The sequence below is a fragment of the Centroberyx affinis genome, unplaced genomic scaffold, assembly GCF_046629955.1.
Source record: "Centroberyx affinis isolate AG114_WGS23_722 - 3 ecotype Tasmania unplaced genomic scaffold, CSIRO-AGI_Caff_v1 ptg004653l_1, whole genome shotgun sequence".
Classification (NCBI taxonomy): Eukaryota; Metazoa; Chordata; class Actinopteri; order Beryciformes; family Berycidae; genus Centroberyx; species Centroberyx affinis.
Window position 1 is genome coordinate 10,001 of NW_027282250.1, and position 63,602 is coordinate 73,602.

The following is a 63,602-nucleotide window of genomic DNA, read 5'->3' on the forward strand; positions in this document are numbered from 1 at the left end:
TTTACAAAAGGGAAAGGACGACCACATCTTCACCGGTGCTCAGTCTGTAAAATGACTAACAAGGCAGATTTGGATGGGACAAAAGTGACAGAGCCCCTAACCCTAACACACATATATATATATTTATGTATATGTTATATTACCAGTCATTCTAAAGAGTTATTTCATCTATTTTACTTGGAGATTACTCAGTTATTTCGGGGTTACTGAGTTCTCTTATTGATTTTTTTGAAACAACACAACGAAATTACGATGGCACTCCCTGATAATAATAAATAAAAACAATATAATAAGAACAATATAAATAGGAGCAGATACTCAAGTGCAACCGGTGTGCAAATAAACAATAAACAATTAGCAGCATACAGTCTAGCCATTACATGGTAGAGAGTTCAGTCAGTGTGTGTGTGTGTGTGTGTGTGTGTGTGTGTGTGTGTGTGTGTGTGTGTCTGTTGTAGTGGGTGTGTGGGTGTGGGCTTTGGGGGAGAAGCTGTTTTTCAGTCTTGTGGTGCATGTTGTCCTGTATCGCCTGCCAGAGGGGAGCAGGGTGAAGAGGAGGAGAGCAGGGTGAAGAGGAGGAGGGCAGGGTGAAGAGGAGGAGGAGGGCAGGGTGAAGAGGAGGTGGGCAGGGTGAAGAGGAGGAGAGCAGGGTGAAGAAGAGGAGGAGGGCAGGGTGAAGAGGAGGAGGAGGGCAGGGTGAAGAGGAGGAGGAGGGCAGGGTGAAGAGGAGGTGGGCAGGGTGAAGAGGAGGAGGGCAGGGTGAAGAGGAGGAGGAGGGCAGGGTGAAGAGGAGGTGGGCAGGGTGAAGAAGAGGAGGGCAGGGTGAAGAAGAGGAGGAGGGCAGGGTGAAGAGGAGGAGGGCAGGGTGAAGAAGAGGAGGAGGGCAGGGTGAAGAGGAGGAGAGCAGGGTGAAGAGGAGGAGGGCAGGGTGAAGAGGAGGAGGGCAGGGTGAAGAGGAGGTGGGCAGGGTGAAGAGGAGGTGGGCAGGGTGAAGAGGAGGAGAGCAGGGTGAAGAGGAGGTGAGCAGGGTGAAGAGGAGGTGGGCAGGGTGAAGAGGAGGTGGGCAGGGTGAAGAGGAGGTGGGCAGGGTGAAGAGGAGGTGGGCAGGGTGAAGAGGAGGAGGGCAGGGTGAAGAGGAGGTGGGCAGGGTGAAGAGGAGGTGGGCAGGGTGAAGAGGAGGAGGGCAGGGTGAAGAGGAGGAGAGCAGGGTGAAGAGGAGGTGGGCAGGGTGAAGAGGAGGTGGGGAGCAGGGTGAAGAGGAGGTGAGCAGGGTGAAGAGGAGGAGGGCAGGGTGAAGAGGAGGTGGGCAGGGTGAAGAGGAGGTGGGCAGGGTGAAGAGGAGGAGAGCGGGGTGAAGAGGAGGTGGGCGGAGTGAAGAGGAGGTGGGCAGGGTGAAGAGGAGGTGGGCAGGGTGAGTTGGGTCACGGATGATGTCAGAGGTCCTGCCCCGACAGGCCTGGTGGATGGAGTCGTGTCCCGGTGATGTTTTGGGCGTCTTGATGAGCCTCTGCAGAGCTTTCTCCTTCCTCCAGGCTGTGGGACAGTCAGGATCCTCTCCACTGGTTCTCCTCAGCTTCCTCAGGAGGGAGGGGCGTCATGTACCTCCTCCTGATTGTTTTAATGATATGATCCTGGTATAATGGTATAATGATATAATGATATAATGATATAATGATATGATGATTCCTCAGATCCTGCAGCCAGCAGCAGAGTTGCGTTCACACCCAGACTTTTATTTATTTCCTTCCTGTAACATTTCTTAGATTCTTAATTGTTTCTATTTATTATTGACTAATATATTAATGACTATATTTGTTCTGCCTTTTTATGCATGTTGTCATTTTATACTCTGTAAAGTGCTTTGGAAACTTGGAAACTTTGTAAACTTTCAGAAAGCTGCTATCAAAATCTAGTTTATTGTTATCATCTTCATTATTTAAGTGTCTCCTCTCCTTCATGACTGAAGTGGATTTAACAGGTTAATCAATAACAGATCAGAGCTTCACCTGGATTCACCTCATCAGTCTGCAAGACACACACACACACACACACACACACACACACACACACACAGACTTAAGTGCTTGTGTGTTTATCAGTGTGTGTGTGTGCTGGTATCTTGCTTCCCAGTGCTGATCTCTGGGTGGCACTGATAGCAGCCGAGCTCAGTCTGTCAGATAGAGCAGGAAACACACACACACACACACACACACACACACACACACACACACACACACACACACACACACACTGTACCTTTCCTGCCTTTGGTCCTTACACTGAATGAAATCACGTCTTTATCTGCTGCTGGGAGACTTCAGCATCAGACTGATAAGACAGACAGACAGACAGACAGACAGAGAGACAGACAGACAGAGAGAGAGAGACAGAGAGACAGACAGACAGGCAGGCAGGCACACAGAGTGACAGACAGACAGGCAGAGAGACAGACAGACAGACAGAGAGACAGACAGACAGACAGAGAGACAGACAGACAGACAGACAGACAGAGAGACAGACAGACAGACAGACAGGCAGAGAGACAGACAGACAGGCAGGCAGGCAGACAGAAAATACGGAATTTAGAAAATATGAAGAACATCATTATCTGCTCAGGAGGAGTTCCTCTACCTCTATCTGCGTGTTCATTGGTTGGTTGCTGTGTGTCTCTTCTCCATGCTCAGTGTTCAGGTGAGTTACAGTCTGCGGTGTTCAGATCCTGCAGAAGAACAAGCTTCAACATCCACAGACAGCAGGGAGAAACAGTGAGCTGCAGGTGTAGAGTTAACAGGTGGAGGTTTACAGACAGCGCGGTCTCACTCAGCATTAGCTCACTTGTTCTGATCCCGAGCCATAATAATATCAGAAAGCAAAATATAATGGGACCTTTAGGCTATTTTCAGTTTATCTCGACTGAAGGGGAAGCAGGCAGGTGCAGAAATACACTCAGGCCTTAGGAGATTCCCCTCCATCCACGGTGAACTGAGCTGACCCTGCTGTCCCCCCTGCACACACACACACACACACACACACACACACACACACACACTCTCTCTCTCTCTTTCTTTCCCTCAGTCAGTGACACTTCATTAATCATGGATCTGCATCCCTCCATCAGAGCGGTGGAGCTGCAGCGGCTCTCTGCTGGACGTTGCATCAACGGTTTTGAAACTCCCGGGGGGAGCTGGAGGCGGCGAGCGAGGCGAGGCGAGGCGAGGCGAGCGCCAGGAACACACTTCAGTCCGTCCGCTGCGAGGGAGCGGAGAGACGAGACATGTGACGGGAATCAGCCTCAGCGCCGGGTGAGTGGAGGAGTGGAAGGAAGCCACGGCGTTAAGCAACAGCAGGGAGCAAACCGGGCGAACCGCCACCTTTAACCCAGTTGGTCTGCTCTCTGATTGGCAGAGGATCCAGGGGGGATGGGGGGGGGGGGGGGGGCGTGGGGGCGGACGGGGAGTCGACCCACTCTGACCCGCATTAACACTCACACTGCCGGGGTCGAGGGTTCAATTCCCTCCTGGGGGAGCAAGGCACTAACACTGTGCTGCCGGGACCACACATACTGAAAACACACACTTGCACATGAAATTCAGGCACTTTTCAGGGACTTTCAGTGTTTTTGAAAAGAAGTCATTGAAAGTCCTTGTGTAGCTCAGTAGGTAGAGCAAGGCACTGATACTACCAGGGTTGGGGGTTCAACTCCCACTGGGGCCACCCGCACTAAAAAAACAGTGTTCGCACGTTCATTTGAGAACTTTTCAATCACTTTAAAGGACAGGATTAGGGGTTCAGTTCTCTGTATCTCAATGTTCAATTCCCACTGGAACAACCCATACTAAAAACAGGTTCCACTCTCACCTGGACATGAAATTCAAGGGCTTTTCAATGACTGTTAATGTAAATTAAAAGTCCTCAAAATCCTTGAAGTCCTTGTGTATCTCTGTATATACTGTACTAATGCTAAATCTTAGTGCAATAGAGCAATGTGCAATAAATACACAAGCACTTTAGCACTTAGCACTTTTGCACTTTAATTCCTACAGTTTCTTTTTAAGCCGTCGTGTTGTCAATGTCAAATCTATAGTCAAATGTCTTTTTTACGTCTTTCAGATGTTTTTATGTGAAGCAGCTGTCGAGCATCGGGTCAAACTCTTCTCATGTTTTGTGATGTTTTTGTGAAGCAACGGATCGTAGCACTGTGCCCAAGACAAATTTCCCCTCGGGGACAATAAAGTTTACTCTACTCTACTCTACTCTACTAGAGCAGGGTTGGCGCTTCAATTCCCACTGAGGCCACCCTTAGTAAAAGTAGGGGTCCCAGGGCGTCCTGCTGGCTCAGTGGTCTAAGGTATGTACCATGTAAACGTGACGTTTTAGGTTTGAATCCAGGACCCCCCCCCCCCCCCCCCCCCCCCCCCCCCACAGTCTTTCCTGTTTCTTTCTACTTTGAACTGCCAAATAAAGTGAAAATGGCCTACTCTTTAAAAAAAAACAAAAGTTAAAAGTGGTTTAAATCGCTTTCAAGGTGTTGTTTGATAGAACTTCAAGGTCTCAAAGTTGGCACATTGCGGAGCAGGACATGATATTCAATCAAAATTCTATAAAAAAAATCAAGTACTTTCAAGGCCATTCCATTCATTTTCAAAACCTTCCAAGGCTTTGTTTTATTTTTCACATAAACACAAACCTTCAAGGATTTTCCAGGCCGATGGGAAGCCTGGAAAAATGAACGGAGCTCTGGAGAAAAGAGTCGACCAATCAGCAGGTCGTTGTGTTGCAGGTTGACTCTGAGCTGCCGCATCAGTCTGGATCAATACTATTGACGACTGTGGAATTTAACCGACAACCAGGATCAGCTGCATGTCAGACAGTCAAGACTGAGCACATGTGCCTGTGTGCACGTGTGTATGTGTGTGTGTGTGTGTGTGTGTGTGTGTGTGTGTGTGTCAGGGTGGAAAAGCCTCTGAATCAGCTTCCAGACCATCATGGGACACTAAAACCCAGACTGATGAAATTCTTTCAGGGTTAGCAGCTCTGTAAAGGACAGTTCCAGTGAGATTTTTTTTTTGTGTTTTCCATTCCTTTAATGTTAACGATTAAAGATATTTTTTAAATCAGTTTCTCCAAACCTCCAAACCATCACGGTGAATGAGAAGCAACAATCTGTATCAGAACGCTGAAATCAGACTGAAAACTTTTCATGTTAATATAGCTAACGTCCTCTGTGGTCCCGTTAGGCCCCGCCCCCTGTCAATCACAGCCGAGTCAAGACAACAGACAAACCAAAGCAAGACTCTTCCTCCAGCGACAGTCTGTAGCATGAAACGGAAATGAAAGAGATTTAACAGCTACGACTTTAAGTTGCTGCTCTCTTCTTTACTGGCAGGAACTCGAAATATTTAGACAGAGTTTGTTTCCCGAATTTACTTTAAAAAAAAAACAACTAGGAAGAAAATATCAAATATCTCCTAATGTGGTGAAAGCTGGAAAACCATCTATCTATCGTGATGGAAAACAGGAACAGAGCAGAAACTCCAATCCCCCTCCCCCCTATTCAATGGTAGGGGAAAATCTGGTGTGTGTGTGTGTGTGTGTGTGTGTGTGTGTGTGTGTGTGTGTGTGTGTGTGTGTGTGCGTGCGTGCATGTGTGTGTGCCAAAGGTGGGACAGCTGTTAAGCCCTGGTTAAAGTCTGATAGCAGTCTGTAATATTGACCTTGTCCACATTAACTGACTGACTGCTTTAACACCTGAAAGGCTGAAGGATGCTGAGTGGAGCTGCCGCGGTTACCGTATTACCACGGTAACGCAATCATGTCACACCCACCGAGTCAGGCTGATCACCTTCATTTTTTTTCGTTTATTTTAGGCCTATTGTTTGTTCCAACTTTTGCTTGTAAAAGTTATGTGATCTGAAATAAATGCAATACTATTTTTTTAAATAATAATAATAATTATTATAATTGTGTTGCCTATTTTCTTCATGCCATGTGTTCGAAGGTTTCCACACAGTTGCGCATTTAATGTTCCGATCGGAGAACGTGCCCCGTGCCCCCCCCCCCCCAGAACGTGCTTTGTAACTGTTGGCCACGGAAAGTTTTCACTTCAAATTAGGCTAAAAACGTGGATCTTGTAGCAAAACCCAACCTGACTCACCCAAACCTCTCCTGTTTGGGAACATTTTGGCTTTGATCCCGATGAAGAGGGAAAGCCAAAGAATTTGGATGAGGCAGTGTGCCGTATTTGCGTCTGTCTGTCTGTCTGTCTGTCTCTCTGCCTGTCTGTCTGTCTGTCTGTCTGTCTGTCTCTCTGCCTGTCTGTCTCTCTGCCTGTCTGTCTGTCTCTCTGTCTGTCTGTCTGTCTGTCTGCCTGCCTGTCTGTCTCTCTGCCTGTCTGTCTGTCTGTCTGTCTGTCTGTCTCTCTGCCTGTCTGTCTGCCTGTCTGTCTGCCTGTCTGACTGTGTGTTTGGAGAAAGTGAATACGTGATGCTCTCCCTCATTCAACAGTTGCTGTTGAACCAGCAACCTTTCAATTAACATGATGATGATAAAAAATCTCCTCGCACTCAGCTGCTGGATCTGTGCAGTGTGAACAGGATCAGGTTCCAGTCCAAATCAGAACTGGATCAAACAGCAATTGAGATTAGTGTGTCAGAGTGTTTAATTTAACCTGCTTGCAGTGACAGATGGGTGGAGTTTAGAGTTCATGTTCAGAGTGTCAGGTCAGTCTCAGAGAAGAAACGCTAAGTTGACTTTTTTTCAAAAACTTCCCTGTGATTATCTAAACTTTCTGGCATTCGCTGTATTCCGCCGTGATCCAAACCCCTCCCACCTGGTGCTTCCAGCATGTTAAAACAAACACACAGACTTGTTGCCAAGTACTGTACGGCCCCGGCCGGGGAATCGGGCCCGAGGTGTGAGAAGGTAAAAAAAAAAAAGGAAAATAAAAGCGTCAGAGAGAGAGAGAGGAGGCAAGCTGCTGCTCGTCATCAGGCATCTTCTCTTCTCATGATGTGACTGAACAGAAATAAATCAAAGTGAAGCGTTTGCAGTGCTGACACATCCTGCCTCTCTGACACTGTTCTTGTTACAGTGTGGAGCTGAACGTCTCCTCCAGGTAACTGGCTGAGCGCCGGCAACCAGCCAGCAACCAGCCGACAACCAGCCGACAACCAGCCGACCAACCCTAACCCTAACCCTAACCCTAACCAGCCGACCAACCAGACTACCAACCAGCCGACCAACCAGCCGACAACCAGCCGACCAACCAGCCGACAACCAGCCGACCAACCAGCCGACAACCAGCCGACCAACCAGCCGACCAACCAGCCGACAACCAGCCGACCAACCAGCCGACCAACCAGCCGACAACCAGCCGACCAACCAGCCGACCAACCAGCCGACAACCAGCCGACAACCAGCCGACCAACCAGCCGACCAACCAGCCGACCAACCAGCCGACAACCAGCCGACCAACCAGCCGACAACCAGCTGACCAACCAGCCGACCAGCCAGCAACCAGCCGACCAACCAGCCGACCAACCCTAACCCTAACCCTAACCCTAACCAGCCGACCAACCAGACTACCAACCAGCCGACCAACCAGCCGACAACCAGCCGACCAACCAGCCGACAACCAGCCGACCAACCAGCCGACAACCAGCCGACCAACCAGCCGACCAACCAGCCGACAACCAGCCGACAACCAGCCGACCAACCAGCCGACCAACCAGCCGACCAACCAGCCGACAACCAGCCGACCAACCAGCCGACCAACCAGTCAATATCCAGCCGACCAACCAGCCGACCAACCAGCCGACCAACCAGCCGACAACCAGCCGACCAACCAGCCGACCAACCAGCCGATAACCAGCCGACCAGCTGACCAACCAGCCGACCAACCAGCCGACCAACCAGCCGATAACCAGCCGACCAGCTGACCAACCAGCCGACCAACCAGCCGACCAGCCGACCAACCAGCCGACCAGCCGACCAACCAGCCGACCAGCCGACCAACCAGCCGATAACCAGCCGACCAACCAGCCGACCAGCCGACCAACCAGCCGACCAACCAGCCGACTAACCAGCCGACCAGCCGACCAACCAGCCGACCAACCAGCCGATAACCAGCCGACCAACCAGACCATGTCACTGTGATACAGAAAAGAAAAAGACAAGATTGTTTTACAGCACTGCATAGCACAAAGGAAAAAAATACAAAATTAGAAATGTAAACATAGGAAACAGCCTTAGGCAGAACTGTACATGCAGCACTGTATGGGGAATTACAGTGCAGTCTTTCTATACCTAACGGTCCTGTCTTGTAACACTGTGTTGTGCTCTGTCTATATATACTTGCCAACTGAAGGTTCATGAGATGCACCTCTGAGCTATTTTAGAGAACTGGTTGATCATTGGTCGATCTAACGCTTCACACGTTCCCCTTCATTAGTGAAAGTCAAGATTCACCTGAGAGCAATTCCTCAATTGAGGACACATTTACAAAAAAAGTCTAATAGAAATGTATAGAAAATATGCTTGACAGATTATGACAACTGGTTCAACCATTTTGCATGTAATGACTTATGCAATGAACTAATGCCTAGATGTTTTGGGGGGTAAGACTATTCAACAGAGAACCAGTATAATACATTTTGATCAACATGACAGAAGCAATTGATAATGTAGGAAACAGCAGATAATTGTACATAATCATTTGCATGAATGTGCCAAAGCATTTGCAATTTGTTCAAAAGAATGAGAAACTGCTTTTATGATGTGCACAAGTGACTAGATGATGTGGAGGTCGAACAAGTAGTTTTGCAAATTTCAATTCTGATCTGTGAAATGAACCAAAGCGACTGAGAAAAACTGTAATACTGAAACCTTGGTACATTGGTCACATTGGTCACATTCTCCACATTAAGACTACATTTCCCATAAGCCCTGTTGCTTCCAGGAGCAGAGCCGGGTCACAGCTGTGTGTCTTAATCAGCGCGCGACGTGAAGCACACAGTCCATCCGAAACTGTAAGGAAGCTTCTCTGTGTTCACTTTCATGAGAAGATCGTTCTCCACAAGACGACTTGGGAGGAACGACCTCCACGAGCACACGAGTATCCACTTGAAAGCTTTAGCTCCGTCTGCTCTGGAAGAACAGAACCTCTTCGTGTTTTGTGCCGTAAAGCGATCCAGCAGATTTCCCTCCAGATCCACCAGGTGGAGAAACAGAAACTATGGAGGATGCTGATAGAGTAGAGGCTGGTAGAGGCTGACAATTTTCACGGTGATCCTCTCGTTTGTGTGTGGTAATTATACTAATGTCTCAGAGTTAATGTGGTAATGATTTATCGTTAAAATGATACACGGAGCAGCTAAAAAAACACAACACGCCTTTACCCTGAGACAGAATCATGGCTGGGTGTTTGTCTGATGTCTGGATGTTTGTGTGAAACTTACAGGTGAGTTTTCTAGTCTGTACTGGTCTGTGTTTTATCAGCAGTCATCCTGTTGATTCAGAGAGATTTACAGCCAGGACTGTGCTGTAAAACCCTGCTGTCACTCACTGTTGTTTTAATACTCCAGCCGTGGCATTCTTGGCGATTAACCAACTTCAGTTTTATCTGCACTCATCGTGACAGTGCGCGGTTCTGGTTTCTGGTTACCTGTGTTTCCAGGTGTAACCTCGCCTCCGCCCCCCCCCTCCTCCTCCTCCTCCTCCTCCTCCTCCTGTCAGGTCAGGCAGGATTCGGTTACGGTCAGGGCGTCACAGTGGAAAATGGCCTTTCTGTGGTTCAGTGGCATCACGCACTCCCCATTCAACAGCAGCTGTCAATCAAAACGCCTGCACTGAGACACACTGGGAATTCCAAGAATGAGACACACACTCTCACACACACACACACACACACACACACTAACACATACAAACACAGTGAATCACGGTTTCCATCAGAGTCATCACACCTCTGGAGAACAGATGGACTCTCAAACAGCAAAGTAGATTATTGAATATTAAATGTTGAATCTATATATAATCAAATCTTTGTAATCTATGTATAGTCTATTGTCTATTGTATCTGTGTATTGTATTGTGTCTTGCATTGGCCCTTTACACTGTATACTGTACTGTGTGTGTCAGTGTGTCAGATGTCAATATATTTAATATCAGTTTAAAGTGAATGTGATTCTGATTTTCACCTGATTTAGCCCCAGTTAGGCTTCAACTTTAGTATATCTAGGTAAAATCACTACTTCATAGTTTTCTAAGATGAAAGCAGTCTGGTCTAAAACTTAATGTGTTCCTCTATGGACTGTATCCCCAGGGCGGCCATTTTGAACTTACATCACACAGGTTGGGGAACTCTACAGCTCAGCTCTGTCCTGCTGCTGTGTACCAACATGCTAATCATACAAATTGGACAAACATCATTTCACAGATTCCCCAAAAACAAAAACAGAATTTCATGAAAACAGAGGGAGGTTTGTTCACATTTTAAGGTAATGCACTGTATTTGTTTCACTATAGCTAGCCTCCAAAATCAAGCCTAGGTAGCTAGTAGCGAACTAGCTGGTAAGCTAGCTAACTTCCCTGATAAATTCAAACATATGTGTTGTAGTTGTTCCAGAGATGCTGGCTGATTTGATAACTGTCAGGGAGATCAGTTTTGCACCTATTTAAAAAATGTGTATGTCAGTATGAAAAAAGTAAGTGTGCCCTATTTTTTAATTGGTGATGGAACAGACCCGTCAGCCAATCACAAGGCCCGTCAAAACTGTCAATCATCATGAAGCAATTCACAGCAATCAAAACGATCAAAACGATGTCCAAACGAGACTACCTGTCAGGTACTGAGAAGAGAGAGAAAAACAAGAAAAAAAACATGATGCACAAGCACAAATTGAAGGTATTTTGCTACAAGGAATAAAATGTAAAACAGTATCTAGTCTTCTTACATCATGACTGTCAAAAACAGAAGTTTAACAGCTTTGTTGCCACTGTCTGTAGCAAGCAGGCAAGGAGCTAGCTCCAAACAAAACATGATGGCGAAGCTAGCAGCTAGCATTACGATTCTTAACAAGAACATCGGAGGAGCATTTTGCCTAAACTCTGTGACCCCAAAAAGTGACGGCACTGCTCAGGTCTGTCTGGAGTCCTCACTACGTGTATTTATATAACTACACTGCAAAAAATATTAAGGCAGTTCAACTTAAAAACATAAGTTTCGTTGCTGCCTTAAAATTGTGAGTTGACTGAAGTAGTGCTGAATAGTTAGGTCAAAGATCATTAGTTAGTTGTTCTAATGTAGAAAAACTGAGTGAACTTAAGACAATAAGTTCAATCAGCAAATGTCTAGTCATGCTGATTCCTGTTTCCAAGTTGAATGCATTAATTGATGAACTGAAATCCAGTGTTATTTATTTTTTCAGAAGGTTTGCTAGGTTTAAGTTTGAGTTCCTCTTGAATCACATGATTAATACACAGTTCAGCATATAGTCTGCAGCAGCAATACACTTGTAGTGGATTGTACTTGCCATGTGCATCAGAGAGAAGCTTCTTCATTGTGAATTTCCAGATACATAGATAAGATAGATAGTAGATTTTATCATGTTTTTTTTGTTTTTTTTAATCAGAAATTGACCTATGATTCACCAAACATACATACATAACAAGTCTCTATCCTGTAACTTCATTCAAACCAGAAGAAGGAAGAGTTTCTGGAGAGTCAAACCGAATGCAATGCATGCTGGGAAGTCTGCTAATAAACTAACAGTGTTGAGTTTAGTGAATGCTTTATAAGGCGTTCTTTCAACTCATAATTTTAAGTCACAAGATGTGAACTCATGATTTTAAGTCATGACTAGCACTTTTAAGTTGAAATTGACAAACACATCTATATACATTGTGTTGGATGGATAAAGATGAGTTGATTTCACTAAACTGCACTATGAGTTTTTTACAGTGATATGCCGATCTTCTGGACAGACTTTCCCACCCTGAGTGTGATGTAAGTAACTGAATAAGGTGAATTACTCCCTGTAGGGAAACTGGGTCCTCTCTTGCCCCCTCCACAGGGAGGTCAGAGGTCAGGGCCCGGAGCCGGTAGGGAGTCAGCGTCTTGCTCAAGGACACTCCAGCAGGGTGGCGGTTTGAACCCGGGTCGTCTGGCTGGAGGACGGACCGTCTCACCTCCGGACCGCTCTGTTGCCCAAAACAAAACAAAAAAAAAGTCTGTTTTTGTGTTGTGTGGGTTCACCTGTACAGGGTGTATGGCAGCGTCGTGTTGTTGGGGAGAGGGGGGGGGGGGGGGCTGCACACACACACACACACACACACACACACACACACACACAGCACTCAGGCCTCCAGGGGGCCATCCAGAGTTTACAGGCCGTCCATCACCCGCCTGTCCTCCCCACGCAGCACAGCACAGCTTGCATAACGCTCTACATCACCCGGACAGCCGTCACCCCTCCCGGACCAGCCTGATGCTACGCTCTCTATTAGTTTATCTGATACGTGTGTGTGTATTTTTGTCTTCTCTCTAGAAACTGCCTGATACTGCGGTTGTGAAACGACCGGCGAGTTGATGTGTCATGTTAGCGGGGTTGGCTGAAACCCGCTGGCTCAGCGCGGTGCAGACCGGAGGTTTCTGCTGATTGGAACTGGAGAAGGAGGCGTCGAAAAAAAACAAGAGGAGCTATGGCAGCGGCGGGCAGAGAGAGAGAGAGAGGGAGAGAGAGAGAGAGAGAGAGAGAGAGAGAGTGAGTGAGAGAGAGAGAGTGAGAGAGAGTTCTACATCTCTCCTTAACTCTTACATTTTATTTCTTCCTGTCACTTCAACATCATCCATGATCATACGAGGGTCACAGCAGCATTTGTTCCATCTGTTTTCTGGGTGCTCTGACCCTTGACCTCTTTACTATTGGTTGCTTCTAATGTTGTTGATCAAGGAATTGAAGCTTATTCTACTGTTGACCTCACTATGTCATTCTGGATAGTAATGATATGACTCAGTATGCAGTATACAGTAGTCTGTCTGTTTCAGCCTTCTGCTTTTAGCTGAAGTTAGTTACTTAGTTACTTAGTTTATTTTATTGGCCATTTGTATTAAAAAATACATTGGAATTCATGGTGCCCAGCCTCTCATTGACACAAAAACCCTCTAAGCACTAAAAACAGAGAGACTATACAAAAGAAATTGCATTTTAAATTGATTGGTTTAAAAATGAATTCACTCTGATGCAGAAAGCCAAGCACTGCTGAGGTCAGACAGCAGACCTGAAAACATTCTTTTATACAAAAGCTTTTACATGATTCTATGATCTGTATTTAAATTTTATTTTATTTGTATGTTTTATTTTATATTATTCACCTAATTTATTTCATTACATTTGAAACCATGTTTATTTTAGTCTTTTATTTTGTATCCAATGCTGAATTGTGTTTATTCTGTTGTGTTTTTATTGTGCTTCATGTTTGTAAAGCACTTTGGAACTCTGTTTTTGAAAAGTGCTATAGAAACAAAGTTATTATTATTATTATTATTATTGTTATTATTATTAAACAGGCCTGTTACTGTGCTGATAACTCAACCAGTACCTGCACTCCCACTCACCAATATTTCCCAGGTCACTGCTCCTAAACCATAACCATAACCTGACATCTGACTTTGCTAACCCTCCCGTCCCGGCAGACAGCCCCCGTCCTGCAGGTGGCCTCGTCCTGCAGGTGGCCCCGTCCTGCAGGTGGCCCCGCCCAGCGCTCACACACCTGGACACCCGCCCCAACCAAATACCTCCTGAAGTCCGCCGGAGATAAGAGAGATATCGTCTGTTGGTTTAGGAGACATATCTCTGTAATGTAGGCCAGGGGTCAGGAGTAAACCACGTTAATGTAGGACAGAGGTCAGTAATACAGTAATACAGGCCTCCATAGGCTGGGGGGCGGGGGTGGGGGTGGGGGTGGGGGGGGCTGCTGTCAGTAGGCCATAGATCCACATGGAGAAACATGCCAGCAGCGTACTCAGTGTCTTACTTGTAGATTCCATTCTAGAACTGAGAAATCACCAACCAGGAAATGAAATGATTTGGACAGAATGCTTAAAGGAGAAAACCAGTGACATTTAGTCATTTAGAGTCAAAATCGATTTACTTCTATGTCCAGTTTACTTAAAATACAAAGTTTAGCTTGAACTGCTGTCCCTGCTAAATAAAAAGCCGTGGATGTGACAGTAAAGTGTTTTGAGGATTATTTCCTGGAGGAGACTCATCTCTTTCTGTGGTGTCAGCTGACCAAACTTTCTGTTTTCTCCTTTATTTCTGAGTGTTTTTATCTCCGCTCTGCTGCCTGTCAGTTTTCATGTTTCCTGTGATGGATTCTCTCGCTCTCTGTGGAAGTTTGTTTTTCACACCAGACAAGAAGGAATGAAGGAGGAGAACGAGGCTGAGATCTGAACTGGACTGACTGTGTGCAGAGACAGAGAGGAGGCCGGAGCGCTGGGACTGACTTTAAAAACACAGGTATTATCCTTTAAGCAGCATGAGGCAACATGAAGCAGCGAGAGATAACTGTTTCAATTTTTGAAAGTTTGAAGGACTTCATTACCCAGAAATGATGTAACATATTGTAACACTGCGGCGTGGCTAATAGGCAGAAGAAGGAGAGTGAGACTGTAATTCCTTTTTGCTGGCTCAAACGAGCCCAGATTTATTCCCTGAGTCCACCCGGAGTTGAAGGTGATCCCGGAAAATGAAAAAAAAGTCTAATCTGATAGGGTAAGCTAACAATTTAGCAACAACTTAGCAGGAGGAGAAACAACGCCACACACTCTTCTTTTTTCTGGTGTCTCTTTCTCCCACCCCTTCCCACCTGGGCCAATTACCCACTACGGTGAACACCTCCCTCCAGTGAAATATATCAGGAACACATGAACACATAACATCATGTACTTCAACTACTTCCTGTCTCTAATAAACTCCCCCCCCCCAGCCTCAATGTCCATAACCTAGAGTTACAACATCATCAGTAAACTGCACAGTCCTCAGAATGAAACGTCTTCTTCTCAGTTAGAGAGGCGGTGAAGAGGTTCAGCCTTCCTCGGTGAGTCCAGCTTTCTCTCTGTCTAACTATCCAACTTTATATTGATATTAAAACCCCAGGTAGACTCCGGCCTGTGGGAGGAGATCCCAGCTGCTGGTTGTGTTTATCTGAGCCTGGACCATCCTACTATAAAATGAGGAAAACTCTGTCTGTCTGTCTGTCTGTCTGTCTGTCTGTCTGTCTGTCTGTCTGCATCCATTTTGCTCCTCAATGGGTCGGCCAATCAATCTGAAACTGCACATGGGCATTGAGCATTGGCATAGGCAGGGACTGACAAAGCACATCCCCGGGTCTGGACTAGTCTGTCTGACAGAGGAACCTCACCTAGCTGGGATGGGCGGGGAGTAACGGCCAGTGGCATCATGGGATACCATCAGTATCTCAGCACCAAAACACACAGATACTGATATCAGTCTGATACAGAGGAGCAGGAAGCAGCAGAGTCTCACTGTAGAGCAGAGACGTGGAAACGCAGAGGCCTGCAGTCTCATCGTGTGTGTGTGTGTGTGTGTGTGTGAGTGTGAGTGTGAGTGTGGTGTTTGTTTTGCAGGTCTCTTGAGGACCGTAACGTGGCCTGTCCTGATCCTCTGATAGGCAGCAGGCTGTCTAGACCAGGGATTTAACCCAGCAAACATTAACCCAGAGGCAGCCGGTTCACAGAGGGGAGGAGGGTCAGCACAGGTTTAAATATCAAGGCTTTAAAGGTATAATATGTAACATTTCCGCATTAAAATATCTAAAAACGACTAGACCTATGTTATATATTTTTTTGAGTTGTGTACTTACATTATCCCAAATGTTTCCAACAATGTTCAAACCCAGAGAAATGCGTAATTTTATTCAAGGTAACGGTGCGTTTCATTTGGTCTCCTGTCATGGCGTCATATCCCCTTTACCCCCTAACTTCCTGTCACGGCGTCATATCCCCTTTACCCCCTAACTTCCTGTCGTGGCGTCATATCCCCTTTACCCCCTAACTTCCTGTCGTGGCGTCATATCCCCTTTACCTCCTAACTTCCTGTCACGGCGTCATATCCCCTTTACCCCCTAACTTCCTGTCATGGCGTCATATCCCCTTTACCTCCTAACTTCCTGTCATGGCGTCATATCCCCTTTACCCCCTAACTTCCTGTCACGGCGTCATATCCCCTTTACCCCCTAACTTCCTGTCATGATGTCATATCCCCTTTACCCCCTAACTTCCGGGGAAACACGGGAAACACCAGATGATCCGTCAGAGAGTGAGGAAGGAAGTCGGCCAGCTAGCTAGCTGCTCTAGCCGCTCTGTTGTTTTTTTCATTCTGTTGTTTTTATCGCTCACTGTGACGGATCAGATTATTCATTCCTGTTTCCTGCGTTCTGTCACTGAAGCTGTCCCCGTAAAAAAAACTCCCATGATCCCACGCTACTTCACGACGTCATCAAACTACGTCTTTTGTTATTGTTTTGATTGAGAGACCCCTAGCGGCAGAAATTACATACAGTGCGTTTAAACTAGAACTAGAAGAAGAAATGACATCAGACCCTGATTGGCCGACAGCAGCGGCTCCTCTAATTCAAATGAGGCAAACCTGCTGAGTGGAGGCTTTTTCCGGTTCAAATGCTGCAAAGTGGTCCGATTGGACGGATTTTAGTCATTCTTTAGTGAGGGAGCCAATCAGGAGCGAGTCCAGCTGTGATGCGTTTCCTGGAGTTGGAAACTGACTGGGAAACAGGCGGACTTTTGAAAATGAAATAACTTCAAACATCAAACAAAATCACATTTTAATTTTAGAACATAAACATTGTCTTAAACATCTTTGGTCATATATGAGGATAATTAGAGGGAAATATGAATTCCTATAGTCGAGCCCCTTTAAGTCCTTGGTTGACTAGATGAGAACAATTTTACAGATTGAATCCCCTAAATTTTGGAGATATTAAATGACAAACTTTATTTTTTCTTAAATAGATAAACATTTTTTAAAAAGCAATCTTCAGAGTCAGAGGAAAGTTACATCTAAAAGAGCACCAACTCCCACATATGTTATATATGAAGAAATAATATATAAATGTTTACTGTCGTTCATTAATAGAACATATTACCACAACCTGCTTGTCTCATAATCTCTCTCTCTTGTTCAAACATATTAAAATAGTAATGGACACACTGTACACACACACCCACCCACACACACCCACACACACACTCACACACACACACACACACACACACTCACACACGCATGCTGTCAGCAGTGATTCAGTGTAGTTGGTGTGACTCCATGTGGCCGACTCACAGTCACATGACCCTTTCCTCGGTGACCTTTGACCTCTCCCGTCCCGACAGCAGAGCAGACGTTTCATATCGCTGCTGCTGTGGAAATCAAACTGGAATGTAAAGTTTCCTTCTTCGTTTGTAAGTTCAGTTTCACGACCTTTAGCTCCTTGAAACAGTTCAAACCCCACAGTAGAATTAAAAAAATGGACGGATGTCAGGGAGAAAATCAATATTTGTTTCTTCATTAAAAAAAAAAAAAAAAAAAGCTTTTTTGGAGATGTTTGTTTGTTTATCCAACAGTATTGAAATCCTCGGCCTGCAGACTGAGCACTCTGCTCTTTACCAGACTGTTTACTGTGTTTTGTGTTGTAGGTCAAGTTCATTTTGTTTTCTATCCAGCACCATTTTATCATGCATTTTCCTATTTATCAAATCAAATCAAATCATTTTCATCATAGTAATGAGCTGATGGTTTTATCCTTCTGTAAAAGTGTGTCTGTGTGTGTAAAACACTATGAAATATTGATTCAAACGAGAGGAAATAAAAGTGTGCACCTCTGGAAATGTGCCCAGTTCACACACTGACACGTGGAAAAAGTCTCACTGCTGACATTTTGACATTCTGACAGAACGGAGCGTGTTGTGGCGTGTTGTGGCGTGTTGTGGCGTGTTGTGGCGTGTTGTGGCGTGTTGTGGTGTGTTCTGGTGTGTTCTGTTGTGTTCTGGTGTGTTCTGTTGTGTTCTGGTGTGTTCTGGTGTGTTGTGGTGTGCCGTGGCGTGTTCTGTCGTGTTCTGGTGTGTTCTGGTGTGTTCTGGTGTGTTGTGGTGTGCCGTGGCGTGTTCTGTCGTGTTCTGGTGTGTTCTGGTGTGTTGTGGTGTGTTTTGGCATGTTCTGGTGTGTTGTGGTGTGCCGTGGCGTGTTCTGGTGTGTTCTGACGTGTTCTAGTGTGTTGTGGCTGATAGCAGCTGGGAGTGGAGGAAAGGTGGTTGTGGGTAAATACAGCAGGATGAATCATGGGCTGATTTTCTGCTGCCTTTGACCTTTCAGTGCCACAGAGTCAGACATGTGACTCACCGCAGGGCGACTGGGTCTAGTGCTGCGTTCCAGACACGGACAAAAGTCAGACATTACAGCTTCCTACTAGGAACCAGTCCAGATGCTGTTCGGTCCCAGCAGTTTCACTTCCTACAGTCCTGAATAATCAGGAGAAGCTCATCAGATCCACTCTGCTGTCTGTCGGCTCCTTTTGTTTCCCGGGGCACAGGCGGGACTTATTTTACGATCGTGTAAAGGCAGACTCCGCCCACCTGACCACTGCAGGCGTACGCTGGTGTGCAAATGGAGTGGACCAGTCGAGTCTAGTCTGTCAATATTGTTTTATTTATATATATTTAGTTTAAATTAATTTGTTTCCTTTTATTGTTATTATTTTCATTATTATTATTATAGTTGTCTTAAGTATTGTCTTATGTTATTATTGATTATTTGTATTGTATTGCTTTTTGTGAGGACCCCAGGAAGACTAGCTGTCATTAATTTGCCAGCTAATGGGGATCCTAATAAAACAATAAAACAAACAAACCAAGTATCATAGTACCCTGTAAGCCAAAATGTGACAACATGAGAAAATCTCACAAGTGTCCGTGTTTCTCCTGTTTTTTCTGAGCTGGACCGCCGGAACGCACCGAGGTTATAATTATGACTGACCAGCTGGGAATTTCCCACTTCTGACTTGGACTGGAAGGCAGCGTTACCTCCGGCCTTGATCTGAAGCTGCAGCTCCGCCGGGTTCGAGAGTAAAACCAATAACACTGACCAGACCCTGACTGTAACCTCTAGTCTGCTTCCAGCCAAACGCTCCACTCACTACTACAGAGGCTGAGCCCACTCTGACTTATCCAGTCTGTCGCTTGGAAAGAATCAACAGATCAGGATAGCAACTGCGGTACAAAGAAAAATGTATTTAATTTTGTACCTATATATAGATTATATGTTGTACAGTATATTGCACCGATATTGTGAACGTGACATTGATTTTTGCAAAAACAGCTTAGAAACCTGGTTAACCAGTTCTGACAAACGATCCCTGAGCAGCCACCACCCTGCTTTCTGCTGCTGGTTCAAATCCCCGGCTGGGAAACGTCTGGGTAGAGAAAGTGAGTGAGCGAGGCTCTCCAGTCCGTCCACAGCTGCTGCTGAGTGAAGCTCTGAACCTCTGCTGGCTGGAAGCAGAGGCGACGGGGTGCAGGCGTTCAAAATGCTGTAACTGCGGCCAAAACAACCGAAGGCTTCAGCTGCGTTTGGGAGTCGCGTGTGAAGTCGACCGCCACCTGAAGTCTGAACCGACGCGGATGGGATCGGCTGAACGAAGAGGAACTGAACCCACTGGACAGGTCCAGTGGGTTCAGTTCACCTCTTGTTGGGGATGAAGGAGCTCGGTCTCCTGCAGTGGAACCAAAGAGCTGCAGGTTTACAGGTTTCAGCCGTGTGATCGAGGAGCGTGACGGCCGAGGGAGCCGGTCTGCATCGAGCCTCAGGCAGCAAGAGGCAGTGTGACAGTGGATCTGCTGAGAGGCCGGCAGCAGAAGCCTGCGGTCTGAGTGTGTGTGTGTGTGTGTGTGTGTGTGTGTGTGTGTGTGTGTGTGTGTGTGTGTGTGTGTGTTTGTGAAGCAGGGTGGAGCGCAGTGAAGCTTCCCTCGAGAAATAAAAGTTAAAAATCTGTGCTGGTGTGCAGCAACTTTCTACATATAACCGAGCAGAGGCGAGGACGGCCAATGAAAACAGCTGCAAACGTTCACTTATTGAAACACGGGGAAGGTATCCGAGCCAGTAACCATGGCAACCATGGCTTATAGCAGCATAATTGAAATATCATGAATCATCAACTCCCTTTTTCAGCTCGTACAGAAACCCGGAGCCACACTGGGCCTTTCCCAGCGGAGCCGGGTTTCCAAAACACAGCGGCGCTCAGAGTCTCACCTCACAGGACCTGCAGGGTCGCGCCCAGGTGAGGCGCTGAAGTCATGTGATTTAACCACTTCCTGTCCAGGTAAATCTTCTTCACGTGCTTAAAGATCTGTCAGCGAGCCGAGGGGACGGGGGTGTTCTGTTCCGCGGAGCCTGGGACGAATAAAGTTCCATCTGTTTCGAATGTGTTCAGCGCCTCCAGCGTCTTCAGTCAGCTGTTGGGTCGGATCAGAGGAGAGACGCCCACCCCCCCACCCCCCACCCCCCACCCCCCGCTCCCCGTCCGGCGGCGAGGACCTAAGAATAGCGCTGCCCCATTAGACCGTGATTTACGGCTCTGTCACAGCGCTGACTGAGTGGAGCGCAGGGTGTTTTATGAAAAGTGAATTAGTCGTTCTGCTCCTGGGGGTTCGGTGAAGCCGGCGGCCGCGCTAAATCACACGTTTGTCTTGGCCCGCCTGATTGGCTGCAGGAGGAAACAGTAAAAGCTGAGGAGCGGCGCTGCAGTAACGGCTCGCAGGCCGCTGCCCGGTGTAATGAGCCCGCATCATGTCCAGGGTGTAAAGGTTTACTGCCAGCTTCCTTTGCCTAAATCTTTCTGGCTGTTTATTTTGGGGTTTAAATGGCTGGATGTGTTGCTGCTACTGCGGCTCGGCTCAAACTGAGGCTCCGTTCACACTGCAGGACTCGCCGCTGGATTCAGATTTTTTGCTCAGATCTGATTTTTTTTTTTGTCAGATTCAGTTTTGAAAGTGACCCATATTTGTTAAAAAGTTTGAACGGACCTCCATCCTGTAATGAGGCGAATTGTGCAAATGAACAATAACAAAAGATATTTTTTACTCAAAATAAAGTTCAAGTTCATTGTAAAAATGACTTGAACTTGGCTCTGAGGCTCTTGATGTTTCTGCTCTGCGGCCCGGCTCGGTCATTTCTCTTGCGACTGTCGATTTTGATCTGTCTCCCTGAATCTCCCTTAATACTAAATAAATTTGCAACTCTCCACTGGCTGCTGGAGTCCTCCGTGTTTTTCTGGTCAAATGGACGCAGAGTTATGAGGACAGCGATCCGTCCCATGGAGAAGGAACAGGCAGTGTAAACACTTTTTACACGGCCTGAAGAAGAACGGTTTGGGTGAAACGCGTTGTGTGGAAGTCGGTACCTGAATGTTTTGTGTGTTTTTGTTCTTGACTTTTGGAAGATATGCCACCTCTAATGATTTTTTGACATGTGGACATAATTACTTCTATTAAAATGCGTGACTTTTTACATGCAAGGAAGCCCTGCCCCTGTTCCCTCTAGTTGCTCTGGGCCGCTACCCTTTCTAAACTGCCTTTGAGTCTGTCGCAAGGCCACAGATCAGATATGGATCAGATTCAGGACCAAATCAGAAATGAAAAGATCCAATTCCATGTGTTTTTTTTTTTTTTCTGTAAAAACACTGTACTATAATCATCAGGTCTGTGTCTCACAGGAGGGGAAACAGTCAGAACTGGGAGACTCTGAGCTGCAGTGTGAACGGAGCCGTGGAACTCAGTCCAGCAGCTCGGTTTCCTCCGCTAGACAACGGCGCCATCTAGTGTCCGATCCCCCTCACTCAGCCTGTCGATCGGCTGTGGGGGCAGCCAGAGCCCACAGCCTGCAGGTTTTTATTCCAACCAAACCGTACAGATGGGATGAAAGCTCAGCAGATCGACTCATCTATCTGCTCTCTGATGGTTACAGGCAGCATCAGTCATTTCCTTCCCGTCTTCAACTCTGGTTCTTCTTTTAGAGCCAAATGAAGACTCACCCTCGACTTGGATTCAGTTCATTAATAATAACTTATAATAACACTATAATAATACAATATGATAACACATACATTAATACATTATCTGGCAATTTATGACATTAACAGGTTTTTATTACAATTTCAACTCATTCAGAGGAACATTTAGAGGAATTTTATTACATTTTAACAAATCATGACATCATCAGTTGCTACTGGCTCAGCAAGCCTTCAATGGAGGAAAAAGGGTCAAAAACCTTCAAATTATTTCATTTATTTATTGAATTTATGGAAATCAGCTTTAACCTCCTTTAACCTTTGAGTACAAGCTGATGGGAGTCTGGCTGTAAGATGCTGTGATGGTTTACTGTCAGCAGTCAGCATCAAAACATTAAGCAGGTCGGCTGCTGGAGAACACATTCAGTAAATGAGTAGTACTAGTACTAGTATGTTATTATAAGTGGGGTTAAAGGAAAATTAAATTAAAATACATTTAAACCTGAACCTACTGCTCAACACCACTTTAGCCACTTGAGTACACATGAGTTATAATAGTTTTATATTGTTTATCTTCATAGTTTTTATAGTGTTTTATTTGTCTATATTGCCTTTATCTTTCCTACACCACTCGACTATATCCCTAGACTCAACTCACATAGCAGTTTTTATTATTATTACACTGGACTTACCACTTTACTATAGTCACTTTGGACACTTGAGATACTTTGTTATATTGGTATACTTTGTTATATTTGTTATATTTATCTATATTGCCTTATATCTTTTCTGCACTATTTTTATTCTTATTTACTTTATTCTTTTTTATTACCTTATTTCCTGTACTTTGTTCTGCCATAAAGTGCAATCTTAGTCTTAATCTTCATCTTCATCTTCATCTTCATCTTAAACTGAACAGTGTAAAATGTGATTCCTCCTTCCTCCTGCCTGTGTTTGGCCCCAGTCTGTTCTACTGTGATGTCTGACTGTTGAGTGTGACTGATGGCTCTGCTGAGGTCAGATTCCCCAGAATGCCTCAGGACAGGAAGAGGTCAGATTCCCAGAATGCCTCAGGACAGGAAGTCACAGCTCCGTCACGCTCATCACTACTGATCGAAGCAAAATGGAAACGCTTAAAATACGACCGTTCACACAAATATAAACCCTGGAAATAGCTACTAATGTGTGTGTGTGTGTGTGTGTGTGTGTGTGTGTGTATGTGTGTGTGTGTGTGTGTGTGGAAAGAATCCCAGCTGACTAATATTTTCGTCATGGTAACTAACTGGTTTTACTGGGAACAGGAAGTGTCATCAGTGTCTGGGGGGGCGTGGCCTAATGTGTGTCATTCACCTTCACCCTGATTGATTGACAGCTCAGAGGAAATGCCATCACCATCAGTCTGACTGAGTGTGTGTGTGTGTGTGTGTGTGTGTGTGTGTGTCAGTGCCAGCGTCTTGCAGCCAAAACTGATTTCAGTCTGTTTCATCACTTGGCTTCTCCTCTTACGCAATCCAACTGCAATCTGTTCAGACACTCTGACTGCAGAGAAACAACGCCACCTGGTGGACTAACAACCCCCCCCCCCCCCCCCCCCCCCCGCCAAACACACACACCACACACACACACACACACACACACACACACAGGAAGTGAAGCTTACTCTACTGTTGAAACTCCAGCTAAGAAAATCTCATAAATGACTAGGATGTAAACAGAAGTCTTCTGTCCCACAGTGTATTTGTGGCAATGACATATAGACCTAATTAATGATCAATTTATTAATGTAATGATAGGAATGGGACGATCTGTTTATCTCCTACGATACGATTTGATATGTGTTATGAGGTTCAGGATTCAATACAACCAGGATACAATGTAATAAATAAAAGTTCAGCGACAACAAAGTCTGCAGAATTCTGTTTATTTCTGAGACTCAGATCTTTCCAGCGATGCCATTGGCTGCTAGAATGTAAACAACAATTTAAAAATGTCGTTACAAAGTGACAATAATATAATTTGGATGGAGAGCTTGTGAAACAGTGATGGTCAAGAGTCTCATTAGTGATTACTACAGCAGAATAACATGGAGCTGATATCAATATTCAGTTTTCTGGCACATGTTACATATTGTCACATTTTTGTATTGCAATATATTCGATTTTGATATATCGTCTCATCACTAATTAATGATCAGTCTGTTAATGATCAGTCTGTTAATGATCAGTCTGTTAGTGGATGATCAGTCTGTTAGTGGATGATCAGTCTGTTAGTGGATGACAGTTCATTCTACTGTTGAACTTGAAGTGTAATTCTCCCTGAAGCGTTGTCACAGCCTGGCTCGTCAGGCCATGACAAAGCGGGAGACACACCGTTTTCGAAAGTTAAACAAAGTAAGTTATTTATCAAACTGATACAAAAGCATATGGAGTGTGGAGGTCAGTGGAATCAGTAGTGTAGGGTGTGCATGAGTGCAGGTGTGTGAGTGTTGAGAGGTGCATATAAACAGAGTAAAAGAAAGAACCAAAGAGAAACTAAAGCAGCCACAACCAACCGGAAGCCTGCAGGGAAGAGAGAGAGAGAGAGAGACGTTAAACCAGATGGTGCATCCCAAGTCTCTTATTTGATATTTCCTCGCTCCTCGATCCTCGCTTGAACCGGAAGTCGTTCTGGTCCGCCATTTTGAAGGTCGTCCCAAAGCTCTTATTTCTGCTCCGAGGAGGGAGGAGCGAGGAGCGAGGAGCGAGGAGGGATCTCTGAGGAGCTATGAGCGAGGAGACATGAGAGCAGCCTTCCCGGAAGACTTTCAGCTGAACGCCATGACGTCAATTCTCCGCCCCTACATCTGGCAAATTTGAACGAGATGGCGGAGAAACAGTACGAGTGTAAATGCCCGTTATTTTATGCTTTTTGATATATAACGTTAATGCAAGAACATGGGGAACCTAAATTAGGTTTATTTAATCCACAACCCGTTTTGTCATGCAGAAACGGACGTCACTTCACATGACGCTTCAGAGGAAAGGACGTCTCATTTCTCTAAAAACATATTTCCTCGTTTCCTCTCTCCTCGCATGGTTTCCTTGCGTCTTTCCATGCATCCTCGGTGGGAGGGACTAAGACGCAAGGAAAAGACGCAAGTGAGGGAAACGTGGATGCAATTTAAGAGACTTGGGATGCACCCATAGACTGTAGACACCGGGCCCAGGTGTTCCCAGTTGACACTGATGATCCCCTGCCCCTCCCACCAGGTATCTGAAAAACAGGTAGTTAAGACAGATGGCAGGAAAGGGCAGGGGTCGTCACAGCGTCCAAACACTGAATATCTGTCCTGCTGTTTGCATCGGCTGCAGGTTCAGTTATATTTTATTAATGTGACGTTGATGCAATGCATAGTTATTTACAGTTTTTTTTATATTCACACATTCATCAATGGATAAATCAGATGACGCATAAAAAAAATAAATCTTAAGGCATTTATTGGCAAAAGCAGCAGCAGGAGAACAACAAGAGTTTCAGGCTGGAGGCTTTCTGCACCGTTTCTACAATATTCACTGAAACATGAGGAGCGTCCCAACATCTCCTCCTCTACCTCCTACTCTCCTTCTCTACTTCCTCCTTTCCTGCTCTACCTCCTCCTCTCCTTCACTACCTCCTACTCTCCTCCTCTACCTCCTCCTTTCATCCACTGCCTCCTACTCTCCTTCTCTACTTCCTCCTTTCCTCCTCTACCTCCTCCTTTCCTCCACTGCCTCCTACTCTCCTCCTCTACTTCCTCCTTTCCTCCTCTACCTCCTCCTCTCCTTCACTACCTCCTCCTCTCCTTCCTCCTTCCCTCCTCTACCTCTTCCCTCCTCCACTACCTCCTCCTTTCCTTCACTACCTCCTCCTCTCCTTCACTACCTCCTCCTCTCCTTTCTCCTTTCCTCCTCTACCTCCTCCTCTCCTTCCTCCTTTCCTCCTCTACTTCCTCCTCTACCTCCTCCTTGGGGGATGTCAGTTATGATCGGGTCACTTCATCAATACCAAATCAATCGTCCCAAATGACCTCCACTTTCCCTCTCCTTCCTCTCCTCCACTCCTTTCCTCCCCTCGTCTCCTCCAGGTTACTTCCTGGTGGGAGAGCAGTGGGAGTGAGTGTGGAACTGAAACGTCGCCGGTTCGATTCCCGTCTGGGACTGTTGCTGCTTCCTGTGTCTCTGGGTACGTTCCATTTTGGTAACGATTTCTCCTCGTCTCCTCGCCTCGCGTCTCCTCCTCGACTCCTCGGTCAAAGGTCACGGAGGAAACGAGCAGAAGATGCGAGGAGGAGAGGAAGCGAGCGAACCCGGTCCTGTCAGGTGGAACTTCCTCGCACACGGCACATTGAAGTGACGTTTGAAGTGTGTCGTTTGAGGCTCCGCCCACAGTATCTCCTTCCCCTCCATGGATGACAGCTGTCTAGTTTTATCCACATAGAAACGTTTCACAAAGTTCAGATTAATATGCAATTCATCTGTCTTAAGCTGATGTGACTCTTTGCCTTACTGTCGAACTTGATTCTTTTTTTGCGACTTGTGTTGGGCGATGATCCTGTGGGCTGTTTGACATTTCACCAGCAATGAACCGAAGTTTGATTTGTTTAATTCCCCTAAATGACCACAGATCTAACTGTAAGAACATGATGGGCAAAATACACAATGAATTGCTGTTAATGAGGTTTAGTAAGAATTTATTCTCTCTGAAGAGATATTCCAAGGCAACACACACAAACACAATTCACAAGAAAGATTAAGACAGAATGAGAGACACTTACAACTGTGGATTTTATCTGTCATTTTTCGACACGTTCCTGACCGTATGGAGCCGGGTTTAGCCTATAGGCTACAGGCCCGTGAATTATCCTCCGACCTCACTGGAGGACGGAGGCGAAGAGACATGAAGGATCCTTCATGTGTCTTTTAATTGGGACCAGTATCATCCAGCTGCAGACCCGGAAATGCCCCTGGCGTGCCGGAAGTAGGTAGAGATGAGAGGGAGAAAAAGAACGTGTACAAGTAGCATGCATGTTTTGATCTCCTTCATAACTTGTAATTTATCTTGCTACTTACGGTTTATAGTGGCGCATGATTTTTAAAAATTTATTTTCAAGTTAGTATCATCCAGATACTGGACCGGGAGAAGCCCCTGGTGTTCTGGAAATGCAGTGTGATAATAACTTTGCTTGATTATTTATTTTATTGTATCATTTCTGAAATGACGCACATCTAATTTATTTATTATTAATTATTAATCTTATTTAAAACAGCTATCTGGAGTAATTGGTCTATTGTTTTTGGCCATTTGATATGTCTTAAGTACTATTACTATTATATTATTATTCATACTATTATTATGATTAACTTTTGCACTGCTGTGCATGATATATTATTATTATTATTAGCACCACTGTGCATGCACATACATTGTACATACAACTACTTTTACATTGTACTATTCTGTATACTATACTGAATATTCTGTATACATTTATGGTACTTCAACCCATAACTTGTGTTCGCACCATTCAAATCACAGATGTACATAACGTACAGAATCAAACCAGAAAATCTTACTTCCAGGATGAGCGACACATGATCGACCAATCAGAGCTGGCTGAGAGATTTAGGACTTTTCTCTGATTTTTATCAGAGAGATTTATTTTTTTTCACCTTTTTCATACTCCGCATGTTTTCAAGCTTTTTGGTATATACTGTCATAAAGTACCTTTCATTAGTACTTTTCATTAGTTTTTTCCCTCTAAATACTCTCTTAATGCTGTAATCCAGACTTTTATCATTCTTGAATTTGTCAACAAAATCCCAAAACAACGCTTCATTTCATGCATTCATGAATTTGTGGCTTTTGATTTCCTGGGCGAAAATGAAGACAATATTTTCATTTCATGTATGAAATGAGCTTACATTTAAATTAAATTATGTAGATTTATGCAATTGTATTAACATGATCAAAGTTTATTTTGTCGCATGAAATCTATTTAGTGAAACACGTGGCAAGTATTTTGTGGATGAAATGAAGGAAACGCTCGGTGCATCAAGGTTCAATCAGTGCTGCGGAAAGCTCGGCACACTGCGAGTGTTTGTCACATTTTCGATTGTATTGCAAGTGCTACATGTATATTATTAACACTAAAGTCATTGAATACTTCATTAAACTTGAAGGTAAAGTTTGGAACCATGGAACAAAAACGTCTTCCAGCAACAAAATCAACAGCACTCTCACATAGAGCTGCATGACCTGCCATTCATAAAAGTCATTATTTCTTTTACTTAGGGTTCAAGTCTGTTAATTTGTCTTATACACAGCATACACAGCATACACAGTGCTATGAAATGCTTGTATGCTCAGTATAAAAAGAATAGTACCGCTATTTCAGTGATTTTTTTAATACTTTTTACTGCAAAAGCTACTGAAGGAATGTAATTAAAAGTTAGTCCATCATGAATATGTCTAATTGAAACCAAAAGGAATATATATAAAACCATTTTTCAGAAGGTGACCATGCAGAGGTTGGATCATTCTCAGCTGCTGTCAGCTCAGTTTCAGATCTGGACTTCTGAAGCCTTCAGCCAACAGACCGCAGCCTGACAGCTGATCTGCATCCACAGCAATCTAACAACCTGATGTACAAAAGAAATACATCATGCTGCAAAACTGTGTGTTTGGAGTAGAAACAACAACCAAATCAGTGTCTGTATTTATTCATGAAATATGACAATATCTTCAGGGGGGAAATGGAGATGCACTTGATGATATAACATGGACACACACTTCACCAAAAGCTCAAAAAGACAACAAAGTCTAAGATATTTAAAACATGACAGATTTCAATCATCATGCTTTTACGCACACACTCATCTCACATTTCCTCTTATACCGTTATTATTATATACAGTTATTAGTATTAAATAATAGTGAAATAACCAGTATGGATAAGATTTGTTTAATGTCAACTGTCGATACTTTTATGCACACACTCATCTCCTCAATACAACTATGGAACAAGATATTGGTTGATTTTAGCAAAATTATAATCACATATGAAGTAAAAAAAAAAATGACAGTAAAAAGTATAAAATAAAATGTTTGAAACTGTGCTTGTTTATACAATCAATGTTCATTTTAACTTAAATTGTTGGAAACATGATAGATGTTCAGCTTGGTGTGACATTAATAATATACCAAATAAAACAAAGGTTCATAGGAAAGATATTTTAACCTTTCAATCATCAACAACAGACTCTCAGGTGAACAACAATAACTTGATTCTGTCTGGTTAAATATCTCATTCATTTCATTTTCCAAATAAAATGTCTGTTTTCTTGTACATGTGTGATGTTAAAACCATGTTCAGTTACACAGAGAATCCACTCTATTTACAGTGATTGATGAGTCATGTTTGTTTACAGTGAAATGAATAGCAAAGCTACATGAATACAAACATTAATATTCTCATTTTAAGGTGTGTGTGTGTGTGTGTGTGTGTGTGTGTGTGTGTGTGTGTGTGTGTGTGTGTGTGTGTGTGTGTGTGATCCTGCAGCTGTCTTTGGTCAGCAGTGTGAGTGTTTCTCTCTCCCACCTCTATCTGACAAGAGACACTGAGGAACCAGAACAGAGTCTAAACCCAGGATAGAGTGGTTCAGTGAATGTGGAGTGGAAGGTGTGGATGTGGATCAGTGAGTCAGAGGAAACTCTGTAAAAGGACAGAGAGCCAGCAGGCCAGTCCAGATACACTGCTACTCTGTTAGAGTCAGAGGAGGAGGAGAAAGTTCCTGTGGATACTACTCTGTTATTGTGACAGGCAACGTAACGAGCATCAGAGCAGAACAGACTCCAGGACTTTTCATTCCCTCCAATCCAGCAGTCAACACCCTCTCCTCTCCTACTGATTCCTCTGTAAGTCACTCCTATATAAACCGTTCCTTCCCACTCAACCTCCCAGTAACAGCGACCAGTCAGACCATTTCTACACAGCAGATGTTTCCAGAAGTCAAATCTCTCTGGGTGATCAGGATATGGCTGCTCCTCTGTCACCTCTGTCACCTTTCTGTTGTCTTCAGACAGGAAGAGGTTTCTGTGTGCTGTGTTTGGGTCCAGAGTGAGTTCACAGTCATCTGATGGAGAGAACAAGACACAATACAGAAACTATTTTTAATAGATCTGTTTATTATTTGTTGATTTATTGTCACTGACCTTTAATTTCTAAAACAGTTTCATGATGACACATTACATCAGCCATCATCTTCATTCTCAGTAGGACTTGAATGAATAGATGTCACATGTTGTTGTGTAGAGGGACTTTCCATGTAAGTAGTTAAATGTTTGCTGCTTTGTTTTCATGAATCAAACTAAATACATACTTACACTTCCTCAGACCTGGTTTCAACCACTGGACTCCACCATGGTCCACACTGTGGGGGAAACAAAGTCAGTCCAGCATATTCTCTTTGATAATGAAAACATGGGCATTAAATAACCTTCCTGATGAATGATTTTCCATACAGCATCACTCATATCCACCATTAAACATTAAACAATATTCCTCAGCTTCTCAGCATGACAGAGAAAATGTGTGCCAGCTCTCAGCCTTCTAGCAGACGTTGCCTCTCCATACCTGAGAGAGTCCAGTCTCCAGTGTGGATCCTCCAGTCCAGCAGAGAGCAGCTTCACTCCTGAGGCTCCTGGATGATTGTAGCTCAGGTCCAGCTCTCTCAGATGGGAGGGGTTGGAGCTCAGAGCTGAGGCCAGAGAAGCACAGCCTTCCTCTGTGAGCAGACAGCCTGACAGCCTGCGCGCGCGCACACACACACACACACACACACACACAGAAAAGAAGCAACATGTTAGATTTTATTAGTATACTACTGTGATATTAGATGTGATAATGAGGTAAAATGCTAGCAAAAGTGTAACTGCCTCAAATACAAATAGTTGACTAGATGATCTGCTTTGTGGTTTCATTTGGTCCAGTTTGAGAGTTCTCCACTCACTTTGTGACAGAATATCAGAAGTCCTTTCTGGTATTTTAGGTTTCAACAACTGAGGCATCAAGGAGAGGAAAGAATGAAATGTCCTCATGGAAAGTAATTCACGGAGGCTAGGAAGTACTAAATGTTATCACAATTGGTTTTAAAATTACATAAACAGAGAAAATCCTCTACAGGTTAGGAGTTTATTCACTGATAGTCACCTGCATGTAAAGCAGGATTTAAATGGTCGTCTGTTGAACAGGTTGAGGAATACTGACCTAAGAATCTCCAGTCTACAGTGTGGACTCTCCAGTCCAGCAGAGAGCAGCTTCACTCCTGAATCCTGCAGGTCGTTGTTACTCAGGTCCAGCTCTCTCAGACTAGAGGACTGGGAGCTGAGAACTGATGACAGAGCTTCACAGCTTCCCTCTGACAGCTTACATACACTCAGCCTGAAGAAGCATTAGTGATAAAGAAATACAACAATTTCGAAAATATATTTTTTTTTCTCTTCTGTATAAATATTATATTTAATATATTGAATCTATCCAGTTATGTATGCACCTACAGAGCTATACTGGAGGCTTTGACCACTGGCAGCAGCCTCAGAAGAGCCTCCTCTGAAGCAGAGTATTTCTTCAGGTCAAACACGTCCAGCTCTTCTTCTGATGACAGTAAGATGAAGACCAGAGCCGACCACTGAGCAGGGGAGAGTTTGACTGTGGAGAGACTTTCTAATCTCAGGTGCTGTTGGATCTCCTCCACTAGAGAACAGTCATTCAGCTCATTCAGACAGTGGAACAGATTGATGCTTCTCTCTGGAGAGGGATTCTCCCTGATTTTCTCCTTGATGTACTGGACTGTTTTCTGATTGGTCTGTGAGCTACTTCCTGTTTGTTTCAGCAGGCCTTGTAGGAGAGTCTGATTGGTCTGCAGTGAAAGGCCCAGGAGGAAGCGGAGGAACAAGTCCAGGTGTCCATTTGGACTCTGCAAGGCCTTGTCCACTGCCCTCTGGTGGAGGTGTTTGATGTTAGATTTTTTTCTTAATAGAATGGACAGTGGAGAGGTTAACTGTTTTTCTCTCAGTAGATTGACACCAGTGTTGATGAATGACAGAAAGACATAAACAGCAGCCAGAAACTCCTGAATGCTCAGATGGACAAAGCAGAACACCTTGTCCTGGTTCAGCCCACGCTCCTCTTTAAAGATCTGTGTGAACACTCCTGAGTACACTGAGGCTGCTCTGATATCAATGCCACACTCTGTCAGGTCTGCTTCATAGAAGATCAGGTTGCCTTTCTCCAGCTGCTCAAAAGCCAGTTTTCCCAGAGAGAGAATCATCTTCCTGGTCTCTGTATTCCAGAGTGGATCTGTCTCAGCTCTCCAATGATACTTAACATTCTCCTCTATGGACTGAACCACCAGGAAGTGGATGTACATCTCAGTCAGGGTCTCGGGCATCTCTCCTCTCTCATCTGTTTTCAACACATGCTCCAGAACTGTAGCAGTGATCCAGCAGAAGACTGGGATGTGGCACATGATGTGGAGGCTTCGTGAAGTCTTGATGTGGAAGATGATTCTGCTGGCCTGTTCCTCATCTCTGAATCTCTTCCTGAAGTACTCCTCCTTCTGTGGGTCAGTGAAGCCTCTCACCTCTGTCACCATGTCAGCACACTCAGGAGGGATCTGATTGGCTGCTGCAGGTCGTGTGGTTATCCAGAGGCGAGCAGAGGGAAGCAGTTTCCCCTTGATGAGGTTTGTCAGCAGCACGTCCACTGAGGTTGACTCTGTAACATCAGTCAGGATCTCGTTGTTCTGGAAGTCTAGAGGAAGTCGACACTCATCCAGACCGTCAAGGATGAACACAACCTGGAACTTGTCAAACCTGCAGATTCCTGCTTCTTTGGTCTCAATGAAGAAGCGATGAAGAAGTTCCACCAAGCTGTACTTTTTCCCTTTCAGCAGATTCAGCTCTCGGAAAGTGAATGGAAATGTGAATCAGAATCAGAATAAAGTTTATTGCCAAGTAAGTTTTCACAGTACAAGGAATTTGCTTTGGCATGGAGGTGCATACAATAAACATAAAAATAATAAAATAAAATAAAATAAAAATAATAATAATACAATTAAAAATATAATAAAAAATATAATAAGAAATAAGAAATAAAAATATGTACAAATATATATGTGCAATATAACAATATAACTGTTTTGGTTTTTTTTGTTTTTTTTTCCAAGTGAATGAAATGTACAGTTTGTACAGGTATGTGCAAAAAATTTTCCAAGAATGTGCAAAGGTATGGGGGGGGGGGGATAAGGGACTGTGTCAGTGGGGGTCCCGGGCCTTGTTGATGAGGCCAGCTGCAGACGGGAAGAAACTGTTCTTGTGGCGTGAGGTTTTGGTCCTGATGGACCGCAGCCTCCTACCAGAGGGGAGTGTTTCAAAAAGTTTGTGTCCAGGGTGAGAGGGGTCGGCCACAATCTTTCTTGCTCGCCTCAGGGTCCTGGAGGTGTACAGGTCCTGGAGGGAAGGCAGATTGCAGCCAATCACCTTCTCAGCAGAGCGAATGATACGCTGCAGTCTGCCCTTGTCCTTGGCAGTGGCAGCAGCGTACCAGATGGTGATGGAGGAGGTGAGGATGGACTCAATGATGGAGGTGTAGAAGTGCACCATCATCGTCTTCGGCAGGTTGAACTTCCTCAGCTGCCGCAGGAAGTACATCCTCTGCTGCGCTTTTTTGGTGAGGGAGCTGATGTTCAGCTCCCACTTGAGGTCCTGGGTGATGATGGAGCCCAGGAAGCGGAAGGACTCCACAGTGTCGACTGGGGAGTCTCTCAGGGTGATGGGGGTGAGTGGGGCTGGGTTCTTCCTGTAGTCCACAACCATCTCCACTGTCTTCACAGCGTTGAGCTCTAGGTTGTTCAGTCCGCACCAGGACACCAGGCGGTCGATCTCCTGCCTGTAGGCTGACTCATCCCCACCAGAGATGAGCCCAATGAGGGCGGTGTCGTCCGCGAACTTCAGGAGCTTGACAGACTGGTGACTAGAGGTGCAGCTGTTGGTGTACAGGGAGAAGAGTAGAGGGGAAAGAACGCAGCCTTGAGGGGAACCGGTGCTGATGGTCCGGGAGTCAGAGACATGCTTTCTGTCCGACAGAAAGTCTGTGATCCACCTGCAGGTGGAGTCAGAACTGTATATCCTGATTGGCTTTGTCTTCAGCCGAGTCCAGAGTGAACTTCTGTGTTAAGACTGTTTTCCCAATGCCAGCCACTCCCTTTGTCATCAATGTTCTGGTTGGTTTATCTCTTCCAGGTAAGGGTTTAAAGATGTCTTCACATTTGATTGTTGTTTCTGGTCTGGCTGGTTTCCTGGATGCTGTTTCAATCTGTCTGACCTCATGTTCATCATTGACCTCTCCACTCCCTCCCTCTGTGATGTCGAGCTCTGTGTAGATCTGATTCAGAAGTGTTGGGTTTCCTGCTTTAGCAATCCCCTCAAACACACACTGACACTTCTCCTTCAGGTTAGATTTGAGTTCACGTTGGCACACTGCAGCAAGAGTTTCTGAATGAAAAAATAACATCAATCAGTTGATGTTGTGGTATATGAGGAGTGTAAACATTTCTCAGTGAATGCATACTTTTCCCAACCCCATGGCATCTATTGTGCTCATCACTGGTGAACAAACAGATCCCGACTGTGTGTGCAGCTGAATGTGAAAGGCAGCTTATTTTTTTTTAATGAACAATACTGTGTTCAGCATTTTAAGCCACATGAACAAATCAACAATTTTAGCAGATGATTCCTGGGGACTGTGCCCATTTACCTGGAACTGAATATATCTTGTTTGAGAAATGTCTATATTTACATCAGAATAGTGAACATAAACATCTCCCATTTTCCCACAATTTCCCCTCTCCATCATGTTAAACCTGTTAAAAGCCTCTTACTGCTCTGCAGAGAGTCAGCTAGCTCCTCCTGCTTCATTCTCCTCAGGAAGTGCAGTGTGATCTGCAGAAAAGCCTCTCTGCTGCTCCTCCTCTGCTCTTCCTCCTCACCATCCACATCCTCCGCATCCTCCCTCTGCCTCTCTAAGCATTCTGGGTAATCTGGACTCAGGACCCTCTGAAACCTTTTCAGTTCGTTCTTCACAAAAGTGACAATGTTCTCCTCAAGCAGCTGAAACAGAATAATATTTGAATTAAACATCAGATCTATCTGGCATACACTGAAAGCTTGGAGACTATTATGACCAGAGTGGTTGTTTTGCATTTCATTTGTAGCTGAGGTAAAATGTGTTGTTGTACATTTACACACCATAAATATGGAGTTCAGGTCTGTTTGATGCTCCTGGACAGACTGACCACTGGGGACCTCTGACTTCTCCTGGTGGACTCTGGAGAAAACATGTATTAGGTCATATATTGTCTCTCTGTCACACACACACACACACACACACACACAAACACACACACAAACACACACAAACACACACACACACACACAAACACAGGCGGTTAAAGGTGACTGTGTTCTGTCATGATGGATCCTAGTAGAAACACATTGTGAACTCCACTGTAAATGCAGCTCTGATTATTGGATGTGATGCTTTGAGAGAAGAAACTAAATCAACAGAGTATCATGACTTCTTCTTTCCTCTGTTCAGTAGAATCAAATAATAACAAACTCATCTGTTTTCAATTCTTACCTTTGCTCAGTAGAGTGCTGTCCATCTTTAAACAGAAGAGGATTATCCATAGACCGGTCACTCTTCATGGACACACAGCTGGGTACGGGGGAGTCTGGTCTCTCCTGTTGGATCCTGCTCAGGTTTGATAAAACAGGGTGGTGGCAGTAAAAATGTTAGAGAAGCAGAGTTTTGACCAGCAGTTTGCCAGTTTGAATCCCTGTACCAACTTTGAAAACCAGATTGAATAAGTAACTCTTTCTCCACCCTGTGCAACTACCACCAATTAGACCTTGAGCAAGGAACTCAACCCCCAGATTGTTCTGGTAGAGCTGCTCAGTGACCAACAGCAGAAGACTGTGGTTCTACTGAGCAGCTCTGGTATGAATATCTGTAACTGTATGGATGTGAAGCAGAGCAGTGCTGAAAAAGAGCATGTATGCAAAGTAAAACTAGATAAATACAGTAATTGTTAAAAAATAAGAATATAATGTTACATGTTTTAATGCTGATAACTTACTTTTTGTCTGATGAATGCTGTTCTCTAAAATGAACAATGAAACCCTTGGACCGTTCACTCTTCATGGACACACAGCTGGGTTCAGGGGAGTCTGGTCTCTCCTGCTGGACTGGGCTTCAACACAACAGAAAAAAGAGCTTTTACTCTACTCTCTTTTACTAATGATGGGTTAATGATTTCACTGCTGAGCTCTGAGATGGAGAACAGTCATGGACAGTTAGAGATCCTCATCTTACCTCTTAGCTTTGGTCTGGCTGTCATGTTCCCCAGACAGAGTGGTTTTAGAGGGAGGGAGCCCCTCCTCTCTCTCCTCAGACAGACTCATAGTGGAGCGAACACCTTTACACAAACACACCCAACATGCTGTTAGATGGACTGATTCATTAGAATAAAGTTTCCTTTACAGGATATATTACTTAAAGGGCTGTGATCACTCTGTCAGTAACATGTCACATATACACTGAGTGTACAAACCTCAAACCTGCAGGCTGTGTCCTGATTAAACACGTTCAGAAAGCAACACGTCAAATTACTGCTACTACTTCTGCTCTTATTAGATGACTTCATTAACACTCAAACACTAATATGTTGGGAAACCGTTGGAAGTGTTGAGTTGTGTTTTGAACCTAAACTGCGGCTTTTCAGACAGGTAGGCAGTAACATTATACTAAAAAAATGCTGAGTGTTTAAAGTGTAATACGCTGTAAACTGTCACATAAAATTTTGCTTACAATACCTTTTGTCGTTAAATTTTCTGCGTCACACCGATAAAGGTGAAAGAAGCAGCTTCAACAAGCAGCTTCAACAAGGAAATCAACATATTTCATGGCTCCTGCTGATGACCTGGACCGTCTGGTTATGGACCTGAAGGAAAGGTGTGTGACAGCAGCAGACAGTCACCATGGTGTGAAGGTGCTGTGGGATTGTGGTGTGTTTAAAACTTTGCCTCAAGCAGCTGTAAATCTAACATACCACTAGGGGGCGTGCATTAGCTGGTTAGGAAACCATACAGTAAATGTAATGCTCACTCTTAAAATATAAAATAAGTGGAATTAAAGATGATCATTTAACTTTATAAAACGATGTTGGTAAATAGAGGTCTTGACCTGAATAAACATGAATAAACAGCCTACACAAAATAACTTCAGTATCAAAGTCCACTCTCAAATATCAAGCCAGTGTCCAATATGAGAGTCCAAAGTCTGTGGCAGAGAAACCACATATCAGGAAATAGTTTTATTATGCGTCTATCAAATGTTAAAATTTAACCACATCTGCTCTTTAGTTCACTGTAAAACAGGTTTAAAAATGTTACAACAAATAAACATGTTAATGACTTTAACATTAACACCCAAACACCAATGTGTTCACAAACAGAAATGTGTTTTATGTTTGTAACCTAAACAGTGAGTTTCCTCACATGCTTTCAGTTGGCTGCAATAGCTTGTAATGTTGAAAATAATCTGAGGCCACACCAATAAGTGAAAGTAAACTGCTGGTGTGTGTGTGTGTGTGTGTGTGTGTGTGTGTGTGAGAGAGAGAGAGAGAGAGAGGAGGATATGAAACCTTCCCTTCATTTACGTCTTTAATCGTTTTTCCCTTCGCCTGTAATATATTGATCATAGTTTCTGACACAGAATCTGGTTTGATGATTCCTGTCTCTTCAGTAAAAATGATTTCTGATGCTCATAATTATTTTGTCTCCTGCTTCTTTTTATTCACCTTTTCTATTCTAATCTATTACTTCATTTAACTCCTTTGCTGTTCTTTTATCTGTAAAGCACCATTGTATAGTTTTTTTTGTTTTTTTTTAAAGCCCTATAAAAATAAAGATTAATAGCTAGTAGCAGTGGTGGTATTAGCACTATTTTGAGTGAGTTTTAAATTTGTACACAGTACCCGATTCTGTACATTAAAAAGCTTTGGAAATGGGCAGGCTGACATATTTCTATGAAGAAGGACACACAGCGTCATAGATGTGAAGCAGCGCAGCAGAGTTGCAGAGAGGAGGCGAGTGACTGATCCTGGTTCAGTCAAGTAGAGATGGGAGACATCGACATGCCGCCTAACGGCCACTAGGGGGCAGAAAGAGAGTGAGTGACTGCATCTGAGTTTCCTATGCAGCAGCCCAGTTTCTTCACTAAAGGGACACACACACACACACACACACATATACAAGAGAGTGGGTAAAAATAAATTTTACTTATTGTATTATATTCCATCATATTCAACATTGTAATTGTAATTTTTTTTTAAATTTCACTTCATCACAAGGTTTTGTAACAGCTTCATACTACAGAAAGCCAGCCAACCTGCACACATGCTGTAGCCAGTACAATCCACCAGAGGGCGACGTCACTCCACACAAAACCTCATCATAAAGAACTGCTACTCAGAAAACTCTGTGCATGTTTTTTTTTAATCATATTTATTTATTTTCCATCATAAGAAAAACATATAACCACACATACACAATACATATGTAGTAGAAAACCATGCTTATAGCTGATAGATACATATAGTAAACATATATTCTGATATGCATAAGATCAAGTCAAAGGCCTGTAAAACAGACAATCTCAAAAGCCATATACTAGTAGAATGAACAGCTCCGAGTAGGCCCAAAATAGCCCACAAGGCCACTAGCCTATATTGGTATTTAGTCATAAAAACATGGTAACACATATTGGACAATTAGGCTTTTATTTTGAAAGTTGTGACCGGACGTGCTGTTTCCTTGTCAGTCCAGTACAGAGTGATTGCTGACTAGCCATTAGTTTGGGTTTGATAAGTGTGATTGTATTTGTATGTTACTGCCTCTGAACGCTCATAGTGAAGTCTGACTTTTCTTACCTTTTAATGTGATTTGATTGTATATTTGCTCATGTCCGTGTCACATGCTGTTTGTCTTGATGCTGCTGTCTTTGCCAGATCTGGAAAATGAGTTTTGATCTCAGAGGAACTTCCTGGTTAAACAAATCTAAAAACAAAACGATGTTCCCTCCTGCAGACAAAGAAGAGTGAGGGTGAGGAAGAGGAGGAGGAAGAGGAGGAGAGCAGGCCTCCCATGGATCTGTTCAAGGCCATCTTCGCCAGCTCCTCCGATGACAAGTCTTCCTCTTCATCGGAGGGAGAGAGTGAGGATGAGGAGGATGAAAAGGATGAAGAGGAGGAACAGGGCAAGGCCGACCTGCAGCCGCCAAACCTCTTCAACATCACCTCCACCTCCTCCTCCACCTCCTCCATCTCCTCCCTCACCTCCTCCCTCACCTCCTCCTCCTCCGTCCAGCAGACAGGTAACTACAGTCCAAACTTCAGACTCTACTCCTTCAGACAAGTTGTTAGAAATGAGCACAACGTCCATCAGCACTGTGTGATGTCACCTCTTAAAACACATTTTTACAGACAGGCTTTTATATCTTTAGTTTTTACCTTTTTTTCCTGTTGTATTTACCTGCTTTATTCTTCTTTAACTCTGTTCTTATCATGTTGGACAGTCTTATTTATCTTGGAACTTTTACTTTTACTCCTTGTGGGTCTTTGAAGCAGCAGATAGTAACAGGATACAGCGAGAAAAATAGAATATAAATGAGAATAGAGTAAATGGGGGCATTAAACATGTCAAACACTTGTCCTTAATAAATATATTCAAATCACAGATTTGTATAACATGTACAGAATCAAACCAGAAAATCTTACGCCGGGACAAGCGACACATGATCGACCAATCAAAGCAGGCTGAGGGATTTAGTACTTTTCTCATATTTTCATTTCATGTACGAAATGAGCTTATATTTAAATTAAATTATGTAGATTTATGCAATTGTATTAACATGATCAAAGTTTATTTTGTCGCATGAAATCTATTTAGTGAAACACGTGGCAAGTATTTTGTGGATGAAATGAAGGTAACGCTCGGTGCATCAAGGTTCAATCAGTGCTGCGGAAAGCTCGGCACACTGCGAGTGTTTGTCACATTTTCGATTGTATTGCAAGTGCTACATGTATATTATTTACACTAAAGTCATTGAATACTTATTAAAAACGTATTCCAGCAACAAAATCAACAGCGCTCTCACATAGAGCTGCATGACCTGCCATTCATAAAAGTCATTATTTCTTTTACTTAGGGTTCAAGTTTATTAATTTGTCTTATACACAGCATACACAGGGGAAACAGAGCTATGAAATGCTTGTATGCCGGGTCCGCTCAGTATAAAAAGACTAGTATCGTTATTTCAGTGATTTTTTTTAATACTTTTTTTTACTGCAAAAGCTACTGAAGGAATGTAATTAAATGTTAGTCCATCATGAATATGTCTAATTGAAACCTAAAGGAATATATATAAAACCATTTTTCATCTGATCTGCATCCACAGCAATCTAACAACCTGATGTACAAAGGAAATACATCATGCTGCAAAACTGTGTGTTTGGAGTAGAAACAACAACCAAATCAGTGTCTGTATTTATTCATGAAATATGACAATATCTTCAGGGGGGAAATGGAGACGCACCTGATGATATAACATGGACACACACTTCACCAAAAGCTCAAAAAGACAACAAAGTCTAAGATATTTAAAACATGACAGATTTCAATCATCATGCTTTTACGCACACACTCATCTCACATTTCCTCATATACCGTTATTATTATATACAGTTATTAGTATTAAATAATAGTGAAATAACCAGTATGGATAAGATTTGTTTAATGTCAACTGTCGATACTTTTATGCACACACTCATCTCCTCATTTATACAACTATGGAACAAGATATTGGTTGATTTTAGCAAAATTATAATCACATATGAAGTAAAAAAAAAAATTGACAATAAAAAGTATAAAATAAAATGTTTGAAACTGTGCTTGTTTATACAATCAATGTTCATTTTAACTTAAATTGTTGGAAACATGATTGATGTTTAACTTGGTGTGACATTAATAAAATACCAAATAAAACAAAGGTTCATAGGAAAGATATTTTAACCTGTCAATCATCAACAACAGACTCTCAGGTGAACAACAATAACTTGATTCTGTCTGGTTAAATATCTCATTCATTTCATTTTCCAAATAAAATGTCTGTTTTCTTGTACATGTGTGATGTTAAAACCATGTTCAGTTACACAGAGAATCCACTCTATTTACAGTGATTGATGAGTCATGTTTGTTTACAGTGAAATGAATAGCAAAGCTACATGAATACAAACATTAATATTCTCATTTTAAGGTGTGTGTGTGTGTGTGTGTGTGTGATCCTGTACTGAGTGAACTATTATCTCAGCAGCTGTCTTTGGTCAGCAGTGTGAGTGTTTCTCTCTCCCACCTCTATCTGACAAGAGACACTGAGGAACCAGAACAGAGTCTAAACCCAGGATAGAGTGGTTCAGTGAATGTGGAATGGAAGGTGTGGATGTGGATCAGTGAGTCAGAGGAAACTCTGTAAAAGGACAGAGAGCCAGCAGGCCAGTCCAGATACACTGCTACTCTGTTAGAGTCAGAGGAGGAGGAGAAAGTTCCTGTGGATACTACTCTGTTATTGTGACAGGCAACGTAACGAGCATCAGAGCAGAACAGACTCCAGGACTTTTCATTCCCTCCAATCCAGCAGTCAACACCCTCTCCTCTCCTACTGATTCCTCTGTAAGTCACTCCTATATAAACCGTTCCTTCCCTCTCGACCTCCCAGTAACAGCGACCAGTCAGACCATTTCTACACAGCAGATGTTTCCAGAAGTCATATCTCTCTGGGTGATCAGGATATGGCTGCTCCTCTGTCACCTCTGTCACCTTTCTGTTGTCTTCAGACAGGAAGAGGTTTCTGTGTGCTGTGTTTGGGTCCAGAGTGAGTTCACAGTCATCTGATGGAGAGAACAAGACACAATACAGAAACTATTTTTAATAGATCTGTTTATTATTTGTTGATTTATTGTCACTGACCTTTAATTTCTAAAACAGTTTCATGATGACACATTATATCAGCCATCATCTTCATTCTCAGTAGGACTTGAATGAATAGATGTCACATGTTGCTGTGTAGAGGGACTTTCCATGTAAGTAGTTAAATGTTTGCTGCTTTGTTTTCATGAATCAAACTAAATACATACTTACACTTCCTCAGACCTGGTTTCAACCACTGGACTCCACCATGGTCCACACTGTGGGGGAAACAAAGTCAGTCCAGCATATTCTCTTTGATAATGAAAACATGGGCATTAAATAACCTTCCTGATGAATGATTTTCCATACAGCATCACTCATATCCACCATTAAACATTAAACAATATTCCTCAGCTTCTCAGCATGACAGAGAAAATGTGTGCCAGCTCTCAGCCTTCTAGCAGACGTTGCCTCTCCATACCTGAGAGAGTCCAGTCTCCAGTGTGGATCCTCCAGTCCAGCAGAGAGCAGCTTCACTCCTGAGGCTCCTGGATGATTGTAGCTCAGGTCCAGCTCTCTCAGATGGGAGGGGTTGGAGCTCAGAGCTGAGGCCAGAGAAGCACAGCCTTCCTCTGTGAGCAGACAGCCTGACAGCCTGCGCGCACACACACACACACATACACACACACACACAGAGAAAAGAAGCAACATGTTAGATTTTATTAGTATACTACTGTGATATTAGATGTGATAATTAAGTCAAATGCTAGCAAAAGTGTAACTGCCTCAAATACAAACAGTTGACTAGATGATCTGCTTTGTGGTTTCATTTGGTCCAGTTTGAGAGTTCTCCACTCACTTTGTGACAGAATATCAGAAGTCCTTTCTGGTATTTTAGGTTTCAACAACTGAGGCATCAAGGAGAGGAAAGAATGAAATGTCCTCATGGAAAGTAATTCACGGAGGCTAGGAAGTGCTAAATGTTATCACAATTGGTTTTAAAATTACATAAACAGAGCAAATCCTCTACAGGTTAGGAGTTTATTCGCTGATAGTAACCTGCATGTAAAGCAGGATTTAAATGGTCGTCTGTTGAACAGGTTGAGGAATACTGACCTGAGAATCTCCAGTCTACAGTGTGGACTCTCCAGTCCAGCAGAGAGCAGCTTCACTCCTGAATCCTGCAGGTCGTTGTTACTCAGGTCCAGCTCTCTCAGACTAGACGACTGGGATCTGAGAACTGAGGCCAGAGCTTCACAGCTTCTCTCTGACAGCTTACACACACTCAGCCTGAAGAAGCATTAGTGATAAAGAAATACAACAATTTTGAAAATATATCTTTTTTTCTCTTCTGTATAAATATTATATTTAATATATAGAATATATCCAGTTATCTATCCACCTACAGAGCTATATTGGAGGCTTTGACCACTGGCAGCAGCCTCAGAAGAGCCTCCTCTGAAGCAGAGTATTTCTTCAGGTCAAACACGTCCAGCTCTTCTTCTGATGACAGTAAGATGAAGACCAGAGCCGACCACTGAGCAGGGGAGAGTTTGACTGTGGAGAGACTTTCTAATCTCAGGTGCTGTTGGATCTCCTCCACTAGAGAACAGTCATTCAGCTCATTCAGACAGTGGAACAGATTGATGCTTCTCTCTGGAGAGGGATTCTCCCTGATTTTCTCCTTGATGTACTGGATTGTTTTCTGATTGGTCTGTGAGCTACTTCCTGTTTGTTTCAGCAGGCCTTGTAGGAGAGTCTGATTGGTCTGCAGTGAAAGGCCCAGGAGGAAGCGGAGGAACAAGTCCAGGTGTCCATTTGGACTCTGCAAGGCCTTGTCCACTGCCCTCTGGTGGAGGTGTTTGATGTTAGATTTTTTTCTTAATAGAATGGACAGTGGAGAGGTTAACTGTTTTTCTCTCAGTAGATTGACACCAGTGTTGATGAATGACAGAAAGACATAAACAGCAGCCAGAAACTCCTGAATGCTCAGATGGACAAAGCAGAACACCTTGTCCTGGTTCAGCCCACGCTCCTCTTTAAAGATCTGTGTGAACACTCCTGAGTACACTGAGGCTGCTCTGATATCAATGCCACACTCTGTCAGGTCTGCTTCATAGAAGATCAGGTTGCCTTTCTCCAGCTGCTCAAAAGCCAGTTTTCCCAGAGAGAGAATCATCTTCCTGGTCTCTGTATTCCAGAGTGGATCTGTCTCAGCTCTCCCATGATACTTGACATTCCCCTCTATGGACTGAACCACCAGGAAGTGGATGTACATCTCAGTCAGGGTCTCAGGCATCTCTCCTCTCTCATCTGTTTTCAACACATGCTCCAGAACTGTAGCAGTGATCCAGCAGAAGACTGGGATGTGGCACATGATGTGGAGGCTTCGTGAAGTCTTGATGTGGAAGATGATTCTGCTGGCCTGTTCCTCATCTCTGAATCTCTTCCTGAAGTACTCCTCCTTCTGTGGGTCAGTGAAGCCTCTCACCTCTGTCACCATGTCAACACACTCAGGAGGGATCTGATTGGCTGCTGCAGGTCGTGTGGTTATCCAGAGGCGAGCAGAGGGAAGCAGTTTCCCCTTGATGAGGTTTGTCAGCAGCACGTCCACTGAGGTCGACTCTGTAACATCAGTCAGGATCTCGTTGTTCTGGAAGTCTAGAGGAAGTCGACACTCATCCAGACCGTCAAGGATGAACACAACCTGGAACTTGTCAAACCTGCAGATTCCTGCTTCTTTGGTCTCAATGAAGAAGCGATGAAGAAGTTCCACCAAGCTGTACTTTTTCCCTTTCAGCAGATTCAGCTCTCGGAAAGTGAATGGAAATGTGAACTGTATATCCTGATTGGCTTTGTCTTCAGCCCAGTCCAGAGTGAACTTCTGTGTTAAGACTGTTTTCCCAATGCCAGCCACTCCCTTTGTCATCAATGTTCTGGTTGGTTTATCTCTTCCAGGTAGGGGTTTAAAGATGTCTTCACATTTGATTGTTGTTTCTGGTCTCGCTGGTTTCCTGGATGCTGTTTCAATCTGTCTGACCTCATGTTCATCATTGACCTCTCCACTCCCTCCCTCTGTGATGTCGAGCTCTGTGTAGATCTGATTCAGAAGTGTTGGGTTTCCTGCTTTAGCAATCCCCTCAAACACACACTGAAACTTCTCCTTCAGGTTAGATTTGAGTTTACGTTGGCACACTGCAGCAAGAGTTTCTGAATGAAAAAATAACATCAATCAGTTGATGTTGTGGTATATGAGGAGTGTAAACATTTCTCAGTGAATGCATACTTTTCCCAACCCCATGGCATCTATTGTGCTCATCACTGGTGGACAAACAGATCCCGACTGTGTGTGCAGCTGAATGTGAAAGGCAGCTTATTTTTTTTTAATGAACAATACTGTGTTCAGCATTTTAAGCCACATGAACAAATCAACAATTTTAGCAGATGATTCCTGGGGACTGTGCCCATTTACCTGGAACTGAATATATCTTGTTTGAGAAATGTCTATATTTACATCAGAATAGTGAACATAAACATCTCCCATTTTCCCACCATTTCCCCTCTCCATCATGTTAAACCTGTTAAAAGCCTCTTACTGCTCTGCAGAGAGTCAGCCAGCTCCTCCTGCTTCATTCTCCTCAGGAAGTGCAGTGTGATCTGCAGAAAAGCCTCTCTGCTGCTCCTCCTCTGCTCTTCCTCCTCACCATCCACATCCTCCGCATCCTCCCTCTGCCTCTCTAAGCATTCTGGGTAATCTGGACTCAGGACCCTCTGAAACCTTTTCAGTTCGTTCTTCACAAAAGTGACAATGTTCTCCTCAAGCAGCTGAAACAGAATAATATTTGAATTAAACATCAGATCTATCTGGCATACACTGAAAGCTTGGAGACTATTATGACCAGAGTGGTTGTTTTGCATTTCATTTGTAGCTGAGGTAAAATGTGTTGTTGTACATTTACACACCATAAATATGGAGTTCAGGTCTGTTTGATGCTCCTGGACAGACTGACCACTGGGGACCTCTGACTTCTCCTGGTGGACTCTGGAGAAAACATGTATTAGGTCATATATTGTCTCTCTGTCACACACACACACACACACACACACAAACACACACACAAACACACACAAACACACACACACACACACACACACACACAAACACAGGCGGTTAAAGGTGACTGTGTTCTGTCATGATGGATCCTAGTAGAAACACAATGTGAACTCCACTGTAAATGCAGCTCTGATTATTGGATGTGATGTTTTGAGAGAAGAAACTAAATCAACAGAGTATCATGACTTCTTATTTCCTCTGTTCAGTAGAATCAAATAATAACAAACTCATCTGTTTTCAATTCTTACCTTTGCTCAGTAGAGTGCTGTCCATCTTTAAACAGAAGAGGATGATCCATAAACTCATCACTCTTCATGGACACACAGCTGGGTACAGGGGAGTCTGGTCTCTCCTGCTGGATCCTGCTCAGGTTTGATAAAACAGGGTGGTGGCAGTAAAAATGTTAGAGAAGCAGAGTTTTGACCAGCAGGTTGCCAGTTTGAATCCCTGTACCAACTTTGAAAATCAGATTGAATAAGTAACTCTTTCTCCACCCTGTGCAACTACCACCAATTACACCTTGAGCAAGGAACTCAACCCCCAGATTGTTCTGGTAGAGCTGCTCAGTGACCAACAGCAGAAGACTGTGGTTCTACTGAGCAGCTCTGGTATGAATATCTGTAACTGTATGGATGTGAAGCAGAGCAATGCTGCAAAAGAGCATGTAGCAAAGAAAAACACTTCCTGGATAAATACAATAATATAATGCTACATGTTTTAATGCTAATAACGACTTACTTTTTGTCTGATGAATGCTGTTCTTTAAACTCAATTAAGAAATCCTTGGACTGGTCACTTTTCATGGACACACAGCTGGGTACAGGGGAGTCTGGTCTCTCCTGCTGGACTGGGCTTCAACACAACAGAAAAAAGAGCTTTTACTCTGAATAATGATGGGTTAATGATTTCACTGCTGAGCTCTGAGATGGAGAACAGTCATGGACAGTTAGAGATCCTCATCTTACCTCTGAGCTTTGGTCTGGCTGTCATGTTCCCCAGACAGAGTGGTTTTAGAGGGAGGGAGCCCCTCCTCTCTCTCCTCAGACTGACTCATAGTGGAGCGAACACCTTTACACAAACACACTGGACCAATTAATTACAACAATATTTCAGTTACATGACATTTCAAGGGCTGTGATCATTCATTTCAGTGACATGTCACATTTACATTAAGTGTGGAAAATACTAAATATACCTGCTTTTTCCATCAAATACACTGACTAGGTACAGGAATTTTAAGCCTCTAGGACAACTGAGACATGGACGGTTCAAAAGGGGGTTGAGAGAAACAAAGTGTATCTCAGTATTGGTAAGATGGTTGTTTTGCACACTTGGGAGTATTAACAGTGGATAAAATGCACCTCAGTCAAGCTAATCCAAGCTGTCAGACCAGTTCTGAGACTTCCTGCATTTTTTTTACAAACAGAGATTACAATCTAACTGGTGCTGATTATACCTGGCAACACTAAAAGTAATACATTATCATAGCCAATGTCTATTTTGTCCTCAAAGTCAGACAGAAATTATCATCATGAATATTTACATCGGCAAGCATCAATTTGACATTTTGAAAAACCCTATCACCATCATCTCACACAAGTTTGCTATACAGTTAAACAACACAATGTGATATCATCAAACGTTTATAATGTTCCCTGGTTGGATCCTTACCTGGTGAACTCACATCCAGATCAAGTCAAAGACACTTTCCACCTTCATGTGTGGAGGAAACATTGAGAGAGAAGACGCTGCTTATTCTCCTTCGTCAGTCTGTCTGTTGATCTGAGGCTGCAGTCACATCCTCATAACTTCAGCATCAAAGTCTAGAAACATGTATGACATCAAACCAGTCGAACCTGTTGCCAAACCTGTGGCAAATCACAGATCAGGTGATGAAAAAGTTCTACTATGTGTCTACTAGATGGTGGGCATGAACCACATCATCTACAGTGAACTAAAGAGCAGCCTCAGCATAAAACAATGTCATGCATGGAGGAGGAGAAATTTGATCACATGAAAATATCCCTGTAGGCAGCACAGTGGCTCAGTGGTTACAGGCTATAGTGCACGTGCAACAGCATGTGCACTATAGCCTGTTTGATCACCATTTATTACTTATGCCAGGTCAGTGCAATTATAGAAAAATAAAAAAAAACATCATAAAAACTATCAGAGAATATCAGGAAAAACAACAGATCACAAATATCTGGTAACATAAGAGGTATGGAGAGACTAATGAAGACACAAGTAGTAGAAGTATTTTAGCAGACTTCATATCCAAGAAATACAGGTAAAACCACTCCTGTTACACTGATACTACTACTATATTAGTATCTACACTATTACTACTACTAGTCTACATTTACAACTACTATCAGTACTGCTAGCACTAGGCCTACCACTACTACTATTATTACATCTATGATTAATACTATTACTACTGTTACTACTGTACAACTACAATTAGACCACTACTGCTACTGTTACTTCCTCTACGATTACCCTAACCCTAATATATACATACTAGCTGCATACATTTATCACAGTACCCATGTATAGACAGAAAAAATATTGAACATACTGCTCCTTTACTTTCAGAATGCAGCAACAGTATAAAACCGCAGTAAACCAGCCAACCTGCACACATGCTGTAGCTGGTACAAACCACTAGAAGGTGATGTCACTCCACACAAGAATCCCAAAATGTGACCTTTACAAGGAGATTAGCTGTTGCCCCAAAAACCCTGTGCATGTCACTCACTGTTACCCCACTGCTGGCCTTGTTGAAAAAGCAATTATTTGGAGCAATTCTTTGGACTTCAAAAAATTTGTTCAGTCTGGATTTTTATAGGATGAAATGTTATTGTTAAGCAGAATCTTATATTCCAAATAGCCCATGAACAAGTTATCAAAATCGGAGCCGAAGCTAGAGCCGAAGCTTTGTACGGTGCTGAAGATAGTCTGATGATTGAAACGTTCACCTTTGTTTGTTCACTTTTGGCACTTTTTTGTTGGGCACTATATAAATACATTTTTTCCCTTTTTTTTGCATCTAAGGAGCCTCTTCTATATTTTTTGTCAGTGTGCGGACTACTTCCTTCAACCGACTGATTATTTGCTTATCCTATGCACCTGAACAGCAACCTCAACAGCACAAACACTTTCACATTGAAATGCATTCCTTGTGCTGGCTGAAAATAGTTTTTGGGGGCAGTCACATTCCTGCACCTATATTAAAAATATTTTCTTTATTTTCATAATTCTTGATGCTTGATCTGAATATCTGAGTGTCCTTCACATTTTGGTTTGACCAATCTGGCAAAACAAATCATTGAATCAGATTACATTTTCATGGATTTTTAAATCATGACTTATAAAACAACAGATCAATATATTGGTTTATTTTAGGGAAGTTTTATGTATGTTTTATGTTTTTTACTATGCCTGTTTGAAAAGAAGATGTCCAAACAATATTAATTTCAACTTTAATTGTGAGAAACAGTTGTCAAAAACAAGAGTAATAAAATATGAAATATAAAATAAAAAGTCCAAAGGAAAGATATTTTCAAATGTAAAATAAGTGGAATTAAAGATGATCATTTAACTTTATAAAACAATTTTGGTTAATAGAGGTCTTGACCTGAATAAACATGAATAAACAGCCTACAAAAAATAACTTCTGTATCAAAGTCCACTCTCAAATATCAAGCCAGTGTCCAATATCTGAGTCCAAGTCTGTGGCAGAGAAACCACAGATCAGGAAATAGTTTTATTATGCGTCTATCAAATGTTAAAATTTAACCACATCTGCTGTATGGTTCGCTGTAAAACAGGTTTAACAATGTTAAAACAAATAAACATGTTTATGACTTTAACATTAACACCCAAACACCGATGTGTTCACAAACAGAAATGTGTTTAATGTTTGTAACCTAAACAGTGAGTTTCCTCACATGCTTTCAGTTGGCTGCAATAGCTTGTAATGTTGAAAATAATCCCCTTCACCAGTAATATATTGATCATAGTTTCTGACACAGAATCTGGTTTGATGATTCCTGTCTCTTCAGTAAAAATTATTTCTGATGCTCATAATTATTTTGTCTCCTGCTTCTTTTTATTCTCCTTTTCTATTCTAATCTATTACTTCATTTAACTCCTTTGCTGTTCTTTTATTTGTAAAGCACCATTGTATACGTTTTTCTTTTTCTTGAAAGACCTATAAAAATAAAGATTAATAGCTAGTAGTAGGGCTGGGCGATATGGACCAAAAATCATATCTCGGTATTTTTAGGCTGAATGGCGATACACGATATATATCTCGGTATTTTCTACGAAGTGGGCTAAATGTTCAGTTGTAAGTAGGGCTGGGCGATATGGACAAAATCAAATATCACAATATTTTTGACCAAATACCTCAATATCGATTTAGACAAAATTGTAGGGATGACTATTGGTTTGCTTTCACAAAATATTTACACAATGAGATTTTTGATAAATAATCATCAGTAATGTGGATATAATGACTAAGTGGGTAAAGGCAAATAATAGAACAGCTAGAACAGTCTGGTAAGTTCAGAAAATGGCATCACTTTACTGTAATGCAGCCTTTAAAACCAGGAAAAGACACTTATGCCATATCACGATATTACGATATCCAAAATCTAAGACGATATCTAGTCTCATATCACGATATCGATATAATATTGATATATCGCCCAGCCCTAGCTAGTAGCAGTGGTGGTATTAGTACTATTTTGAGTGAGTTTTAAATTAATACACAGAACCCGATTCTGTACATTAAAAAGCTTTGGAAATGGGCAGGCTGACAGATTTCTATGAAGAAGGACACACAGCGCCATAGATGTGAAGCAGCGCAGAGAGGAGGCAAGTGACTGATCCTGGTTCAGTCAAGTAGAGATGGGAGACATCGACATGCCGCCTAACGGCCACTAGGGGTCAGAGAGACTAACAGTGAGTGAGTGAATGTCTCCTAACGGCCACTAGGGGGCAGAGAGACTAACAGTGAGTGAGTGAATGTCTCCTAACGGCCACTAGGGGTCAGAGAGACTAACAGTGAGTGAGTGAATGTCTCCTAACGGCCACTAGGGGTCAGAGAGACTAACAGTGAGTGAGTGAATGTCTCCTAACGGCCACTAGGGGTCAGAGAGACTAACAGTGAGTGAGTGAATGTCTCCTAACGGCCACTAGGGGGCAGAAAGACAGTGAGTGACTGCATCTGAGTGTCCTATGCAGCAGCCCAGTTTCTTCACTAAAGGGACACACACACACACACACACACACACACACACACACACACATCCAAGAGAGTGGGTAAAATACATTTTACTTATTGTATTATATTCCATCATATTCAACATTGTAATCAGTCTAATTTTATTTTTATATTTCACTTCATCACAAGGTTTTGTAACAGCTTCATCTTTCGTTTATGATAGTGTTGCTTGGCAGTTTTATTTTTTTGTTTGGTTTTTATTTACCAGTGCTTGGCAGGTGAGCCAGTTAATTTCAGACACTGTACCCACACACACACACACACACACACACACACACACACACACAAAGGCATTTCTTTTTCTGCTTCCACCAGGATCCAATAAGGCTCAGAGGTCAAAGGTCAGTGCTAAACCTGCAAGCTCTCCTTCATTCCCTCAGAAGGACTGAATAATCATACTGCCATTGAAACCCCCCCCCCCCCCCCACATTGTTTTATACCAGTCCTTTCCTTGTCAGCTGCTGCTATTTGAAAATTATGTTTTTCCCTAAACTGTCTTCACCCGAGTAGAAACAGAATGCAGAGCAGCCAACCTGCACACCTGCTGTAGCCAGTACAATCCACCAGAGGGCGACGTCACTCCACACAAAACCTCATCAAAAAGACAACAGATCACATCATCCCAAAGGTGACCTTAACGAGGATATGAGCTGCTATCCAGAAAACGGTGCATGTTTTTTTTTTTTTATCATATTTTTTTTAGTTTTTATCATTCGCACAACATACATACACAATACATACAACCAGTAATGTGGTCTAACAGCCTTAAAGCAGAAACAAGCTGCCAAGCCTCCAGTTGGAGCCTCCTCCAACTTAGAGAAATTAGAGAAACTGTGTGGCAGAAGAAAAAAAAAAATACAAATAATAAATGTATATGAATTGAGTTAAATAAAACAAGTAGCTTACATTTATTTCTATGACCTTGATGTCTTTTTTTTTTATTTATGTTCAGCACGCACAGCAGCCATTATTACCTGACAAACATATTGTTATCAGGCCTGTAATGTCATAAACTAGCCACCAGAGGGCTCATAATATAATAACTGCTAGTTTATGACATTACAGGCCTGATAACATTATGTTTGCTAAAAAATGCAACAACATAAACGTAAGAAGTTATTATATTATGAGCAAAAGTGATATTACGTTACAAGTTCAAGATTTTATCAGGTTATTGGGTTTTTATTACGTTATGAGCATTATTATTTAATTACATTATGGTGAATTATTATGTTTTTAGGTCAGTTGTTATGTTTTGGGCCTTTACAGGAACAGATGGATATTTTTGTAGAAAATAAATATAAACTGCTGACTTAGGAGCAACAGCTAGTGGACTGGATGGATCAGAAAACTGTCAAATGACTAAAAAATAAAATAAAATAAAAAAATTATAAAAAAGCAAAGAAAAAAATATAATTCTTAGTGATTTTCCCACTAGATGGCGCTGTTCTGTAACAAAAGCCTGACAGCATGCTGAGTATCTGACTTTCTAACTTCTACTTAATTATCACTTTTTCCCCACTTTCTTTCCTTTAATAGATGACGTCATGCAGATCCCCGTGGAAACGCCTCGGGACTGTAAATCTGACCTGAGAACAGCTGGAGCTTCAGCTCGTCTGAATGTATCTCTGGATCTATTATGTCATTCTGCTGAATGCATTTCCATACAGGATTCTCATGACGTCACTGGTGGGCAGTCCCCATCAAGCCAGCGAGAACAGAACCGGTAGTTGAATGATTTTGCTTTCACAATAAAAGTATCAAATTTGTCAAGAATTATGAAGTAGCCTATTTGTGTGCAGAAGAATAAAAGTCCTGTCAAAACACTCACAACATTAATTATGGAGTGAAACTATAGCTGTAAATAAGGCTCTAAAAAGAGTGTGTGATTATGTATGTGGTATATGATATGATGACATATGATGCTTAGTATTTCCCGATGAGAGAGTGCAAATTTAAAGAGATTGAGCCAGATATATTTCTTCATTTGCAGCTAGCAGAGCACGAGTACCGCTGAGATTCGTGTGTACATGTTATCACACTCATTCATGTTCACTCAACACAGAGAGTAGTTTAGCTGAATTCAGATAAAATATCAACTTATTAAACATACCTACTGCAGCTTTAAGCCTGAAACTCAAATATTTGATGACTTGAATCTGCAACAGTCCAGATTTTATATAAAACTCCAGCCGTGTTTTCAGTCACAGAGCAGAGCGTCTCATCTCCACCGCCTGAGCTGCTGTAGATTCTCCCTGTTTGTCCAAATTAAATTCTGCTGTCCGTTTCCTCACTGGTGGGAAATCTTCTCCACACAGGAAGAGACCGATCCAAACTGAAGAGGGAAATTCAAATGTGTCTCCGTCCTCCAACCCACCTCACACACTAAGAAGAAGACGTTTAGTTTACTGACCTCCTACCTGAAGTCCTCCAAATTCAAACTCTTACCGCTTGCTGCCATTTGGAGTCGCTAACATGCGAAGTTGGAAGGATGCCTACGACCTATAGAGCAGTATAGAGTGGGAGCTCCAGTTCCTGGTGTTAATTAACCTGTACCCAAACTAACCTGGTCAGTACAGGACTTTTCAGACCTGTACATACTTCTGTGCATAGTTTAACCTTTCATTACCACTATATCACTGCCTATATGGGAATGAATAGGCCTATAGCTATGCTATGAAAAGAATATTTAAAAAAATTTCAGATTTCTCCTCGATATATATTTTTAATATTTCGACATTGACATTTTGTATTACTCATACAAACGTATGCAAAATAAATATGATCACAGGCTATAGGGCTTTTATTTTGAAAGGTGATACCGGAAGTACTGCTATTTATTCTCAGTAGCTTGACCCTGGTGTCGCATAGGGACAGAGGAGCGGAGCGCTTCCTCCTCATTTAAAAGTCTTTTCCAGCGGAGGACGGAGCCACACCGACTCACACTGAAGCTTTTAGCCGCAGTCGGCTGCAGGTCAGACGGCCATGGCCTCCATCACCTGCCGGGTCCAGTTCCTGGAGGACTCGGACCCGTTCATCTGCACCAACTTCCCCGAACCCAGGAGACCTCCGACGGTCAGCCTGGAGGAGAACCTGCCGCTCAGTGAGCAGATCGCCGGGATACACAAGCTGCTGGAGGCTCCGCTGAAGGTGGGTCTCTACCTGGAGCGACGGGAACTTAAATAACTCTGAAACTCTGTAATGATGTTAAATTACCTTTAACTGCTGGAAAACAACTCTGGAAAACTGTTGAATAACTCTAATGAGCAGATACAAGCTGCTGGAGGCTCAATGAAGGAGTTCAGTGGATAATAGGATGGTAAATCTGAATTTAGCCTTTGTTTAATAACCATAAACTGCTGTTGAATCGCTCAAAAGGCTGTTAAATAATTCCGAAAGGCTGTTAGATAACTCCAGCAGGTAAACAGGTCACAGATACAGGTGAGGTACATGCGATACGCGCCGTTTCCCTTGTACGGAGAGTCACGCCTATCTCTATTCAAAAATCTGGCAATATAATGTGGCCGTGCTAATCGGCAGAGGTACAGACCTGATAGTACATGACTTAAGACCATTTACTAAACATTAAGACCCACTCTTCAATTCGGCATACACCCAATACATCGAACAGCACTTAAATCAATAGAAATTCAACTTTGAAAATAGATTATCCTGTTATCCTCCACTCGACGAGCAGAGTGAACCAATTCGACCAGTTTATATTTTCTTCAAATTAAGGTCTGCCTGGTGCGTTATCTGTACGCCGAATTTACCAGAAGACCAGCATGATTCATTTATAGTCTTGAGTTATGTTTTATCAGGTATGTATGTTTGCCGAGACGCTAGGCCACACTAAACTGCCACAATTTTGAATTTGGTGTCACGTTTTCCTCCATATAGGGGAATTTACCGGGCGACAGGTGAGCTGATTTGCACTATGGGTCACTAAACACTTTAAAGGTGCTGCTCTGCCAGTAACAAGCTCTTCAGTCTGCTGCTTCTGTCTGGATGAGATTAGAAAAAAATAAGTTCAGAAAACTTTAAAATTAGAAATCTTTAACATCAGAAAACTTTAAATAGAAAACTTTAAGATCAGAAAACTTAAAATAGAAAACTTTAACATCAGAAAACTTTAAAATTAGAAAACTTAAACATCAGAAAACTTTAAAATTAGAAAACTTTAACATCAGAAAACTTTAATATCCTGAATAAGAACTCATTCCACAATTATCATATAAAGCAAAGTGTGTTGAATGAGATAATGTGTCACTGTAATATCAGTGAAGAGTATTGTGGATGTGATGGTTCCTGCAAGGAGCATTAAAAACAGACAGAGCCTCTGTTCAGGTGTGTTTCACTGTGTCAGTGTGTAGAAGGAAGAGATCATTACTCAGCATTTCCCCCAAACACACAGTAGGTCTTTGTTTGAACATGTTTCCTTCATATTTCATATTTCATTCGGCCTTTATCAGTGTGGGTGTCTTTTATCAGACCTGCTGCAACCCGACAGCCTGTTCAGCATCCTCTATCCCAGCTCCATAGGCTTTTATTTATTTATCACTTGAATCAAACTCCATTTAAAACGGAAGATGATTAGTGCCACATGTGAAAAATGTATTTGAGTTCTGAGAATAAAGTCAGAATTCTGAGTTCTGACTTTATTCTCAGAACTCAAATCATTTTTTCACATGTGGCACTAATCATCTTCCGTAATTTAGACAGATAGTTCCATTGAAATGAAGCATGTTTTTACCCAGAGTTCATTGTGCCCAGGCAGCGACAGCACGGCCCACATGTGAGTAACAGACAGTCAGAGTGTTTCTCTGCCGGCGGTGAGGCGTTCGCTGCCCCGCTGGAATCCCAAGGATCAGATAAAGAGCGGAGACCGCCGGTCCCACCAGATTACATTCCTCCACCGACCCCTAATCATTCCCATCATGCCCCGGGGCTCGACCCCCCCGCCGCCGCCGCCGCTCCGCAGATCGGGGGAGCCGATGGCATGTTGAGGAGAGTCCACTCTGATAATGAAACCAAGAATTGTATTCATTCTGCTGCACTTTAACTCGTTTGTGTCGTTGTGGGAGCCCCCCCCCCCCAGTCTGATGTGAGTTTGGGTTAAACTGGGTGGTTTGGAGGAAAGGGTGGGATCTGTAAACAGCAGATAAGCAGGGAGGAAAGGCTGTAATGGATGTCAAGCTAATAAAGTGTTGAAGAGACTGAAACTTCTCCTCCTTCCTGACAGCAGCTGAATTCTCTCTGCTGACTGATATTTCAATATCATCATTTAAATAATACATGGTGATAATGATAATACACAGTTTTGTTGACAAATTAATGAAATGCTAGTTAAAATCTCACAAAATGAGATCTGAAACAATCAGGGGATATTACCTGAACATCAAAGTTGATATCAGCATGCAGTTCAGTGTGATGTCATCAGTTTGATTATTTAAGCAAACAGCAGGAAGACAGAGAGAGAGAGAGAGAGAGAGAGAGAGAGAGAGAGAGAGAGAGAGAGAGAGAGAGAGAGAGAGAGAGAGAGAGAGAGACTCAGCTTTCCTTCACAAATCTTCCTATGAGACTTTCCATGTCAGCAGATATCATGATGTATCGATATCAAAATAATCTCTTAGGATTATCATAATATTATTTATGTCATAATGCTCTGCCTGTCTCTCTGCCCGTCTCTCTGCCTGTCTCTCTACCTGTCTCTCTGCCCATCTATCTGCCTGTCTCTCTGCCCGTCTCTCTGCCCGTCTCTCTACCTGTCTCTCTACCTGTCTCTCTGCCCATCTATCTGCCTGTCTCTCTGCCCGTCTCTCTACCTTTCTCTCTTCCTGTCTCTCTGCCCATCTATCTGCCTGTCTCTCTGCCCGTCTCTCTACCTGTCTCTCTGCCCATCTATATAACTTTCTCTCTGCCTGTCTCTCTGCCCGTCTCTCTGCCCGTCTCTCTGAGCAGAATGTGAACTGGCTGGTCTGACTGTGACTCACAGAACAAACAGCAACAAGCTGAGCAGCAGATATAAATAGATTCATGTTTCTGAGCCGAGCTCCACATTCACTCACTGATCTGATTTACAAAGTATCTGCTGCTCTTTGAGCTTAAGACCTTTAAAAGTGTCTGATGCTAATTATATTTCATGCACATGATGCAAATATGAAATTAGACACAGATTCTGTTTAGTAGAGGCAGAGGTGGAAATTAAGACAAAGAAAGTAAGTATGAATGATGTAGTTTCAGCATGTTGCACTACATTACTGCACTAGTTGGCCACATCATGCATGTCCACTAGATTAATACTCAACAGGGTTAATGCATCATGACTGAGGTTTTGATTTTTCATATCTACTTTTTCTTCTTCTGTCCATTTAGAGTTTCAGAACATTGATCCTCTGTGTTCGGTCTGGTTTGGCAGCTTTTATTTTGGTGGTTAAAGGATCAGGTCGGTGTTTTTAGTGCATTTCTTACCATCAACAAATCCTATGAAAATAACAAAATCAGCAATGATTTTGTTTTGCAAACAAGTCTCGTCCATGTATCCGCTGCCCAATGCAGCCTCATGTCCCAGCAGCCACAGAACTCCACTGTTTTAAAAAACGATTAAAAACCCAGAGTCACAGAGCCATGCACAGAAAATAGTCCCCGGCTTGTCCAGGTTGGTTTTCCTCAGGATGAAGATCCACTTAAATGACTCAGTAATGACTAACTTCATCTTTAATGCACTTTTCTAAAACAGTCTACAGTCTTCAGTCGGGACAAAGAGAAGAAACAGAAAAGAGACGAGGAAAGAAAAGTAGAGGACAGCAGGAAGGCAGAGAAACTGCTCTGGGATATTTGATCAGAAAATAATTTAATAACTTAAATACTAAATTATCAGTTTTGTGTTTTTATTTATCTCATAATCTGCTCTGCCTGCTGCTGGAGAGTTTAGTTCTCCTCTGTTCAGACTCTCTCTCTCTCTCTCTCTCTCTCTCTCTCTCTCTCTCTCTCTCTCTCTCTCTCTCTCTCTCTCTCTCTCTCTCTCTCTTTCTTTCTCTTTGTATAGTGCAGTAAATATGCTGAATTTGCACACTATGTAAAGCTTTTACACTTTGCACCTTTTCAAATTTTGCATAAATATCTCTTTGCTCTTTCCTTGCATATGCATGGAATCTGCCACCATCTGTCTGTCTGCCTGGTTTCCTCTATACAGTAGAGTAGATTATCTAATTAGATTTTGGAGCATCTTACTGCATAAATTAGCATAGTAATGAGGAAAAAAACAGATTTCCTTGAAACTACTATGTAACTCCTTAATGTTTTAAAATACAGAGCTCATTTTAATATGTGAAGTTAAGTATGTTGACATAGAGGTGTTTGCTAATTATTGCATTAATTAGCAAAACTGGTTATGTTTTATGTGTTGGTCATTATAGCGGGATATTTGGCAGCTCAATGTTTTGTATCAAACTGAGTCTCTCTCTCTCTCTCTCTCTCTCTCTCTCTCTCTCTCTCTCTCTCTCTCTCTCTCTCTCTCTCTCTCTCTCTCTCTCTCTCAGTTAGAGGAGTGTACCCTCCAGTTGTCTCCTCATGGGAACTATCTGGATCTGGATTCCTCTCTGGCGGAGCAGAGAGACGACCTGGACGGCTTCTATGAAGACGTGGGGTAAGGACCACTTTACTCTCTCTCTCCCTCCCTCTCTCTCTCTCTCTCTCTCTGTCTGAGTTTACCTCTCTCGCTCGCTAACAGTCTGTCTGTCTCTTTGTTATCACAAGCTCTCCATTGCATGAATCATTAAGCATTACATTATTACATTTTCCAGATATTACACTGATATCAACACAGCCAAGGCTGCAGAACTGAGAATCCAGATTCCAAAGCATACTCTCTCTCTCTCTCTCTCTCTCTCTCTCTCTCTCTCTCTCTTTTTTTTTTTTCTTTCTTTCTTTCTCTCGCTGTCTCTCTTTCTTTCTCTCTGTTTTTCTCTTTCTCTCTCTCTCTTCTTTCTTTCTTTCTTTCCCTTCTTTTCTTTCTTTCTTTCTCTCTCTCTCTTTTCTTTCTTTCTTTCTTTCTTCTTTTCTTTCTTTCTCTCGCTCTCTCCCTCTCTCCTGATGCTGGATCATCCTCCTCATCTTCCCCTGTTTTTATCTCTGTTTCTAATATTTCCTCCTCTGAGCGTCAGAGTTACTGCAGTCAGAGGAGCTGGTCAGGAGGAGGAGGAGGAGGAGGAGTGGGAGTGTTTGTTGATGACATCATCATACTATAAAGCAAGGAATCTCTCTCTGTCTGTATGTGTGTCCTTCACATATCTCGAGAACCGTTCGTCCGATCTACTTCACACTTGGCGGGTGTGTTGCTGGGGACCCGAGGACGTGTGGTGTGGGATTAGACAGGCGACACGTTCAATATTAATTAATAAACTTTGAATAAACAAGCGAACAGCGCTCTGTGCAGCAGTGTGGAGTGTGAAGCTGTTTGGATGAGCGGTTCTCCAGAAACACCAGAGGCCGAGCGATCGGCCCGTTCAGAACAGGCCGGTTCTGAACGGGCGCTGTGCTAGTTCCTTTTAAATTGACGAAAGAATTAGATAATATTACTTGATATTCTTGTGTTTTGTGGGGTCAATCAGAATTAGAGCTGCAACGATTAATCGATTAGTTGTCAACTATTTAATTAATCGCCAACTATTCTGATAATCGATTCATCGGTTTGAGTAATTTTTTAAGAAAAATAAGTAAAAATTCTCTGATTCCAGCTTCTTAAATGTGAATATTTTCTGGTTTCTTTCCTCCTCTATGACAGTAAACTGAATATCTTTGGGTTGTGGACAAAACAAGACATTTGAGGACGTCATCTTGGGCTTTGGGAAACACTGATCCACATTTTTCACCATTTTCTCACATTTTATAGAACAAACAACTAATCGATTAATCGAGAAAATAATCGACAGATTAATCGACAGTGAAAATAATCGTTAGTTGCAGCTCTGATCAGAATGTCAATCAGAGACTCCGGTCTTGTTTTGTGCTGCTGAATTAAACTTCAGCTGAGTTTGTTATTAAAATGCAGATGTCAGTTTTAGACTCAGAATCATATTACAGAGATGAAGCTGTTTACAGCAGGTAGACCTGTTAGCATGTTGCTAACAGGCTGCAGGAAGAGCAGCGACTGGAGCTTCCTGTTGACCTTTAACCTCTGTGTTTCTGGTCCGCTGATTAGATGGCAGTTATTGTTATACTGCTGGTATCTGTGTCACTCAATTATTTACAGGGGTTACTGGGTAATCACACACACACACACACACACACACACACACACACACACACACACACCACACACACACACTCTCACAGCATACACAAAGAGCTAGACACACACACCAAAACACAGAAGAGTCAGAGGATCCTGAGTCAGTCACTCCTCATTATTCAGAGTAATAGATTACTCATCTGCTGCTAGTACTGTTACTCATCTCAGAAGTAACATTATGTCTGTACTCCTTCCTTCCTCCAGTCGTTCCTCCTCCTCCTCCTCCTCCTCCTCTTCTGAAATCACATCAGTCGGTTTCCTCTCAAGGCATTTCTCTGTCATGCTTGTGATGGACAATAAAGCTTTCTGAATTTGAATCTCTCCTGTGAACGATCAGGAAACACAAACGCTGTCGATGCCCGACGTTCCTGTCGTCTTTTCCCTGGAGGAAACCAAAGCAGAGAGAGAAACTTTTCTACCGTTTCTAGCTCAGTTTCAGAAGACGATGTCTAATTAGAAGGAAATGAATCGCCGGCCGTATTTTTTCTTTTCTTTTCTTTTCTTTTCTGGTACAAAACAAGTAGAGTGAGGAGAAAGGGAAAATCATTCAGTGGGAAACTTCACATTTTAGAATAAACGTCACAGGGAAAAGAGCAGGCCAATCACACACACACACACACACACACACACACATACACACACACACACACACACGCAGACACACACACACACACACACACACACACACACGCTAACCCCTGCTGGTTCTGGCTGCTGCTGGCTTCATACTGACATAACACAGGAAATCTATATTATGTGTGTGTGTGTGTGTGTGTGTGTGTGTGTGTGTGTGTGTGTGTGTGTGTATGTGGTCCCAGCTGAAGCTCTGGCAGCTTTTAGGGACAGTGGGTATTAAAGGGGGTGAGGGGGGGGGGGGGGGGGGGGGTCATACGTCATTTGAAACAGGACCTGGAAAGTGTGTGTGTGTGTGTGTGTATGTGTGTGTGTGTGTGTGTGACTACTATGATGACGCTGTGACTAAGAAAACCTCAAAAGTGTTCCCTTTTTAGCCTTAGACAAACACACACACAATCTCTCTCTCTCTCTCTGTTCCCTCTCTCTCTCTCTCTCTCTCTCTCTCTCTCTCCTCTCTCTGTTTCTCTCTCTCTCTTTCCCTCCCTCTCTTTCTCTCTCTCTGTCCCTCCCTCCCTTTCTCTCCTCTCTCTCTCTCTCTCTCTCTCTCATCTTTCCATACCTCTGTGCTGTAGTTCTTTCCATACTCTAATCCCAGCAGTCTGGTTATATGGGTTCTGCAGCAGCCTCACTCTGGAACCCGTCCAGCAGACGTTCTGGTTCTGTGGTTCTGCTGCGTTTCGGTTCGGTTCTACCTGCCGTCTCTTAACGCTCCGCACAGATATCACATCAGCTGAGAGACGGCTGCACGTACTCCAGAGTCTCTCATACAGTTTTCCTTCCTTAAGGTTTAGTCTGATGTCTAAACCCGCAGAAGGCTGAAGTTCTCGTCCCTGCGGGGAACCGGGCCGCCGTGAGAACGTGGATCCAGCAGAGAACCAGAAGTGAGTGCAGGTTAAAGCGGGAGGCCGCTGACCGACTGGGGATCCTGAGAGACGTTTTCTTGGTCTCTGGCAGCTCTGCTGGTAAAAATAGCCCTTTTCACATTGTCATGTAACAGCTAAACCGGTGCATTACAACTTCCTGTGGCAAGTTTCTTTTTGTGACTTCTTGACAAAGACTTATCTGCCAAAAACTTGTAATAGTTACTGGCACTAGATGCATACCGTATTTCCTCTAATAGTGGCCGGTAGTCAATTAAAGCCGGGTGTCCGATAATGTCCGGGGCCGTGGTCGACACGAACAAATAAAGGCCGGCCCCAATACAGGCCGGGGAAAAAAACAAAGGAAACAAGCGTGATTAGAAATAAAGGCCTGTCTCTAATATAAGCCTGCTTCCAATAAAGGCCTGGTACCCTCTGCAGCTGAGGTAATAAAGGCCCGGCCAATATTAGAGGAAATACGGTAATGTAACAAATAAAAACATTTTGGGCAGGATGTGGAGCGATGTAGTGAAGGACAGAGCTGCAACAGGAAGTTGTAACGCACCGGCTTCTGATCATTGATGATGATCATTCTCACAGGACTGTTTGTACCCGTCTGTTGTGTGGTGCTGTGACCTCTGACCTTTAACCTCTTACTGAACACCAGACATGATTTCAACGCTGCGTCTATTCTTTAGCTCCCATAAAGCCCAGGATCTTCTTGGCTCTGTATAGTCCAGTTTTAGACCTTTACATATTTAAACAAGCTGTAAATATCAACAGCATGCAGCAGATAATGCTTCATTTTTATCTTACTCTCCAGAAGACGCAGCCTAAGATACAGACGTTACTACACTTTCACTTTAAAACACTATGAAACAGAATGTGAAAAGGTGAAAATTTACACTAAATAGGCATTTAGTGTAAATCTGTTAGTCTGGTTCCAGACTGCTGAGTCTCGTCCCTCCACTCTTCAGAGAGTCTGGTGGTTCCTCCTCAGCGGCTTGTTTGCGGCTGAATTAGCAATTAGTGACTTTGTGGGCAGGAGTCGCAGGACTAAAGTTTGAACCTTTGTCCAACGGTTTTCCATCGGCGTTTCTGCAGAATAGATTTGTTGAAATCACCTCCTTAACAACATATCAGTCTTTGCAAAGAGGATATATTAGTCAAAAATGGCCGACATTCTCGGGTAATGTCTGCTAACCATGGATA

At 43.0% G+C, this 63,602-nt stretch overlaps 2 protein-coding genes and 1 long non-coding RNA gene across 4 annotated transcripts; 1 reads left to right on the forward strand and 2 right to left on the reverse strand.

Annotated features, from left to right (window-relative positions):
• Window positions 1-29,604: 29,604 nt before the first annotated feature.
• Window positions 29,605-46,233, reverse strand: LOC139665685 (NLR family CARD domain-containing protein 3-like). Of its 2 annotated transcripts, none has more exons than XM_071544776.1 (7): window positions 46,159-46,233; window positions 45,792-46,020; window positions 43,602-45,405; window positions 31,379-31,552; window positions 30,746-30,919; window positions 30,496-30,542; window positions 29,605-30,245 (listed from the first exon to the last, which is right to left on the reverse strand). In XM_071544776.1, exons 1-7 carry the CDS (start codon window positions 46,159-46,161, stop codon window positions 29,713-29,715), a joined length of 2,964 nt encoding a protein of 987 aa, XP_071400877.1. In that variant the 5' UTR covers window positions 46,162-46,233; the 3' UTR covers window positions 29,605-29,712. The 2 variants fall into 2 exon arrangements, with proteins under 2 accessions (XP_071400877.1, XP_071400876.1); XM_071544775.1 differs by lacking the exons at window positions 29,605-30,245; window positions 30,496-30,542; window positions 30,746-30,919; window positions 31,379-31,552 and adding exons at window positions 40,775-42,176; window positions 42,427-42,473; window positions 42,677-42,850; window positions 43,312-43,485.
• On the reverse strand, window positions 34,347-35,499 carry LOC139665683 (uncharacterized). The gene is made up of 3 exons (XR_011696881.1): window positions 35,419-35,499; window positions 35,052-35,280; window positions 34,347-34,665 (listed from the first exon to the last, which is right to left on the reverse strand). It is a non-coding gene; the product is annotated as an uncharacterized lncRNA (long non-coding RNA).
• Window positions 46,234-54,475: 8,242 nt separating the features above from the next.
• Window positions 54,476-59,250, forward strand: LOC139665684 (FH1/FH2 domain-containing protein 1-like; the record flags this gene model as incomplete). The annotated part of the gene is made up of 2 exons (XM_071544774.1): window positions 54,476-54,752; window positions 59,144-59,250. Coding segments are annotated over exons 1-2 (272 nt in total), but the record flags the coding sequence as incomplete, so codon positions are not given.
• Between the last annotated feature and the right edge of the window lie 4,352 nt (window positions 59,251-63,602).

Coding starts and splice junctions, on each gene's coding strand:
- LOC139665685 (XM_071544776.1), bottom strand. Junction 31,553..43,601: donor AAAGCCTCCAATATAGCTCT/GTAGGTGGATAG, acceptor ATGCTTCTTCAG/GCTGAGTGTATGTAAGCTGT. Junction 30,543..30,745: donor TGGAGACTGGACTCTCTCAG/GTATGGAGAGGC, acceptor TTTCCCCCACAG/TGTGGACCATGGTGGAGTCC.